At 41.4% G+C, this 72,089-nt stretch overlaps 2 protein-coding genes across 2 annotated transcripts; both read right to left on the bottom strand.

Moving 5' to 3' along the window:
* Positions 1–34,140: 34,140 nt before the first annotated feature.
* Positions 34,141–44,296, bottom strand: LOC128142277 (fatty acid-binding protein 5). The gene is made up of 5 exons (XM_052788232.1): positions 44,255–44,296; positions 39,388–39,781; positions 36,250–36,422; positions 35,159–35,263; positions 34,141–35,030 (listed from the first exon to the last, which is right to left on the bottom strand). Exons 1-5 carry the CDS (start codon positions 44,294–44,296, stop codon positions 34,980–34,982), a joined length of 765 nt encoding a protein of 254 aa, XP_052644192.1. The 3' UTR covers positions 34,141–34,979.
* A 6,026-nt stretch (positions 44,297–50,322) lies between these two features.
* On the bottom strand, positions 50,323–54,407 carry MRPL53 (mitochondrial ribosomal protein L53). Its single transcript, XM_052788111.1, has 3 exons — positions 54,162–54,407; positions 52,517–52,629; positions 50,323–50,790 (listed from the first exon to the last, which is right to left on the bottom strand). Exons 1-3 carry the CDS (start codon positions 54,383–54,385, stop codon positions 50,666–50,668), a joined length of 462 nt encoding a protein of 153 aa, XP_052644071.1. The 5' UTR covers positions 54,386–54,407; the 3' UTR covers positions 50,323–50,665.
* Between the last annotated feature and the right edge of the window lie 17,682 nt (positions 54,408–72,089).

Raw genomic sequence — 72,089 nt, 5'->3', positions numbered from 1 at the left:
GATATTCAGAAAAATATGCATTGTATTTGTTCATTTTGGTCCCAGGGTTTCACTTAACAATGGATGACATGAAGGTTTTCCTGAGTTCAACATTTGCTTTCCAGATTTGTGAGATTCAGATAGCTTGGAGCCATGATGTAATCTTAATGATTTCCCACTATTCTCCATTAGGCCATTCCAGTGCTGTAGGAGTATTGTGCCATATTGATAACCCCCTTGAGAAGACTTCAGTGAAAGCCCAGTGGGTGTGGTAGTATGAAACATGGAGACGCAATGCTCCTCAGCATGAAGACATCACCAAGGATTAAATGCTCCCAACTTGCAGCCAGAGAGCAGTAAGAAGCTTGGCAGGTGTCCTGGCACAGGCACCAGGACCGCATGTGCATGCTGGGGAAATGCAGCAGGAACTGATCACCTCTCAGTTCCTGAAGACCACTGTGAATACATGAAGCGTGTTACCTCTTTCAAGAAAAACAAAAATGAACGCCAGCCATCCCTTTATCAGACAGATGAAAAGTGCTGTACATTTACAAAAAAAAAAAAGTACCAAAAAATGTACATGGAAAACATACTAGGCCTCATACCCATTTACCAGCTTCATTCGAGTATCATCAAAACCTGGCTACTAAAGAGCAGTGTGATTTAATTACTTTCCCTTGGGTTATGTGCCTCCTGTCAAAGGGTTGTCCAAGACAGACCTATGTCTGTTTCAAGTTCTTGGCTTCTCCTTGGTTCCACCTTTATTTGATTTGGCTCAGTTTTACACTACTTTTCATCAGTGAGGCATTTTGGCAGGCTGTTTAAGTAGCACTGCTCAGTACTCCATACAGAGATAGCATACTGTTAGATCTCAGTTTACCTTTACTCTTTACCCAGTGGAATTAATTTGCCCTAACCTTGTTAGTCTTGGTGACAGTTGTCTAGGTATAACGTAGTCATTTGTGCTCTCTCTATAATAAACAGAGAAAACCAGAAATCGCTAGGGGACAACTGATCTCATTAGCACATGGCTGCTTACGGTGGGTGGGATTCTTGTCCATTGCCCATAGAGGGAGCCTCGGTGACTGTGCTGAACTCAAACTGAGTCAATTTCTGTGCCTGCAGTTAGATGAAATACATTTTCACGTTGAGTATCATTTTGATCCACCCTCCTGAATTGTGGCTGGGGCATGAAACTGCTTATTAAAGGCTCATTAAAATATCCAGTCTTCTTTGATGATGAAACAAAACAGAAAAGGTCATCAGATATTTGCTTTAAATAGGCCAAGGGTCACAAGAGATAGGATAAAATATAATCATCAACTTATAGCAGCCTTCTCATGCCCAGCCTACTATTTCCAAGTGGATTGCAAAAGTCTAGCATTTTCATAATCAGGTCACAGATGACTAAAATCAGTTCCAAAGGTTAATGCCTATGATAGCTCTTATTGGTAGTGAGTCTCAGTTCGTAGAGTATTTTCTCTGCTGTTGCAGTAAGAAAACATTATTGTAAAGTAAACCCTACTATTAACGGGAATCTATTATTGTTAGATTTCTTACCAACCATAACAATGCTCAACTTGGGAACGAAGAGTCTTTTTCGTTAACAAAATAAAGCAACTATTTCTGACTCTTCATCACTTTTCCTGCAATAAAACCTTGCCATATTTTAACAGCATTTTGCAAAGTAGCCCTGACGTATAATTGTCATAATTATTAATGTGTTTTAGTAGGGACCTCCTCCTTGGTGTCAGCCTTTCAGAGATGCATCCATCCACCCTTTGACTCATGCTGAGGTAGTTGGTGAAGAAATTTGTCTTTGGTACAATTCTCTGAGGATTTGTCAGCTAATGGGGCAAGGCAAGAGCAGGAGGAACAAAACAGAGCTGGAACTATTTTACAGAAGCACCACTAACTTCCGAGTTTTACCTTGTTTGTTGCCTTATAGGAAAGAAAGTTTTGCCTGGTCAGTATTTGGACATTGATGTCTATAATCCACAGTGACCCCAAAGGAGGCAGTAGCTGCTCTGATTACATGCTTCCTATGAGAGGCAGAATGTAAGCAGATGAACTTCTTTAATGTTTCTACCACTGAGGCTATTTACTTGCATGATGGCTTGATAAGGAGATCATAAGGTTCATAACTGTATCTCCACAGAACTTAATTTTTTGCTTTACAACTGACAGCCCAATGGCTCCAAATTATCACACACGGGTGCCGCTACAGACAGTACATACCCGTAGCAGCTCCACACACTCCATGAAGCAACAGAAATGCTCAGACACATGGTTACCTTCTGCTGTCCCATCTGGACTGAAGGGGCACTGCTCCAGCCTGCTTGAGGCTTTTCAGTCACACAGCCAGGGTCAAGCCTCAGCCTTGCTCTCAGCACACCCAGAGTGCTAAATTAGGTTTTGTGGTCATGGCAGAGAAGGTTTTAGATAAGGTGGGCACGTGCAGGGGTCAATAAGGGAGAAGCTGCAGAAAGACATGGGCAAATGGGAAGGGGTAGCAGTATTTTAGAAATTTCTAGAAGTAGAATAGAATTTGGGGCAAGAAGAAGATTCTCTCCTGCCTTCTCAGGCTTTCCCAAACTCTATGGTCACCTCCTCCGTCCTCCTTCCATGGACATTTATGCCTCTTTCCATCATTGCATGCAACGTCCCGATCTGTTAGCCATCAAACCTGCCTTCTCCATAGGACGGTGAACCTCTGCTCCTCCAATTACCCAAATGCACTCTCCTCTGTTGGTGCCACCAGAGGAATGATGATAGAGAGGAAAAAGGCCAGACCATGACTCAGATTGCACCTTATTGCAAGGTGAAGAGAGGAAAGCTGAAGGAGCAGAAAGGGTAGTGAGTGCAGAGGAATGGTGAGCAGGGATTTCTGCTTCTGCTCCTGTTGCAAGCAAAGACTAGGTTTTTGCTTCCCCCTCCAAGAGCAGCTGTCCTTCACCCACCCTACACAGGGTATCCCTTTGCTGCAGAAGCACGGGGGGCATCTGAAGTATTTCAGCACAAAAGATACAAAATAGGGATACTAGAAAAGATTGCAAAACGCTGAAGGACTTGCAAAGTTACATAGTTTGTTGGACTCTGTAGATGTTAGCAAAGGCTTTCACATTTCAAAGACACATTTCTGTTTCTCGTACAAGATTACAGCAGCCCATACTTTTTAAACTAATCCATATGAACAGACTTGAAGCTTCTAGGGTGTGTATCTGCCAATTCATTTAAAGGCTCAGCACATAGTGTGGCACAGTTTGCTGTGAAGGTCAAAGAAATTGGTCACTGAAGAAGAACCTCTAGAAGCAAAAGATACAAAGCAGCAAGCAAAAACTACACCAATCTAAATTTATTTTAACCTATATACACAGTAAAATGATTTTTACATTTAAAAAGCCACTATGTTCTTTAGCACAGAGTTGGATCACACATTGAAGCATTGTTCCTTTTGCCGTAAAGATTTTCATGTCTTCCTTTTCTGGGCTCTATTCTGTTACTTGAGAGTCCTTTGTTCGTATATATATTAAAAGCATACATAACTATAGAAGAGGGTTGAGGAGGCAGGCCTGGCCTGTTAACGGGCAGAGGAAGCAGGCTGCCACCCCTTGCTTGCTCTTTGCTTCGGTGCCATGCTGCTTTGTTCACCAGATGAGGTTGTAAGAGCAGGCCTTCCTGCAGGATGTCCAAAAGGACGTCTCCACCTAGATGTGCTATAGCGCTTTGAAAGCAAGCAACTAACACCATTATAGTAAATGTTCCCACATTCATTTCCTTTCCTGAGACAAACACAACTTTTTGTCTTTCTTTATAAAAAAGAACATGGCAAATCTCCTTCAGAAATGATTCTACATTTCATTGTAAGTAAGATTTTTTTAATTCCTAGTGACATTCTTTCTTGCCAAAATGGAGACTGTCTACACTCCTCCCTCCCAAAATGTTCCCCCAGGAACACTTTGTACTTTCCCTTAACTGTTCACTACATTCACTGGAGCCCAGCTGCAAAAAATGGCTCAACTTTGTGTCTGGATTTCCAATCAGTCACAAATTCATGGCTGTTTTCCCAGACAGAGAGCAATTAAATGAAACGTGTAAAACCCATTACTGAAACCTCTGGAAACATCAGTTCACCCAAACAAAATTATGTTCTCAGTATTTCTCAGCCTAAGCTTTCAGGATTAAACTGGGATTTTATAAATATTTAGAGAAAAATCACTCCCAAGTTCACCTGTTGCCTCTTTCCCTCTCCTCTTTAGCTCACTAGTATTATGTTCCATTTTTTTAAATTTTGCTTTGTTTATGTCTTACTTCCACTTGATCCACAAACTGAACTGAGGCTTTAGGTATCAAGGCAACCCAGCATGGACAACTGCCTCCATCTTTCACAGACCAGTAAAACTCAAGAGCTGCTGCTTTGCATCAGCTGCCTTACTGGAAATGATGAAGTGCTTTTTTGTCTCTTCATGTTTGTTAACAGGATCAGCACAGAAATGTATAGTTTAACTAACATAACCCTGTAATGTGGTCAAAATAATAGTTTTCTGGAATTACATCTTCATATTATGCTGACCTGTTCTTAAAAAACACTTGAAGAACCATTTCATGTTCTTTTTGTGCATTCTTCTCTAATTAGGTACACACTTGCCTGATACATTTTGAGGTTTTTACTAAGGATCCACTATACTCCAGACAACCAAGCGTACTAGTAGATTTGACACCCTTGTAGGGTGCAGAACTAAGATAACAGTTTGATTCTGGAGAAACTAGCTCCCTTCATTGTTTTTCAATGCAGCTTTTGCAAAGAATGTAATAGTGCTTTCCCTTTCTATTCACAGGTCAAGTCCTGTTAAATAATGTGCAGGAAAAGCCACATTCAAGTGACACTCTTCTGAACACATTGTAGAGAAGAGAAGAAACTTATTCCTCTCTAAAAATATTCCAAATAGAAGAAGGTAGAATCTGTAGGATGCCATGTTCCAGTTCTGTCCATTAAACGATCTCTGGGGAGCTACTGTTAAGGTTTCAAATCCTAAGTAATCTCAAAAGCCCTGTCAATCAATCAGCTGCAAAACAAAATGGTTCACCAAACGTTACCAAGACAAGACTTTCTTCTTTGTCTTTATACTCTGCAACCTGGGATGATGGTGTCTATTTTTGCATCAGGGTTCTCCACCTTGCAAGCCTACAGATGCAAATTGTGTCTGGATAAAGGGACTTCGATACACAGTCACATCTTCTTGAGCACCACCAGTTTTATCACAAGAGGCAATAAGCACCTTTATCAAGTTCTGCCCAAACAGTGCTTTTTCCCAGGGCTTGCAATAGCAATTTTCTCAAATTCCTAAATTTCTCAAGCCAAAAAGCAGCTAATTTCTGATCTAACTTGCACAACACATATTATGTATCACTCCTACTGTAATTTCAACATTGTCCTGGTTTCAGCTGGGATAGAGTTAACTGTCTTCCTAGGACAAACCAGAAACCAGGACAAACATAAGCTCATAAGTTCTGCAGTAATTGAAGTGGTGGTACTAGTGAATAAAAAAAACTCTATAAAAACCTAGCTTCTATGCATAGCAATGCAACCAACTTTCTGGGAATGTCGCTGTAACTAACATTCCCTATACCACTTTCCCACCTATAAAAGAGTGACAGTGATGAAAATCTAATATGGCACTAAAGACCAAAAGAAGAACTACACCAACTAGCAAGGTATTATTACAGAGTGATATAGATAACATGAAGAAAGATACCCAGACTTGCAGCTATGTAGTGTGTCCTGAATTTTTTCTTTCAGCCAGAGAGTTGTAAAAAATGGGGACAATTTTAGTGGGATTGATTGTGATGAGGCTCACAAAGGCAGGATAAGGATTGGGCTAATTTTTTTTGTACTGATAATTTACCATAAACTCAAAAATATGCATCAATTAAGCACCAGCGTATCAGGAAACATCTCTATCTATAGTGTCCCTAAGATCATTTAGTTCCTAAATATGGCCTAAAGTGGGTATAATACTAATTTACTTAGTACAGAGGTATCAAACCTCAAACCAGTCAACTAGATCTGGCTTGACAAACTGGTTAATCTGGAACAGCTCTTCCTGCTCTCTTTCCCAAAGCGATAGGAGGGGACTGCCCCATAGTGCCAAACAAACTGGTCTGGCAGAACCAGCCAGCCTTGGCCACCAGCCTTCCACCAGGAGGACTCACAGTCCCTCCCATCACAGGGTGACATCTAGGAATGGGCTGAATTCATTGCTCAGAAAACTGCAGCCTTCTCCTGGCTCTTTTCCTAGGGGCTTCTCAGAGGTGGTCAGAAAGCCAGCAGAAACTAGAAATATTCACATGTTTTAAGAGTTATGTTTGCATAAATTCAAGTCTTCAGGACATTGCAATGCCAGGACATGAGGTGAACGACCATGTGCTTGTGAGGCCTGCTGTATAAAGATTAGGTGCTAGGGACTTAGTCTGTCATCTATTTTATTATTGTGGTTTGCGTTGCATTTGTCTTTAATTAAAAGACAGCACATCTATTAGAAGTAATAAGACACAATTTCAGGACTTAGTCCAGAAAGGGTACAAATTATACCGCTGACGTAGGCAAACCAATACCAGAAAATTTGCAGGCCTCTCAATGTGGACAGGAGACAAAGCAGTCTAAGCACATAAAAATAGTTTGGACGTAACCACTTAAAGCATGTCCTAACCATTCAAGCAGTTAAAAAAAAAAAAGATCTTTGTATTAACATTTCTAGTTTAAATGGTGTTTGTTCGCCTCAATATATATTTTCCATTCATGTGGGAGAAATATGCAGAAAATGAACAGTTGCAGGCTTTGTGGTTTTATGGAATCATTCGAGGCCATAATGCTCAGTGTGATGACATCTCCCCATGTAGGCAGCACTGGAATATATGGCTAGAGTCAGCTTTTTTACCCATCTGGTCCCTTCTCAGCTTTTCTATTGGTCCATGAAGCATCTTTCATGCCACTATTGAAGACTGCGTTCTATAGGTTGGTGACATTGTGGCTGGACTCCTCCATTCACAATCCAGCACTGTCATCACCCCATTTTGCTATCTCACATGGTCAGAGGCCTGGGCTATTGCAGCACATCTAGCTAAATCAGTAAAAGGCTGAACAAAAGAAACAAGTGTGCAATAACTCAGTACTAGTCTGAACAGCTGCTCGAATTTCTGAAGAAATGAACTTTCTAAAAGGGTTGAATTTTCACACACACTCATTTATGTAAGTCATATTAAAAGGGCTTGTCCCTGTCCTGTGGGGTAGAAGGATAGAATGAAAAAAAGTGCTCTGAGGAGGTATTACATCTTTTCTAAGAGGGTAGCATTCAGAATCTTGACATTGATGCCTTTTGAAATGCTGAGATCCCCAGATGCGCATTCTTCCTTCACAGATTACATTCCCCTTGGAGCAATGAGCATACAGCAGCTGTCTTCTTTCCATCAGCAAATACTGTACCAGACTTGCTGGATGGAGACTTTTGCTCTCTGACGCAGTGCTGTGAAAGGATAAACCATGCCGATGTGGATACTCCCATTCAGGGCAGTAAAGGGCAAGGAGCTGAGGATTACAGCTTTGTTCACACTACTGTAAGAGTAGTTGGTTTTGATCCCTTGTGGTCTCATCAGTAAAAATTACAGCTGCTTCTCCCTTACCTACTTATCCTATAATCCACCAAGCAGATGTGCTGTGCAACTCAGAGAAAACTACTTTGCAAAATACAAAATTTGGATCATGCAACAGTCTGCATTGATGAATGTAGCATTTGTACAGTCTCCAACACTTTAATTTCTAAGGTCTTTAGTCTTTCCAGAACGTTAATTTGTCACATTAGGTTCCTTAATGAACATGTTTGGAACAAGGACATACACACATCCATTTTTTCCCATCTTCCCATATCCATTTTGCATGATCCCTGTAAATGCCAGACAAAACCACATGCCTATCATTCAGGGCACCCTAGGGAAGGTTCCCCCAAAGGGAGACAGCTGCATCTTTTGTGGAAATATGGAAACAGCTGTAGAGGGAGTAGGTGTCAGGAGAGCTTTCTCAGCCAAAACACTTCCCAAGGCTCCTGCTGAGGCAGGGAGGCAGGGAGGCTCTGCACCACTTCCAGCACAGCCGGTACCATGCTATGCTTTGCTGACTCAGGGCTGAGGCTCATCTCCAGCAGCCTCTCACCTGGCTGATGCAATCATTTTCAAAACATTTCAACCACTTGCCTTTCACCTGGGAGGTGCAGGCAACATAGAGTGTGCACTACAGGAGCCTTGGGTGATTTTATTTCAGATTGTGAAATGCTGGCTATTGGGCAATGATAAATCCACTTTAAGCCTCATTATCTCACTGCTTTAAGAAGTGAAAGCACGTCTGCAAGCATATCTGAATTAGACTTCCAAAATGAGGCTTTTCCACAGCCTGTTTTGAATAGAGCTAACTTATATCCCTGGAAATCACCTCCCCAAGTATCTTCTCTGCTGACCTGGTTTTAAGTGTGGTTATAGTCCCATCTCATGGGCCTAGCAATCTACAGTTATACCAAGCAAATTTCAAAGAGGCTTTGAAAGTGGTTCCTTTATCATAATATTGTCAACATAAATATGGCCACAATGCAAGACTGAAGTCTTTAGTTACCATGTTCTCAAAAGACCACATGATTCTTCCAGAAAAAACAATAGAACCAGTAGAAAAAAAAGTGATATACAAACATATCAGTGTGATTGAATGTCTTGAGAATTGACATTCCCTCTTCCTTTTGGGTCCCCTGATCTCTTCTCTTTACCTCTTCTATCTCTCCCTGCTTGTGTTTTCTGCTTATGCAGAAGAATAGTCAGAGAATACAGACAGCCCTTGAGGTTTTTTTAAAGAACACTTTAAAGCATGGAAAACTACAATGTTTCAGTAGGAAGAAGAAAGCAAATTTAACATAACACCTTCCTGGCAAAGAGCTGAAGTGCCAGATGTAGTGCAAAGTGAAGCATCACGCTGCTTTTTACTTCAATGTCCTATCCTGTTCTCTGCCACTGTCATATATTCTCCACTCAGTACCCGCTGGACACCTGGTAGCTGTATCCAACTATTTTGTGGGACAGCCCCTTTGGGTCCTTTTCTTCCCAGTGCTTCAGTCTGTGCTGGACTCTATATGACCTGTTCTAATATCACTCCTGTGACAATATCCTTCTTCCAGGTGTCATTTCAGTGTGTCATTTACATTCCCCTTTAAATGATGGATTATTCACAGTTCAAAATGCTTCCCTTTCAGCTTCACTAAAGTAGCACTAGGTGTAAGTGGTAGGATTTGCCCTAGAGTTTCATTTTGAGGGCACAAAGATAGAGGACACAGAGTGGGTCTGAAGAAACAAAGGCCACTCCTTGACACAATAGACAATTTAATCCAAGATAGAGATTGCAATCTCAGTTCTTCTCCACAGAGATCATTGAAATGAATAGGATACCTTTATGAAGGAGGCTGCCAGAATTATAGCCACATAGTGCCACAGTACAGGGTACTAAGCAAACACATATTGTGTAGAGTCAGTCCAGAACAGGCTACAGAAACCATATTATTGTTGCAAACTTACGATTGTTCCAGTTGCACATAGCTCGAATTCCACAATTACAGTAGCTACAATGCCTGTAAAGGATATTCTCTAGACATGCAGGTCAGCTAGTTGCTCAGATGGCGTACCCTGAGTACATCCTAAAGCTGTTAAGTTTAACCCCACACCAAAAAGGGGGAAAAGGTGGGACAAAGGATCTGCCACAGGAGGATAGGAGGAAGCTTACTAATGAGAGAGAAAAAAAGAAGAGAGGAAACCTTAGTCAGAGTGAGAGTGCTAGCGTGGCACCAGCAGGCATCAGTTCCTTATTCTAGTGAGGGATTTGGCTTTTGCCCCATGTTAATGGGGCCTTTGTAAGTGCCAGAGTTCAATTAGTCAGTCTAAAAATACCTTTTTAAAAAGGAAATTTTTCGCATCACGTTCTGATACTAAATGCTCCTGCCACAGGGACAGCATCACCAATGACCTGGTGACCCATGTACTGAGGGACAGTAACATCCTCTTCCACCTTGCCAGCCCACTACGTACTCGGGCTGGAGACCTCTTTGTCCAGCAATGCCATGCCACACTGCCAATGCCTCGTGGGCCTGCCAAGTGACAGATTTTCAGAAGCTTATAACTAATGAAATCGAGTCCAGTTTTCACTGGCGCAGTATAAGATATTCCCCTTCAGTGGGGCTTATGTCTGGCTCGCTCCATGCTTTTTGATTTTTTGGTGCCAGACTTGCTCAAAAAACTGTGAGTGAACTTCCTATGGGGAAGTTATTTTCTCATTTTTCCTGTAAAACTCAGCCAACAAACAAGAAATACTTCCAATAGTCTTCCTTTTTTTTGTTTGAAAGCCCAAATTCAAGGCACTTGCAAATAGAAAGAATAATGTTTTTGAGAAGTATGAATTGTTCCCCTCATGAAAACAGGAGCCTGGAAATGTGTAAGCAACCACAGGAGTTACTGGTGCTCCAGTTACGTTACAATAAAGCTAGACAGTTTTGCTTGTGTGCATGCATGTAAAATGAAACTGCAAGTGAGTGTGCATTCTTCTTTTAGACAAATTTGTCATATACCTCAGTCACATGTATTATTACCAAAGAAAAAGTGATTATAGAAAAAATAAATATATTTTGCTACATTTCTTTCTCATCCACAGTGAGCACTTTGCATACACATGCACAGAATAGCACACCCTGTTTTCCTCTTTCCAAAAAATCAACTTTCTTGAGAAAAAAAAAAATGTTACTTTATCCACACGAACATGCATGCTACATGCATGAGATATTTATTGACCTTCCTACTGAAAGACACCCAATTCTCCAAGCTATCAGTTCATACATCAGTTCTAACATTCTTTCTAAGTACACGTATAATTTCTCCATACATGTGCGAGCTACTCATCAACAAGGCTGTTTTGCAAATATGCTATCATCTCAGATAGTATGCCAATGCCTCAGAGCTGTCTCCAGCTCATTTGGATATGAACGAAAGGGCTGAGAAACAAAGTGTTTGATTTAAAATTGAACTACTGAAATAAAGGATTAAAAAAAGAAAGCATTTCTATTAGCAGAGGTAAAAATCTACCATTTTGTCACCTAAAATTAAATCCCAGTTGCCGTAAGCAGTTCATTTACTTACATTAAAATGAAATTTATCCAATTCAATTCAGAAAAAAAATCAAGATTTTTTAAAATTAAAAAATATTTAACCTTCATTTTGTTTAATTACATCGTTGCAATTTTTTCATTTGGAAATGACATTTTGACATAAGATTGAGACACCTAAATGTGTAATGGGTGTCGATCTGTGCTCTAGGTATATAAATCCCTTCATGTTCAGCAGATATCTAGCTAGTACAGTTGGTAGAGCCTGTACTGCTGCTTAGCTGACCAGTAAATAAGTGTCTACTTTAGGGTGAGCTGGACCACCAGGCTGCACTGACTGGGTTGACTCGAGGCTCATTTCAGCTGCCTAAACATAGGCATCAAGTGCCACCATAGGTGCCTTGGGTGTCCATCTGGCCTCAAGCTGCCTCCAGCAGGCCGCAGGACTTCAGTAGGTCCCACATGGTAACCACCAGCCAAGTGGAGAAGACCCAGTGCCTCCCAAATGGTGCTAGGCACTTGTGTAGAGGCATTGGATTGAGGGAGGCCCCTAAAGCACGTGTGAACACCTCAGGGAGACAGCCAAATTGTGTGTCCCAGGTGGGAGCAGAATCCTGCCTTTAGTTTCTTTTTGTTCAAAAGATTAAAACCAGCACCCAAACCCCTCATGGATTCAGCAAAAAAAAATTATTTTCCTCAGAACAATTTTTCAATCTTTCAGTTTGGCCAAAAAGGGAGAGGAAACGAGTTCTTCCCTTCCATTTCTATCACTATATCCCATTTAGCTGGATCCTGCCAGGGAAGATAAAAGCAACAGTCAGACTTTAGAAGTATACATAGGATCATGAATGTTTTTTTGCCATAGAGCTAACCCATGGCATTTCTAACTCATGTGAATTTGTTTCAGTTACATGGCCTATTTTTACAACTGTTCATCTTTCCCCATTCATGCCCTTTGCCTTTGCTTCCAGTTTTTATTCCATCCTTCCTGCTTCCTCACTCTTGGTACTCTCTTTTTTTGAAAAAGGACCTCTCTGTTGGTGAAACTCATACATTTATTGATATGCTTTTCTCTGTAACGTACTTCATACAATGATAACCTGTTGAAGAGCACAAGGTACTTGTGCTTGAATATCATGTTTACCATCAGTTTCCTTAGAGAAATTGAAGAAAAAAGGCCTAGAAAGTGTCTGCTTTCCGTGTTAGAAGAGTCTGCCTTGCAGGTGTCAGACACAATCTACACGTGGAACACACACTCATTCCATACTTCAAATATTTTTCATTATTAGAGCATTTTTAAAAGACCTCAGCTGATATTTTTGTGTGTGAAAAAGAGCAAAAGCATTTACCCTTCTGTGAAATTTCCCAGTATTTTTATTCAGCCTTGTAAAAATTAAGTTAGCAAAAAGCAAAATATTCTAATCAATACCCCAGGCAAAATTTCCTTCAAGAGTGTCTAAAAACTCCAACAGTACAAAGCAGTATAAAGTCCCAATCCAGCAATCTTCCTTAAAATTTGCCATAAATTTTGAATGGATTTTAAATGCATTTGAATGATCCATCGTTGCTTGCTGCAAATTCCTGAGCCTTTCCTCAAAACTGTCACAAGTAAATATTTGAATTTTTAAGCTACTGCCTATGCTATCATCCATACCCCTGTCGTAATAAGAAGCTGTTTTCACTTTCTAGCTTGATATCCAGTGTTATAGCAAGACATGCTTTTAAAACACCCCAGAAAAGCACACAGCTCAGTTTACAATGGAATCCACTTAAAACTGTAGTTGATTTTTATAGGCATCAAACAGCTTTTAGCCTGTTTTGGAGTCCTGAGATGTGTCTGATCAGTCATCCTCACTTTCATGATCAGAGAGTTAACACGCTGTTGCAGATGGCTAACTACCCAGAAACATGCTCCTTATCAAGGCAGAGTTTCTTCTTACATAAGAGTTAACCAAAAGATAAAGTAGAAAGATAATGACTGAATAGTCCAGGTGCTGAACTGGAAGACAACAGCAGCTTGGAAAGATATTTCCGTTTTTTGGCTGGACAACAAATAATAATATGAAATAAAGACTTTTGATAATTAGTTGTGTAATTGCAAGTGGTTTTTCTTTTTGTTTTGGTTAGGTTTCTTTAGGAAAAAGTAGTTTTGTCAAATGAACATGTAGATAATTCAGAGCACGGCTCCAAGAAGAAAGCATTGCCTTGCTGGAGGTAGAGGGCAACATCAGCCTCCGCAGCGCTCAGGACACGGGAGGCAGAGTGGATATCCGAGAGCCCTGGAGCCAGAGGGCTCACATCTTTGGAGAAAGGAGTGAGCACACAGGCCTTGACCCAGCGTAGCTGCCTGGAGCTGGCGCTGTGGGTGCCACCGGGCCTCCAGCCACCTCCACCAGGCCCCAGGGCTTCTCCGCCTCCCACCTTGTGTCCACCAGCCCACGGCAACGCCTGCGGTGAGCCAGGGCACTCGGGCAGTGCCAGGCCCACGCTCCGCTCCAGCTGCGCGCCGTCAGCCGCAGCCCGGGGCACCCTGGACACCCACTGGCACAACGCAGCTACCGCTGCCGGCAAAGCCAGGCCCAGACATGCTGTGAGCTCCTTCAAGGATAGGCACTGAGGCCCGTAATCTTTTTGGAAAATAGCTAAAATAAAAGGAGCATTTGCTGGGGCTGCTGGAGCGGGAGGGAGGTTTCTAATGCCCCAGTGGCTATCACTTGAACTTGTGCAATAGCAGCTCTTGACCCAGGTCCTGGAGGCCATCCAGCAGCGGGCGGGGGGCTGCGGGCCATCCTGCTGCTGCACGTTTCCAGGCCGGCCCACCATCAAGAGAAAACAGGAGCCTGAAAATGCCTAAGCAGGATTTTTGCATGGTCTGTCTCCGTGCAGTCCCTCTGCACTGGCACCGGCCCAGGCCCAGCTGCTTTCCCACAGGCTCCTTGAGGGCCAAGGTCCAGCAGCCATGTCCAGCGTCCAGCAGCTGCACCCAGCTCTGCCGACCGCTGCTTTGGGTGCAGCCATCTCCGTCTGCAGGGCGGGCGATTCCTCCCGTGTCCATGCACAGCCATGTCCCCAAGTGCCAGGTTGCTACCAGAACAGTCAGTTCCCAATTCAGCACTTGTGTAGGCTTTGTGCCTTTCCCTTCCCAGCTGAGCGAGGCCTGCATGGCATTGCAGCGAGGAGGGACATGGTGGAAACCGTGTCTCCTGTTTAGCAGGTTTCCACAGAAAACCACGTTTTCTGTCATGCATGGACTTCAGCACCAATAAGTGTCCCACAGGACAAACTGCTTCACAGCAGTCTCTCAAGAGCTTGGCCCACACAGGGTCTCCATAGCATCTCCTAAATGTGGCACATGGGCAAGAAAGAACCTACTCTCCTCTTCCTTCCTTGGATGCCATGGCTACACACACATAACTAGGCACTGATCACTTCAGTTATTGATACTTAAATTGAATTTAATTTGAACAGCAGCAGAACAAGGTTGAAAAATCTGAGTAAAAGAAAAAAATATTTGGCACTTGTATGGCCGGGAGAGAAAGAAGCTAAACTCAAATAGCCTTTTTCAAGGACAACTCTCCATTTGAATGGGTTCAACAAAAGTGCAGCTCCAGAGAGACAAAATGTTCCTTTCTAGATAGTAGTTGCTTTTTTTTTAAAATAAAGACTGAGGTTCTGCTATTACCATAAATTCTGACTTAAAAAAAAAAGACTGGATAAGCCTGGGTAGCTTTACTTTGTTGCAGTCACAGGGAATACTTCACAAACTTGCTTGTAGAAAGCAAGTGGAAATTTAATGCTATTTATATTGCTTGGAGGCAGAGATCTGGTTGAAATCGCAGTCTCATTGAAGTTTTAGCTGCCTATGCTGCAAAATGCAATATTAATGAAAAAATCTGAAGGATTAATTTCTGAGGTTTAAAAGTATTTTTGCAAAGAAGGTAAACCTCATTACCATGACATCAAATCCTTCATTTTTTAAATTTCACAAGCCAACTAAAACGGAATATTTGCTTGAATTCAAAATAATGAATGAATAATAGACAGAGAAAGGGGTGTCACAGGAAAGCAGAGTAAGTATTACAATTTTTTCAGTAAGAAATGAGACCAGAAGCACCTGTTCCTGGGTGTAGCCCTTTTGAAAAGTCAAAAAAGTAACAAAGAATGCTTACTGGATAGTCTGAGCCAAAGGACTAGAAATTGCTTCTATTCATACAGCCTTGGTTTAGTGGTACAAATCAAGCACAGGCCAGTTGTGAGGAAAGCTTCTTGATATGTGATAGCAGCTCTTCTTTCATCCCTAAGCTGACATTTTTAGTTTTGCTCCTGTTTTATATCAAGAATGAGATGACAAAAAATCACCACTACATTTGGTACTGATTCAGAAACTCAGCAGTAACCTGAAGGCTTCAGGTATGGAGAGCGAATTTGAGAAGTTGTCTTTGCAGCTCATAGTCAAACAGCAGTGGCTGGGAAGGCAATACAGACAGTTTTACCTGCTCTCTATAGATAGAGGTTCCACTGCTGATAGTGTATCATTTTTCCATGGCACCTTTAATATAAAATTTCTCTTTGATATGGAAGGCAATGTGTTAAGGAATATGCTGCTTTCAGACTGGAAGAAATCTCTCCTGCCCAACTCTTGTGGAATTTGTGAAGGAAGATGAAAGTTACTAGGAACAAGAGAAGCATTCAGCAAGGCAAAAATTGGACTTTGAAGAAACCTACTGAGTTTTACACGTGACACACCTACATTGTAAATGACATTTTTCCTTCACAGAGGAACACACAATTCAGTAATTCAGCCCCCTCCACCATAACGCATTAGAAGCCAACACTGCTTGTCCATTCATCCAAAAGTGCACATTCTCAGAAACTGGGAACTGTGCAGTCCCTAGTGGGCTGCCTGGATGATAATAGTAAGCTCTTTCCTGCTGAGCCCACTTAATGGCAATTAATACAGCTTTGGGAATGGTGATAATCATAAATTTATTGTGTTCTCCAATGGAAAGAGAAGCCTTTACCAGTATTTACCAGAGAGCAATAGCTGGGATGTGCAGGTTACCTGGGAACAGCGGCACCTCTTGTAACAGACCCTGACTACGAAATGGTATTGAGTTTTATTAAGCTTAGAAGACCGTTGGGCAGACTTTACTTGACAAGCTCTCATGACGTATCACTTCCACTGTAATTATTCCTAACTATAAAACCTCCCCCCCTCTCCAGGTAAACCGTTCTTTGGAGGGAAGAGTGAGAAGCTGTTGCTTCTGGGTTTGGCCCTTGGCTAGCCAATGCAAATGAAGACATTTCTGATACAGCATTCTACCAGCTGCTCAGAATAACAACAAATCAAATCTGGATGTATGCAAATGGAGTCACCACCTTGGACTTTTCAAGACCCAGCTAGAACAAAGCTATGGCTGACCTGACACCGTACTAATGGTAGTCCTGCTTCAAGCAGGAGGTTGGACTAAATGACCTCCAGAAGTGCATCCAATGCTTGTATGAAGCTATGAAGTGTGTATAAAAGCCTTAGACATTTAGAACATGCTGGTTTTGCAACTGAACCAAGAACACTGTATTTAATGAAGTTGATGTTATTCCATCAGTGTGTCCAAGACTTCTGATGAAACATATTGTTGAACACCATACTTCTGTAGCTTGCCTATCCATTCTATGGATTGCAGAGGTCTTTTGATTTCAAAATAGGAAAATAGGACTTCAACAAGTCAATATCGTCCCCCACATGCAAGAAGGATGCAAGAAGCTTCAGTCACTGGCCTGACCTGAAAACAGAAGACCATGGTATCACAGGAGCTGCTGAGAGTAGTTAAAGCCTGGAGGAGGAACTTCAAATATCTTGCAAACAGCACAAAGCCATCAAAAGAGAGCAAAATAATTACTAAATGCAGGTTAAGTAGCCTCCTTTATTCCATTGGATGAAAATGTTTTAAAGTCTGTAAGAATTGTAATACCTCCATTATGTTTTGATTATTTTCACACGTGAGGGATCATTTCCTCTGAAGTGTTAACAATGGCAACAGCCTAATTAAGACTGAAAGGGAAAAATGGTATAGTCAAGGTCCTTTTCATGTTAGGCACTTTCAGAGCAGTTTTGGGGCTCGGAGAGCCTCATCCCCTGAGGGTGTTGCGTCAACAGCACCTGCAAGGTGGTGCTGAGTGATGGAAACTTCCAGGAAAGCTGAAGGGAAAAGCTGTGAAGATAAAACTCCCTTGTTTTTCAGGATCTGAATCTGAGGACAAAAAAGCAGACCATGTCTATTTCTGCACATGCCACATTAATATTTTAGTGAGTGTGGGGGCAAAGAATATCATTTAAGGTGGGGCTGATGAAGGGGTGGGGTTTTTTGCATAATTTTAATCCAAATCAGTGGGAGGAAGTGATTAGCATAGTTTTCAAGACATATTAGTGAGTTGCTCCCCTTCTCATAGCCTCTTCCCTCAATTACTTCTATGACCCCATTATTTGAGTGTGTTGAGTATTCCAATAAATGTCTGTGAGGTAGAAAAGTATTATCATGATATTTTTCAGATGAGAAAGAAAAGCACAGAGGCTATAGTCAGATGTTAAAAGACACATAAGCACATGGCTTTGAAGATCTATGCATAAGTAATTGCATTTGCTCAAAGCAATACAGAAGATTAGTGTCAGTGTCTTATAGTCTTGCTCACTAACCACTCTAATAGCCGCCTTCTCTGTTATTTATTGCTCAACAAATGGATGTAATTAGGTTACCCTCAACAGTCAAAAGCACTTTCTCATTTGTCTGTTAAGATATTAATAATAATCTAGTCCTGTCAAAGTCATGTGCCATAGTCCTCTGATTTATTCTGACATTAATACTATTGTAAATAACAAACAATGTTCTAGCAATATTTTTTTCATGGATGTTTCCCATGTTTGTAGACTAAAAGAGGTCAAACCTCCTTACATCAAGTTTTATGAAACTATCATTTCAATTGTCAACCAGATACAAAGCTAACTGAGACATGACTGATTTCTAAATAAGAGAGGGAGAAGAATAAACCTGTGCTGAAAAATCTAGCATGATCATGCTTTTTTCTATTTTCCAGTAGATAGAGAAAATGCGTTGACAGAAATGTGTGGTTTAATAAGAAAAATAACTTACTCTGTACAAGACTTAATCAGTCGAAAACATCAGCATCACTGGGCATGGAATGTAATATTGCTCCTGCGTACTGAGTTGTTCTATTTATAGCCATTTTTCATTTTTGTGCAACTTAGTTGCAATATGAAATACTCTAGCAATGCATTGAGAAATCAATATCTAACATTAACTTGGTTCTTTTCAGTGCATGATTCTTCAGCTCTAAAAGCCAATGGGAAACCTGTGCACAAACTTTATACTGTATCATTCCCCAAGGCAAAAGCCAAGAGTGCTCCAGATTGGAACTCTCTAGAATTTAGGGCACAGGCTAAATATTTCTCAAATTGCACAGAATTTAAGTGATCCATCATTTAAATTCTCTTTACACCAGTTTACACCACTTATTTCCAGCAGGCTCAAGGGTTTGCCTGTCTAACATTTCCCTGACTGGCTTCTGTTACTAAAACATCTTTTAGTTTTCCAACTACAGTATCATTAAATTTTCATTCATGAATGCAGATATTGATTTACTTTTTTCAAATCAAGTCTTTCAAAAAAAAAAATCTCATTCCACAGCTGTCTTCAGGGGAAACGTTACTTTCTAAAGCTAAGAAAATGCAGACCATTTAGTCAATCTATCAGTTCATCAATCAGACATTCTTTCTGAGCCTCCTTTATCTATGTTTCCATATACCTGTGCATACTATCTTTTTTCTGTGCTATTATTTTCTTCATTTCGCTCTCACTCATTTCAAAATGGATTTTACTTCTTATATTTTCCCCATGCACCAAAGCAAGAGCCACCACAACTGTGCTGTGACAAGTTCTTATAAGAACAGACATGCTTCTGAAAACTCAGTTACTGGAGGTGCTAGCTGAACCTGAATTTGACCTTGATGCCTTATTAACATCTGATACAATCCTTCATGTTAAACCTTGTCTAGATCCTGCACCATCAATAGGACACAAGGAAATGGAATGAAGCTGCATCAGGGGAAGTTCAGATTGGACATTAAGAAAAGGTTCTTCACTGAGAGCGTGGTCGGTCACTCAAACAGGCTCCCCAGGGAAGTGGTCACAGCACCAAGCCTGTCAGAGTTCAAGGAGCATCTGAACAACGCTCTTAGACATTTTATTTAGTTTTAGGTAGTCCTGTGAGGAGCAGGGAGTTGGATTCGATGATCCTTATGTGTCCCTTCCAACTTGAGTTACTCTATGATTCTATTCCGTGATTAATGTTCATCTCAACGTTACCTTCACAGACTCTCTGATGTGTGGGTATGATGTCCCACATGTGATAATTCAGCATGAAAGACAGCACAGAATCACCAATCATTTAGGCTTGGAGGGACTTTGGGAGGTCACAGTTAATCCTCTCCTCAAAGCAGGGGCAGCTCTGTGTTCAGACCAGGCAGCTTAGGGCTCTTCCCTGTCTTGCCATCAAAATCTCCAGGCTCAGAGATCCCACAGCTCTCTGGGCAATGTCTTACACTGCATGGTTGTCCTTAAGGGAAAACATTATTCTTTATATCCAGTCAGACACTCCTCTATTTCAATTTATCATCATTTCATCTCCTCATCCCACCATGCAAATCGGTACCGAGCCTGGCTCCCTTTTCTTGTTAATGTCCTCATAAGTACTGCAAGACTGCACTTAAGTGCTCCCTAAACCTTCTCTTCTCCAGGCTGAACATGCTCCAGTGGTTTGGGAACTGTACTAGCTATGGGATTCAACTCACTTAAATGTCATCTTCTAAAACTTGGATATCTCAGATGATAGGCTTGTTGTCTAAGGTAACCTCACCACTGAAGAAAGAGAGAGGCATGTTCTTAGGGAAATTTCTCTTATAAAATAGGTGTGCAAGGGAGGTAGGATGAACTTGCCTCTGCAAATGCCAAAGATTTCCTACTGACAAGAGAAAGAGCCTAACTACTTAGCTAAAAGCAGAGGACTAACTTCCGAATGGCAAAATTCAGGTGCAATGAATCTTGCTGGTAGGGACATGGACTGTTTCCTCTGGTCTTTGACTGCTATGTTTGTGTGGCAGTGGCCAAGAAACAGCACCTCTTCATTCTTCGTTTCCTCTGTCTTAGAAGAAGAGAGTGATGACTGATCTGAACATTTTGCCAAGTGGCTTGATTTTCACATATGAAAAGTGCCAGACAAATGGAAAGGGCACTGGTCCAGTGTGAAGCCATAGGAGAACGAATTACTGGGCAGAAAACATAATCCTTTTAAGTGGCATACCCCGGTGGCAACAAAATGTAATATTCTTTTTTTTTTTTTTCCCAGTTATTGTTTCTGGTTACTAAATAGAAGAAACATCCCTGAACCCTAAAAAGGCCAGGCCCCATAAAGGGAGATAGATATTCTTCTCCCTGGGAAATGTCTGTTCTGCAGAGAGCTGGCCTACAAAAATCTTTCCTTGTTACAAAGTTACACTGAAAACATATATAAAAACAGAAGAAAGCTGGCACCTCCTTAATCTTACCTTTGTAATTGCACCTATTATGGTTCAGGACACACCTTCATTTAAATACAAGTAAAGTTCAAAATCTTTCTGAATCAATCTGATTTTTTATTTAAGTGTTGTAAGAAAATGTTTCAACACTGTAATTACCTATGGCCTTAATTGATTGTGTTTGTTTACATGGTAGGTTATTAAAAAAACATTATCTGGAATTGAACTCTACCTTCAAGCACAGTTTAGATTATTGCAGCAATATACCAAATATAATGTCATAAATGTGCAGCAGGTGGCTACTTAATAATAGTTAGCAACATTCAGTATTCATTCTAAATAGTGCATTTAGGACCAAATTAGCTGTCTTGCATGAGTGATTAATTTGACTGATAGTACACTGTATGGCATGACTAATAAGTATTATGCAGTTTTATTAAGCAATAACTCACAGCTATACAGTGATGCCAATCTTTGTCTTTGAAATACTATTTTACAAAAGGAGTGAATGGTCTTTGCTTCTTTCGGGGTGATATATTCTATTCCATGAGCAGTGACTAAATTTGCCATCTGGTATAGCCCAAAGCCATTATGTTTCCATCTTGCCAGCTTAAAATGACAGTATAATCGGCCACTCCAGATTATAACACTGTCTGTCTGTTTGAATGCCATGCAGTAATACCATATTTGATCAAGCCGCTAACTGCATGTAATATTTTAGATTTCTGTGTATAAAACTGTGCGAATTTTGAGGAAAACATTTTAAAAAGATGGAAAATGAGGGAAGCCATATTTCTGAGTATGCTCAGAACAGACCCATGGAAGCATTAAAGCCTTTCAGCAAGTCTGTCTCCCACACATCTCTCTTCATGCTCTCAAACCAATTAAAATGCTAAAAGAGTTGAAGTCAGTGATGTGGCAGACACCAGGATACAGAGCCATTGGCACGCAGTTCACATAAATTTTTTGAAATGGATGAGAAGGAGCTTGCAGGGATTGGGGAGGGGGGGAATATAGGGAAGCCAGGTCCTCCTGCCCTACTGCAGTGCCTTCAGACTCCTGCTGGAAGATATTGAGTGATCTTGTACTTTATAATACCAGCAGAAGGATTGTCACTAGACTAATACATACCCCTTTTGCCATGTACTTCCCATCACCTGTGGTCTTGTCCTTCCACTCTGTGCCTTGCTCCAGCTGAAGACCTAGCTGATGTAAGCAGGTGTCAGTGGGAAGCTGCAAAGGCCCGTGGATGCCATGGGACTCAGCTGAATTGAGGCCCTAAATCTGGAGATTTGGGGTTCCCTCCTTTTAGATAGAAGATATTCTCTTGTGCTCTTTTTTTCAGTGCACAGTATGATGGTGCACTGAACCATGCCTCAAAGAGCAGCAAAAGGGCAGATAGTGTACATGTAGGTGGATGTACTGTATGGTGGTAGAGTGCTGGAAGGTTTTGTGGGTTTTTTTAAGAGAAGTACACTTGGAAATGGAAATGCCTGCCTGCAATTTAAAAAAAAAAAAAAGTGTGGGTTTACAGGGTTAAGGAAAAAAATCTAAAAAATACATTTTGTAACATTTGAAAAACTGAAATATGATCTTCAGAAAAGATCGGTGTCTCTGGCTCCCACAGAGTCAACTAGGGATGTACTGCGGGTTCCACTGGGAAGCTGAGATTATATCTTCCCAGCTCAGTGTAAAACTCATACTGCTAGGCAAGAATGATTGATTAGTTTATAAACAGACAGACGGGAGCAAGAGTGGGAAGAAGAGGAAGATATGTCTCATTAGTGGCATGGATTACTCAGTTTTAGTTTGAAAATAATCTAAATTTAACCTGAAGATCGTTCTGTTTCTTAACCATACACTTTTTTCAGGGTGGAGCTCTTTCTGCATTCAACTTCTGCACACCCTGCTTCACCAGCATATTTCCTTGTGTTAGATACAGTCTGTTGATCTTTTGGATCACATCCAATTTATTAGTTTTCTATGGTTAGCTGAATTAAGGCACTTCAATGACAAACATAACTCCCTTGTATGCTAAATTGTTTGCCATGAAACACCTGCTCTGTAAGCACCAGCTTGATGCATCTGATTTTTTTATTACATCCAGCAGCTCCCACATTTACAGCAAGTCTATGCCCCCATTCCTGGCCCCCTCGATAAGAATAAGGAAAATATCAAGATCTCTGAGATAATATTTTAGAGGATTTTATAGTTTAGATGTGAGTACTTGTGACACCTAGTGGTGCTGGCAGAAAAATGCAAATATTTTAGAGGAAGAGGAAGTAGGGGGTGAGGTGGGGAAAGGAAGGAGGGATTCAATATCACCTACTGGAAGATAGTTACTACAATAACCTGAGAAAACACACAGCTGAGCAAATTCTTTCCCTGCTGATGTGGCACACCTGTCTGAGGCAGCCACCCTTTGTAACCCATCAGGTAAGCAATGGAAAAGTTCAGCTATATGAAACACTTCTGGTGGGGGGTGGGACGAGGTGATTATAGGTGTTTGGGTAAGGTGGTCAGACAATTGCCCAAAACCTTTTTGTGAAACAGGAGGTGAGCACAGGAGCTGTGGGTGACAACATCAACCCAGCATCAAAAGACCAACTTAAAGGCACACTTGGGATGGAGCAAGACTTGATTCAGGCAATTCCACATCGTGAAGGAAAAAAGGAAAATGTTATAACCAGTTCCTTGCTGGCTCTTTACAAAGTCGTCCTTTAAATGTAACACTTCAGCAATGTCCCATCACCCAAGACTTTCCCTATATTCAACAGAGAAATGTGGATGTTTCCCAGGCCATGGACTCAGATCTTAGGTGTACTGAACTGCTCTGTGAAGAGGCCTGTTTTAATACCCTAAAAAGATACCTTGAATTGCATGAACTTTGTAGAAAGACAAGATCGAGAGCAGACACGTGTCTGATACATAGCAAGACAATTGGGAGTCATGGTCAGATGCAGTGACTAGGCAGCATAAGCTGTGCCGGCTGACTGGGAGCCTGCACCTAGAAAGGCATAACCTGTTTGCTGTTGCAGGGCATAGGTCTTCATCAGCTACCCAAGCTAGTGACCCAAGTGTGCAAAGTCTCAAGAACTTCCTATGTTGGAGGCTCTTAGGAGAAAAATGCTTTTGATGGTAGAGATAACAACATCCAATGGCTTTTAGCAGTTTCTAAAAGAAATCAAAACAATGGAGTGCAACATAATGCAAAACTCCCTCAGAGACAGGTATTCACAATTAATTAATAATAGTGCCTATTTCTATGCAGTTGTCTGTTAACACAAAATACCCATCTGAACATCTTTAACAGGGATAACATAAAACAAAAATAATTTACTTCATAACTAAACAATTTTTCACAGCTAGATAACAAATCTATTAAAACACAGCTTGTAAGCATGCAGTTACAGACATACACATATGCATGGCTTGTATATAATTGGTGTGACTCATGAATTGGAGTATGTGGTGTGATTCACACAACTCCTGTGAGATTTGTTGGGTCATGGGTATGCTATGTACCTCCTACTGTATCATGGCTTCTAGTGTTACAGTGCACCACTATATGTCTCTGGAAGCTGCTCTCAAACTTTGCAAATGGTCATTTTGCTTAGACTGCTTAGCTGTAGTTGCTTGTCTAAGGGACCATTGTTAGGTGTCACTTTGTAGATGGTTATAAGAGAAATAAATGTATTTTGTGAGACCGCTGCTACTACAATGGCAGGAAGAAAACCGATCTCCCCTAGTAACCCAGGTGTAAGCTGTATGCCATTAGACATAGGAGTAAATACCTCTCATATGGAAAAGTAATACATCTGATGGTGGGAGTGAAACTATTCAGGATTTGCTAAAGAATAATCTCTGTTTCTTCATCCCAACCCTAAACAGCGTAACTGCAGTTAAAAATGGAAACTGGATTGATTCATTCCACTCAGTGCCATGTTCCCATTTTCCCACGTGAACCCTCAGGCTTGCAGGGAAGCCAAGAAATGGTGACCTGTTGGGTCAGCAGAGAAGCAGAGTCACTTCGCAGGGCACAGCACCACCAGTGACCAGGGCAGCTTTAGCATGCTCCTGTGATATATCCCAAGTCCGACTAGACTCTGCATTATATAAACACAGAATAAACAGAACCTGGAGAAACAATCAGTTTGATAGCAAGACCTTATCAGTCCCTGCTCATTGTCAACGATGCAGATAGCAGAATACCAGATGGAGCTGTCTTGCTTGCATAGCGAGAGCCTGTAGGAAAGGTGGAAGCAAAGCCATGGAGTGGAAAACTCTTAAGAGATGGAGTTGCCAAGAAAGCAGTTGTCCACTTGTGAAGAATGATAACAAGAAAAAGACCTTAATCCGGATGTCAACACCCACATCAACTTACAAGATAGCGGGCAGGGACAAACTTTGCAACAAAGGAAGGGACCTATCATTTTTCTTCAATATTGGAAAAATATTGCTAAGGAAGGATGTGGAATCTCCTTTAATGTTTTAAAAATAGCTCAAATGTTATTTCTCAGAGACAACACAGACATCATTGATTCAGCTTTGGGATAGAAGAAGGAATTAAATGACCTACAAAAGATCCTTCCTGCTCTAATTTATATTATTTTTCTATGATACACTTCATGGAGATATAAGTGGAATAGTATTGAAGAACGGTGCTTACAGTAACACCATCATTTCTCCCTTGCATTCTCAAATATGTGTTGTAAAAAGGAAAGAAAGAAAGAATGAGAAAGAGAAAGGAAAAGGTAGAGGGGAAAGAAAAAAAAAGAAAAAAGGAAAAAGGAAAAGAAAAAGAAGGACAAAAAGAAGGAAAAGAAGAAAAAGAAAAAGAAAGAGAAAAAGAAAAAGAAAAAGAAAAAGAAAAGGAAAAAAGAAAAAGAAAGAAAGAAAAAAGAGAAAGAGAAAGAAAGAGAAAGAGAAAGAAAAAGAGAAAGAGAAAGAGAAAGAGAAAGAGAAAGAGAAAGAGAAAGAGAAAGAAAGAGAGAGAAAAAAAGAAAAAGAAAAAGAAAAAGAAAAAGAAAAAGAAAAAGAAAAAGAAAAAGAAAAAGAAAAAAGAAAAAGGACAAGGGGAAAGGGAAGGGGAGGGGAAAGGGAAAGGAAAAGGAGACAAAGAGAAAGAAATAAAGTAAGAAAGAATGAGCTATTGCAAAGCATACAAGAAACTATGAAACTGGTTAGTTCAGGATCATCCCAGAAAAGAGTAAAATTACATATTTGGCTTGAGCAGAATCAAACTTCATCTGCACTATTATACCTGAGCTCAGCATCTGAGTCCATGCAGCTTTAAACTTGTGTTCCAATATCTAGAATAAATCCATTATACAGAACTAGATCAGTAAATACCCATAAAGAACCCTGTAGAAATTCCCCTTTTACTGAAGTAGGAATATTAACTACTAAAGGACTCATAAAAAAGGAAAGTTGAATTAATTTCACTAAATTCGTCTGGTCACAGAAGGGAAATAAGCAAAAGCCTTCTAAACCTCTTAATAAAAACATGAACAAAATCAGTAAAGTGTTCAAAATTTCCTTTTGAAGAGGTCTTTTACTATGTGAAATGCTAGACCTAGCCTCACCAAAGGATAAAGAGGGGACAGAAAAATATGCTGTAGTTGCTTACCAGTCTTTCACAATTGTTTTCTTTTGCAGAAATAAAAGCTTTGAACGGTACATGTTTTTTTAGTTCCAGGGGACATTGAGCATTTTTGGGTCTGTGTCGGAAGGAGTACTGTTTCGTTGGCCAAATCAGACACCAGTCATTAGATGAGCCAATAACTTCTAAGGTCCATCAGAACTCCCAAGGAGCACAGTTTTATTTGGTAGAAAGGCAAAGTCATAAAAATAGAGGTTATGCCGCTCTGCCCTACAAGAAGCGTGCCTGTGAATTGCACCTGTTAAATGCAAATCCCATGAGAAAACCTCCACTGGTTCTTCTTGGCTTGGGCATTAAGAGCAATTGTGTTAATAAAACCTTGCTTTTATTCATGTAAGCTATTATTCTCAAATGATATCTGAAATTACATTGAATTTCATCCAAATGCATCTTTCAAAAGCAACAGGTGAAGTCATGAGAGTTATCTCATGTAAAATAATTCATAATTTCACTGGTAATGTGAGAGCTATACAAAAAAATAATCTGTCTTTTCCAGATTTGTGTTGGTCCCATTGGACTCACAGTAATAAAATAGCATCACATTTTCCTTTTTCTCCCTGATGTAACTACATGCAACTTAATATGCAAAGAAAGTTGCTCTGCTTAGTAAGTAGCTGGCACTTTATTACATGAAATTAATTTAAAGACTTGCAAGGACAATACCCCATTGTATAGGGTAGTAAAAAATTAATTACAGCCTTCTTTTCAGCAACATTAAATAACTGTACAGGCATGATTGACAATATTGTACAATATGGTTTATTGATGTTTTCTTCAAAAGATGAACCAATAAACATTAAGCTAAAAAAAAAAAAAGACATTGGATCCTAAATGCTTTTCCCTTGTTCATTCGTCATTACAACATTATTCAAGTTAACAGTGAGATGTTATTCTAAGATGCAACTGAATATCCTTCCTACTAAAATCTGTTGATGCTATTCAAGGCCAATAAACCACGTAAGGGAAATGTTTTCTCCATGATAATGTAATTAAATAAGAATAACACCAAAAGAATGCAATATATTTTGTTCTTTACTCAATTCCACAGATTACTCTTGGGTTTTATTCCAAGAATAGGGCAGTGAGAGCATAATAAAACCATACCGGCAATGGTGATCTCTCTTTTCTGTTGTAAGTCTTAGCCTCATCAACCTGTCAGAATAAATAAGTAAAAATATGAATCTATCAAACTTTACTTGCTGCTCAAATTATGCTCCCAATGAACTCTCTTATGATCATAAGTATTATAAACATCAAGGAGGAAAATTTTATAATCTAATTTTAAAGAGTCAGTCACGTGTCTTAAAATTAATCATTCATTCTTGATCTCTAATATTAGCTTTCAGTTACTAAAGGCTAATCCAATCTTACTGAAGTAATGTAAGGCTTTCCATTGATATAGAAGGCTGTTGCTTCCTAAGATACCATTGGTGCCTCTATAGTAAACGCACTTAGCTCTTGATCTTGGCAGGAATCCAGCTCAGAAATCCAGCTCAGTATGCTTCAGCCTCAAAGCAGAATTAGCTCTGTAGTAAAATCTATAGAAGAAATTATGGAAAAGTGCCAAGCACCTCCTGAAATTTAAAGCTGTGAGTACAACAGGACCAGAGAAATCTCACTAAATGGAACTAAAACTTGGATTTTATCTTTAAGAAAATAGTTCACTGCAGTGGAACAGACAGCTGACAAAAAGAATTATCGGCTGGGAAAAAGAGAAATTCCAGTAGACGTCTGGACAACCTCACACACAGACAGTGCTTTTACTCACAAGGAGGGATGTCCAGCCAGTCCCAGTTAAGTCACTGTCTACATGAATGGGAGCTATGGCTGACGACGTGAGTTTTCAGAGCTTTATCTAAGATTTTTTTAAATATTCCAAAGGGTTTGGTACACTTTATTTTTCAAGGATAGGTAATGTTTCAAATTGGTGTTTTCTTTAACAGAGAAAAATCTCTGGGGAGACCCTTCTTCCCAGACTTATTATTTCGGACATATTATATCAAAGGATATTTAACATGAGTTGTTCCTTCCCTCTCCTCTACAGACCCAGTGAGGAAAAATAAGTTGAGAAGCTTCTACAGACTGTGTCTTAAACATTGACAACAAGGGAAGGATATAATTGAGTAAATTCCCAAAGCAATGTATGTATGACAGATGTGAGTGACTTACTGGGAAAAAATCTAAATTATGAGGGAAAATCTCAGAACCCTGTAAATTAAGACTGCAACAAGACAGAACCCAGTGAAAATTGAGCTACAAATTTTCAAGTTCCAGCTTGAAACTTGATTTCCAGTTCCATCCAGATATGATCAAACTTCTTCCAGGTCTGTAGACCTGTAGCTGACAGATTAATAAAGGAACCAGATCTTTTCAGATTAAGCTGTTTACTTCATTTGATTATCATAAATTACATTCAGAAAATAATAACACTGTCGCTATTGAAAAAACTCAATCCAGCAGAGAATTGCTTTTTGGGAAAGCACATATCTATCTACTTTCCTAGGTCAGGGCTATACTGACTAAATACTGGAGAAAGTTCTGCTTAAAATGGTTTCAGTACAAGTATAAGAACAAAATACATGTGGGATCAGTTAAATCTGGGGCTAATATTGCTTAAACATATACTACTTTAAAATTGGACTTTCAAGATGGCTGCCATGGATAACATTGCATGTAGTTAGAGGGAAAAGCTGTGCACTTAGTTTTCTTCATTCTCTTGGTGCTGAAAAGCAAAGAGTGAAAAAAAAAAGGGGGGGGGGAGAGAGAGACTGGACTAAGATGCAGCTATATTTATTCTTATCTTTCTTAATCCCTATTCCAGTAATCACGCCAGCTGGACATTCAGAATTTGAATCCAAGAGACCTGATAATCTTAAACATAATAGGAAAAAAGAAGAATCTTCATGAAGAAAGAGAACACCCACAGGGATAATGTGTAGGCTTAGATAAGCATGAATTGTGTTGTGCAAATACATGACAAGGGGAAAGGGGACTGAAGATGCTAAGGCACTGAGGCACCTGTAATTTCTGTTTCAATCAACTGGCTCCTTCTCTTCTGTTGCAGTTTCAGAGAAGCAGCCATTGGTTAAGCTGGTTAAACAGAGGAACTATATTCCATGAATTGTGCAAAAAGAATATGATTATTCAAACAATGCCCCCAGTAAAGATATGCAGCTTGCATTTTCATTCTGCATCTCACCAAGAGAAAAAAATGAATGTAAAAGAATAGAAACATCCCATTTTCTGAATTTTATTTGTATGCAATTAAATCTGTACAAAGCAAGGTGGTTGAGGAGAATGAGTGGAGATGAGACAATAGAAAACACGGAGAGCAAATCCCACTATCAGTTATTGCTTTACACATTTTGGAAAGGGAAAATATTAATGATATTTTGCTTTAATTGCACTTTGCAATAGAGTAGGCATAATTCCTACTCCTCTAGTTCACTGGGCTACTTATAGGATTAAATTGCAAAGCCATAACAAGGCCTGCCCATAATTTCTAGAGCAAAGAGTCAGTCTGAGTTGCCTTCAGCTCAACTTTCCATGTACCCAAAGAGCCCTTGTACTCCAGGGGTTTCCAGAAACTCCCTGTCATGGACTCTCTGATCTCAGTCCATGGTTGCGATTGAGGTCAAGAGATGCAGGCTACCCTATTCTTTATGATTTCAAATTTGCTGTTCACCATACAGGACTATACCACATGGTCCCCAAAGACATCAAGCTGCAGAGCCAGAACGCCCCTGGGGTGTGCAGCAGCAATGGACCCCCAGCCCAGCCTGAAAATTGCACTCAGTCCCTTGATTTTCTGTTGGACACTTGCACTGCACAATGAGCTAAGCTGCATCCTTAGCTGATGCCTTTTCTGAAGGTAGACTCATTGGTTTCAAGCATGAATTAGCAAGGGAACCAGATGCTATGCATGTGGTCGCAAGTGTCCAGTCCTAGGTAAGTAGTCTGCACAATCCTCAGAGTGTCATATTTGTCTTCTGGTGTTTAATTTCAGAGTGTACACCTGTGATTAATGACAAATGCGTTATTTATTTTAATGTCTCAACTATTTGGGATTCAGTAAATTTTTGCAGGACATTATCTGAATCTGATTCTGGATTGCACTTATTGCTGAGACTTTACATTTCTTCTGAAACTGTGATGGACTTCACCTGTAAATATCTCCAGAATATAATCCCTGGTAGAGGGAATTGATTTTGGAAACAGTTTTGCTGGAAAGGAAGCCAAATTCACTCTTGGGAGCCAGGTCTCTAATAGTGTTTCCTTTTCCTCTGAAATAATAGTATGAAGTAAAACCATTCTGGGAGGTGTCAAAAAAATCTTAATTTGATGTACAAGGGCTGAAAAGCCAATGCTAGAAGGAGAACCATGGGACAAAAATGCGTTTACACAGATGCTGGATTGTCTCCAAAACCTATGAAAATAGTGCTAAATCCTCCCAGAGCTGAACAATGGGACTGAAATGAGGCATCAAAGAATAATTAATATACGTTAACTTCCTCCCACCCACTATCAAACTGTGTGGGATTTTTTTCCCCTACAAGCACAAATAATCAACATAGTGCAAAGGGTTTCTAAGTCATTCATTGTGTTAGCACATACTCAGGCAGGGAAGGAGTCACCAACAGAGGTTTGATTGGAGCTGGCCTGCATTAGTGCTTTTATTTTTGTAAAACAACTTTAAGTAGAATACAAGCCCTTTATATGGCAGTTCCTTCACAGAAATTAGTTTAATGCATGAATTTTTGTGTAAAATCTGCGGGTATCTGAGCTGGAGACTGAACCTCTGACAGCTAACTGAGGCACAGACTGATGCCCCAGGCTGTGCTGAAATGCTGCTCCTGGGCTCATGGGCAGGGGTCAGGGGAAGCCCCATGGTCAAAGACCCTTGGGGCCCTGAAAAATACTTACGGGGCACTTACTTTCAGCATCTGACTTTAATAAGAGTTACTTTGAATGGACTGCTTTATGAACAACAGAATATATTTGACATAATATTATGTAGAAGTAGATAAGGTTGTTTATTGTTTATACTCACTAGAATCAACAATACCAGATTTTTAGGTTCTAATCTGAAAAAAAAATAGAGTGCCTATTCAATGATTCATTTTCTTTTTGGCTGTTTGAGTCTCACAGTTAATATTGCCCAAGTAGCCATTGGCAGAGCAAAACTATCTTCCTACACTTGACCTCCACGCTTGAAGAAATAATGACTGCCTTTTTTTAGGACAGCTGACAGCTAACAGTGGGACCGTAAGTGAAGAAAACTGAGAGATTTCCCATCATTGACTTTGTTTTTTAAAAAACTTTGATCTGAAGTGCATGTGTGAGATAGGGAGGGGAGAGGAAGAGGAAAGGCCAGTATTAATTGCAGAGACTGCAGGCAGAGTAGGATAACAATTTTGAAATAAATCATATAACCAAACCATAACAGGAAAATCTTTGATAGTCTGAGCATTGTATAAAGCCGGTGCGCTCTCCCCAAAGCATGGTGCTGTTTCATTAGTGTTCCTGGAAAGCTCAGACAAGAGATTTCCCTAATGTGATAGAATATCAGATCTAAATTGCTAAACAACTTCATTTTCTACTCCTTTACCCCAGTTCACCACCAACACACCCCCCGCCCCCCAAAAAAAACCCAAACAAACAAAACCCCCAAACCCCCTCCTGTGGAAACAGCAGAACTACACCAATTTGAGAAGACAGTGAGATGGAAAGATATAAATTGGACACTGCTCGTGACATTAAATGAACATGTGTTGGAGTGGATATGGAAACTGCTTCTCTTTGAGCAAGTTTTACTTGCAGCTTCAGTTTGCTGAACATGTTTCTTTTATCCCTCCAAAATATTTTCAAAAACATGCGCTAAAATGTCACAACAAAACTTGTCTCCTTATTTCATAATTCTGTAGCATTATAAAGCAGTCCTGGCTGGATAATGCATAATTTCTTCTTTTTCAGTTGTTTTCAGAAGTCTTATTTTCCACCACCTTGTTGTGTGATATAGTGAACTACAGAGAGTTATTCAAATCTCAGGACAACAGGTTATTTTACACTGATGAGAACATTGTGTATACACCCTTCATGAAGAGTAAAACTTTTGTCTTGTATAATAATGAATAGAAGGAATCTGGAAATTAGTTATATTTTCAAGTCTTGAGCATTATAAATCTTGGCTTGCAGTACTATAAAACAATTATCATTTTATGTATATGGTGTAATCTAACACAAATAGTTGCATATATGGTAGTTCCTTGTCACAGTACACTTACATTGAAGTTGCCAGCAACATAGGCGGAAGCTAACATCAAAATAAAGCAAATAAATATGTGAGCCTAAGTAGTTCTGGAGAATTAGCTCTAAAGAATTCCAGTTTCCTGTTGATCTGCATCTTACCATTGGTCAACTTTTGTGTTTAAGATAACTTATGTGTGCCAAGAGGGCTTATGATGTTTTTCTTCCATTTAATGTCAAACAAAATGTCACTTCCATGTGCAGTCTTTCTATCATCGAGGCACTTAATGGTCTATCTCCTTCATCAGGCTGCCTATTTTCATGACATTTGTGGAAGAATAATTATCTTTGGGACCTCTAGCCTCTACTTCACATGTGGCTGAAATCAGAGAGCACACACACACAAACACAGACTTTATAAGGCTTGTTTCCAAAGGAAATTGCTCTAAAAAGATACTCTTCTGCCTTTTGTTTTACAAGAAGTGATCTCATTGTAATCAAAACGGATGTCCTATGAAAGACATTGGGAGCTTTTTCCATTCAAATGAAAGATAAACAATTAACACTACCCAGTATCAGAAGAGCAAACAAGCAGCTGTAATTGATAGACCAGTGACCCCAAAGAAAGCATAATGTCCCACTTCAAGCAGTAATGTTATTTCTTTTGGAAGGGAGGCAGGATTTTCATACCGTGCCATGGATTGCTGCACCCATTCTCCTGCTACTATTTAGTGTATTTCTGATCACAAACTTATCAGGTTCCTCATCAGATCAGTTTCGTTTCTGTTTCTGTTGTTTCTACAAGGAGATTCCTTCCTCTAATAACAAAAAAAATCTGTTTCTAATGTCCCGTATAAGAATACAGCATAGATCTTCAGGGTTTACATTAAAGTCAGGAAAAATACTAAATGAAGGTGATATGAAGATTGGCCAATTCAAAAAGGAGACATTAGGGGACCAGGAAAAATAATTACTTTTATACAGATCATGAAAAATAAAATTGAAAGAAATATGCTCCAGCTATAAATTCTTTCAGATGACATAGGTAAAGGGGATGATTCATAAATAGTCAGGAAATTATGAAAAGGATAAATGGTCCAAAATTATGGGAGAAGTAATTTTCCATGACTGGTAGGAGGAACATAAGAAGAGCAGACTTCTCTGCTATTAGCGTAAGCTCAGTAATAAGATACATGCACTGAGCAGCTGAAATATCAGTAGAGTTGAAGTAGCAATGGATTCTGCAATGACTGATGCTGCAAACTGGAAGTGTGCAATTACATGATCCCCCAGGCTTCTGAATCTGATAGAAATCTTCCCATCACTGTCACCAAATAGTTTCACTTTTAGGACATGTTCATCTGGTGTGACGGAAATTCACCTAAACCTTTTTAATTTTATCTGGTCTGACATCTCTTTGGAAGAATAGTACCATCATAGGCTCTGTTTCCCAACCAGTGTAAAAGTAATACTCAAGACACCGATATTTCTGATTATTTATTATGGCACTTTAAAGCATATAAACTCCATTTCTAGGTGTTTCAAGCCAGTTTAAAAATAAAATAAAATAAAATGAGGCTTTAAGTTTTAGGCAGTATTTCAGTAATTTTGGTTAAGAATTTTTAAAATGTTATTAGACAGGAAATAAGAATTTTGCTAGGAAAACTAAGAGTCTTCTCAAAATAAGGCTTCCTTTCAGCAAAGCATGTACATGTTTGCTTAAGTTTATCATGTCCATTGGCTCACCAGTATATATTTTTTTAGATAAGAAATTTGTGGGTTTGAAACATGAAAAAACAAACTAACCCCTGAAAATACATTCCTCTACTTAAGCACCAACAAAGCTTATCTCTTATTTATACCCACCCCATTTTATTTACCTTCAAACATGCAAGTTAGAAACAACTCTAGAGCCTGAACTCTGAATGTTTTTTCTATTTCAGATCTTGCTACCTTAGCAGTTAAGGGTGCTAGTCAAAATTCAGCTTGCTATTAACTGTTGCCATATATTGCATAATCTTGAACTGAAGGCAGTTTGTAGTAGAGCCTAAAACCAAAATGAGTTTTTATAAAACCTCACTTTAAAATTCCACTATAGTAACAACATTTCCACTTCGTATATTTGACAATTTTATTCAACAGCCTCATAAATTCAGAATAGTTACATAATAGTTACATCACGGCTTTTAAAAAGGATTGCACTCAGCTACTCAGTCCATTGAAATACTAGAAAACAGGGAAAAGGAAAATACGGAGTGTAAAGGAGCTCTGTCCACTGAACTGAGTTGTTTGTAGCAAGTTCCTACTGAACATGATGACGTCCTCATGCTTTCTGGTAGACTCTAACACATTTGACACCATTCATGTCACATTCCTAGAAGATAAAGAGATGGATTTATTAATTTGCCCGAGTACAGACTATAAGGAAAAAGATCTTTTAGAGTTACTTTTCAGGCTACTGGCCAGCAGCTCTCAAGGATCATAAAGCGGGACTGGACTCACCACCACCAATTGTCCATCTACTAGTTTCCGTGTTATTACAGTCTTCTTGCCATCCCATTCCTGCTCCTGAATCAATGACCCATCATCTTTTAAGCTGACAAGGGTCTGAAAGAAGAACCCAAACATTAATATTTTACCCATGACTTTTGATGAAGACTGAGGCTTTCCAACACCTTATTCCAAAGGAAAAATTCCCACCCCAGCTCGCTCAATAGTGATTTTGCCATTGACATCTACAAAGCCAGGATAGTATCTTAAATGTTTTATTGATCCTCTTCCTGCGGTAGCTCACTGCCAGTTTACTCGCTGCTCTGACACATTCCTGCATCAGGCAGACCTTTGACAGCATGCACAATTTCAATTAACAAAAGCAGACCGATGTTTTCTGTTAATCTCTTTGTACAAGGGCTTTGAGCTTTTGTGTAACGTTTCTCTGATCTTGCAATAATAGATGAATTGCCAGTGTGTGGCTGGAGGGGGGGGAGTGGTACACAGAGAACACTCATGGAAATGAGAGAGGCATATTTGAGGGCTTCCTTGTGTTTAACCTCCTTTTGGATGAATATTCTCCTTACTCGGTGCAGGGAGAAGCTCTTTGCCTTCTAAAACTGGAGATTAGGGACTGTGATTCACATGTATGCCTTGTGTGTCTGTTATCCCACCGCACACCGAAGCAGGCTCTCTTGTTATGCAAATACGAGACTGAGCAGAAAGGTTAACCCTAGGACTGAACTGACTCTGATTAAATATCAATGGGATTTCTTCCACAGGCTTCAAATGAAGTGGCATGTGGCTTTAACAGGGATTTAGAGGTCTGTTAGTTTTACTAACACAATGCTTCTGCTACAAATTGAAAACAACAAAATACACAAGACATTATTGGTTTCAGCATTTTCCCTCTTTGGAAGTTGCTTAATCCATGGGGAAAAAAAAAAAAGAAAAGGAATTTATTTCAATGAGACTTACAGAGACAGCTGTTCATCAAATAAAGCATTGTTAGTGTGGATGTGAAAACTGATTTTTAAATAGCATCTCCATCTGTAAAACACCCAAAGAATTCTGTTTTTCGATAGAAAGTCTAGCATACTGACCTGAGTTTTCCTGCCATCTAATGTATTCTCCTCAAATTTCTCACCAAGCTTGAAGCTGAACTGTGAAGTTTTGAAGGTGCTTTCTGTTTTTACGGTGATTGTGTCCCCATCCTTAATAATGTAAACATCGGGTTTGGCCATGCTTCCCATTTTTCTCATGGCCATACCCACACCTGCAAGGGGAGAGGCACAGAGTGTCACAAAGTCAGTCAAACCCTAAGGCTTAGGGCCACACAAGAATTCAAATACCTAATTCCCATTTAATTAGCACTTAAGTACACTTGTGAATCGAAGCTCAAGAGCCACAAAGAAAGAGGATGTTTTAAATTATCCACTGATGAGGAAGGAAAAAAGCTTATTTGCAGGGTTATTCTTTTGCTTCCTCAGAGAGCTAAAGTTAAATCTATTTTGCCCTCTAGAGGACTTGCAGATGTCCCAAAACTCAGCACTGAATTTTTACAAACAGAAATAAACAATAAACAGGAAAACAAACACAAAAGCTTAAACTAATATAAAATTATTCCCTTCAAGTTCTGAACACTTTAAAAATTCTACAGATTATTTTTAAATGACAGATTAATCCACCTGCATATTTATTTCAACTTACTCAAGAAATACTCTTCCATCACTCTGTACACAATTGCAAACATGCAACTTTTAATACAATTCTGTCTTCTACATCCTGTATCCAAAGTATGGACTTGTGAATTAGAAAACCACTACCATGCAAAATAGTGCTTACACACGCACCAAAAAAAAAAAAAAAAAAAAAAAAAAAAGGACCATGAGAGAAATGAGCTCTGTGAATGACTGAAAAATCATCATCTGGAGACAGCAGCCCTCAAAACTCTTCAGCAAAAGAAGATTCACCCTGCCTCAGCCCCTGCATGCACTGTTTGAGGGGTTTGCTTGAGTCGTCTTGATCTGAAGGATGAAGATACAAATAAGAGGGTAGTTGGGCAACAAACGTGAATCCATCAAATTGGAAAGTGCAGATCCAAACCAAGAATTGATAAGGAACCACATGGAGCAGAAAGTGCCACCAAGTCTGGGTGGCACACAAGAGTGTCTGGGCTCTGCAGCTGGTGCAGTTAGAAAATGTTGTCACATAACAGCACAGCACTCCCCTGGAGTGTACAGGATACTTGGGTGAGGGCTGAGTCCACAAAGCAAAGATTACAGTTTCCTCGGGAGGTAGAAATAACAAAGTACTTCCCAGCCACTGCTGCTCCAGAGTCAACTGAGATTCCAGGACTGAGCCTGCAGAGCAAAAAACCAGTCCTCCTCAGTCCAGCTTTTCCAACCAGAGTTGGAAATTATTGTGACAGTGACCGCCCACCCACCCCTTTTCTGTCATCCAGTCCAGAGTAATCAGGGAGTTATGTGATCAGCTACGCCTTGAGATCCAACTAAACAGAGATGAGCTGCATATGTTTTCCATATGGCAAGGAGTGAAATTCAAACTTCTTTATTGTTAAACATTCTTTTATACAGACTGAGCACAATCTGCAGAATCTCATTTATGGTGCATCAGTAGGGTCAACGGCAGAGAGTTTCCTAAGTAGTCAGAGAGTGTGAGATCCAATAAAGGGCTGTCTCCTAAAGTGTGACTTGGAGTAAATTTAATTGCCTAAATTGTAATTGTAAAAAGGAAAAGTGACTGGTTTAAGATTGCAATCTAAAAACAAACAAACAACACTCAGTTGCTGTCTACACATGGGAGGTGCTCTGCAGTTCTAGCATTTAATTTCTACTTTGAAGTTGCAACTTGGCATATGCCTAGCGCTGGCTGTTAGATGTGAGCACCGCGGCATCCTAATCCATGGCTGAACTGAGCTGAGCTTAAAATTCTTGAATTTCCGCCAAAGTCTCCCAAAGGGCTCAGTCCAGAAGGCTTTCTCGCATCATAGCTATCACATATTGACAGGCCTCTCACAAAATACAGTTACAGCCACCGCTGTCTGCAGAGTGTAAATGCAGTCATGCCTTTTGGATTTTACATGAAGAGCACAAGACTTAAATTCCTTCCTCTCCTCCCTCTAAAGACATTCAAGGCCACATCTTCCGCCTCTTGAGAAAATAGCCTAGCTCTCAGCAGTGAATAAATTGCAGAAAATAGTAGCTCCTGGGCTACGCAGACACCGCAAGGTGCCTATCACCTGCTGGCCAGGATGCTCACAGGGAGGTGGTGAATCTGAACTTGCAGAGGAGGCTCCTGCTGTTAGGTCTGTTCTCGATTCAGTAGCTTCGTGTTGCAAAACGCAGGGCAGCTTGGAAGCCGGGATAACAAGCCGGGACTATCGCCCTGAGATAAGGGTGCTACCCACAGACGCATACAAACAGCCTCTGGCAGCGCGCTCGGCTGTCGGTTACCCACAGGCAGTTGATCCAGTTTGGCTTTCTGGTGAGGAGACACCCAAGGTGACTTCACGGGGAGGCAGCCCAGGCTCAGCAGGTCTGTGTGTGGCCGCCCCGGGCGCCTTGAGCCCGGCCGGGCCCTGGCAGCGGCGCTGCCGTGCGGCCTCCGCCATCCGCCGCCCCGCTCCCCGGCCAGGGCAAGCGCGGAGCCCACTCCCCTCCGCCGGTCCCACCGCCCCGGGCTGCCCCGGCTCCTCGCCCCGGGGGGAGAGGGAGGAGCAAACCGGCCCGATGGCAGCGGGCTGCCGGCACCGGCCGGTAAGCCGGGGCGCTGCCGGCGGGAGGGGCCGGCTGGGCAGGGGGGAAGGCGCAGCGCGGCGCGGCGGGAATGCGCCTGCTGGCACCGGCACCTGCCTCCCAGCAATTACGGTGCAAAAAGGGTTGCCGACATCTTTAGGACGCGGAGCCGGAGGGGGCGGCTCTCCCGGGAGGAAGGGTCTGCCTCCGGCCGGCGCCCCCTCCGCGGCGCCGGGAGGGCGCGGAGCCCCCAGGGCCGCATCCCGGAGCATCCCGGCATCACAGCCGCCCAGCCGCCGCCCCCCCGCAGCTCACGGCCGGGCCGCCCCCCGCCCTCCGGCCCGGCGCCGGGGCCGCGCCCGCCGCGGACCTTGGACAGAGCCTCGCCGGCCGGCGGCGGCGCGTCCCCGGGGCGGCCGGGGCCGGCACCCGTGCCTCCTTCCCTCCCTCCCTCCCGCAGGCGGAGAGCCGCCGGCCCCTTACCCAGCTCCTTCATATACTCCTCGAAGCCCTCGCTGGAGATGAGGCACCATTTGCCTAAAAACGCATCGATGGCCATGGCGGCGGCTGCGGCGTTGGGTCTGTCGGCGTCCCTGGGAAAGCGCGGAGGCAGGAGGACGGGCTGCAGCGCGGCCGCGGCCGCCTTTATAGAGGGGCCGGCGACATGTGCCGCCGGGGAGAGCCAATGGGGCGCCCGCCGCGCCCCGGCCCCTTCCCCGCCGAGCCCCCGCCCGGCGAGTCCCGCCCGCGGCGGCGGCGGCGGCAAGAGCGGGCACGCCGCGCCGCTGCCCGCCCTCCTCCCGCCCTCCGCCCGCACACCCGCACACACGGACACGCACACGGACACGCACACACGGACACCGTCTCCACCCCGGGCCTGCGGCCCCCCGGGACGGCACGCTGCACCCAGAAACGGTGGGACACCGCCCGAGCCATCCCGCCCAGGGACGTCGCGGCCTCAACGCTTCTTCGGATGCACGCAGCACCCGGCGCCTACCGCGGCGAAGAGAGCACCCGTGGGGGCCAAAGCCAGTCTCCAGGATTTTGGCTCCAGGGAAGTTTTTAAAGTCTGGGGCACTGAATCCTAAATTACGCCGTTTATTACGTACCACGCTTTTCACGGATAATTCGGGAACAAACGAGCACGGGGCATCATATGGCACAGAGACAGAGCAATAAAGGAGTCAGCATCCCCAAGCAGTTTATCGAGTTTTTATTACAGGCCTTCCCAGCCCCCCCTCAAGGCCCGCTGGTATATCACATGTTACTGAACTACAGCAATCCATAGCGTGCTGTGACCCAGGCACAGACCTCTTACACACACACACAGTGACCAGGTAGCAAACAAGCTCAATCCAAATACAGAACTAATGGAGGCACTTGCAGTACACAGGAAAAATCGAAGCCTGAATGCAACCTCATGCTTTAGCGCTGGAGAAATGCAGATTTGTTACCTTGGTTTCCGTCCATATTGAACTGCAATACCCTAATTCCTACTTCCTGAAGGAAAACACAGCAGCTGCCATTACTGTACACTGGCGCAGAAGTACCATCATAAAATACATGCTGTTACCAGGCCCCATGAGGTTTGAGCCAATCTTTTGCCAAATTCTGCCAGGTGAGCAGAGGGATTTACTGTCACATTCTGTGAGAAAGCTGCTATTTCTAAGCCACAACAGAAATCCTGATTCCAATGTATCCCCAAGATTTGTTTCCAATGTCAGGGTTATGCCAACCTCTGCCTCTTTTGGCCTTGTATCAGACTGGATGAAACCCATAGCTACTTTCTCCTGGCCAGAAAAACAAAAATCTGAAGATACACCTAGTGCCTGGAGTTTTTTGATGGAGGAGCCGTGGCTATGTTTCTCTGCTAGTACTTTTGTTGAGGAGTTTGAGACTGAGGTGTAAAAACCAGGAAGACAGCAAGGTTTCTGTGCTGGTTCCAGCATTTCACAACGCGAGAAGGTGCCGTGAATCCAAATGTTTTGGTGCAAGGAGGCCGCTTCCCTTTATGCTTTGCAGTGATGCAACTTAGTAGAGCTAAACTGAATCAGTTTGAAGGTTCACTGATTTCTACAAAAGGTCAGATTCATCATACACTAAGTAATCAGCTCATTTTTCAACTGAGATTTTTTTTAAAATCCTTCTAACTATCCTTCCCTACTGAGCCTCCTTTAATTACCTTCCACTTCTCTGACTATGCTTGCTTTTAATATGCAAACAACACTATAGCGTCTGCTCATAAGGCAGCAAGCCACATTGCTTTTTTTTGTCATTAAGTAGGTACATTGAAACACAAGACTTTCAACTTCCTTCCACTTTTATCTTTTGTTTGTTTGTTTGTTTTTCTTGTGCAAGAGGCTTCGGAGTAAATTTTAAAATAGGCTGATGTTTACTACCTAATTCATGGTAGCGGAACCAAAATGCCATCCGTCCCACAGTTCTTTTCTGGTTGCTTACAGAAAGGATAAATGAAAAGCAATTAGATGAGGGATCAAACAGGATCATCCTTCAGGAATTAGGAAGTCTTCAGTCTTGTAAAATGGGGACAATTTCTAGAAATAGAAATCTTGGCTTTATTCCACGTATGCTAGCAAAGAATTTCGGATCCACATTTCTGCAGTGCTGCCTGCAGATGGCTTACGATATGCAAATAGCATTCAGGTATAAGTACTGATAATGCAGCAGAAGATGTAAAATCCACTATTTCCATCTAGTGGTGAGACGGTATTCCTGGATCTGAAGTACATGGAGATACAGCTACCTACCAGTGCAGAACGTTGCTACGTTTTTGAATCCTCCCACAAGTTATTTGGTTTGATTTATTCTCCTTACAAATTTTTCAAGTCTAGGCATGTAAGTTCATATAAGACGTAAGAAGAAAAGAGAATCTTATCTCTCTTTTCTGACACGCGGACTATTAGGATACAGTGAAAAATCTCTCTCAGTTTTTACGAAGATTTAATGTTTTGCAAATTAATCTGGTGATACAGATTACTGGCTGTGACACTGTCAATGCCACATCTCAAAATGTCTTCGAAACAGGATAGTGCTGAAATCTGTGGTATCTCACATAGCAAATAAAGTAACTAGAGGAGCCAGATATGTATCCTTCTGGGAAGGTATGAGCGGACTGGGCTGCAAAATATACGTTATGTTTTACTGTAACAGTACAGTATATATATTGGTCAAATATGGGCTCCTACTTTGGGAGCCAAGGTAAAATGGTCAGATATTCAGGGATGCTTGGGCCACAGGGATCCATCTCTCTAAATCCCAGTTCCTGCCTGGTTTGAGGCTGACATCACAGTCAGACGTGTTTTGTGTATGTAGTTTCTTCTTTTCTCGAGATGATACACCCAAAGAGAAGCAGCAAATACATGTATTCATATGGAAAGTGTTCAACTCCTACACCACATATAATTGTTTCAGGGCAGACAGCTGAAGTTCTCTGAAGTTGTGCTCATTTCCACGTTAGACTATACATTGTCCAAGAGAAGGAGCATCAAATTTACAATGAGAAGTGTAAATTTTTCCGTGGAAATTAGCTGCACGGAAAGCACGTAGCCACAGTTAGAAGCAACCACCACCTTGGCAGCTTGGGCCTGCCAGAGTGAATGTTTTCCCAAGGTAGTCAAGCCCTTGCAGCTCGTAGGAGGGGAGGATATTACAGTCCTTCATTACCAAGTGCAAAGAAAAGGATGAAGGCAAAAGAGTGCACAGACACCTTCGTTCTACTCCTTTGGGCAAGTGTGCGTCGTGCAGTGATGCTTCACCTGACATGAGAGTTGGGAAGCTGTGGCCAGCAGTGTTTGAGGTTTCTCTTCACGTAGCCATAGCATTACCCATTGCCTGCCAGCTAAGCCATATTTCATCTTTTGGAGTCATAATACCTGCTGCTTGGGCAGGGCAGAGCACCACCTCCTCGTCTGCAACATATCGCTGATGAAGTTGCATAGGAGGTGTAACTTTTTCCCTAGACCTTTACTCATTAAACTGCCCATATGTTTAACTTGGAAGGAACCCAATCTGATAGCACTATACTTTGCTTTACTGTATAAAAGGGAGGATCTTGCTTTCCTTCTAGTATACAGATACATTGTGTATATATAGTACCATCTCTAACTGGTAGGCTTCTTCTAGACAAGATTACCTCTTAAGAAAGCCTTAAAAAATTGCCGGGAAAATTGGAGACCACAGCCCAAATTTTACTCTTCAGCCTATCCCTAGCTGTGAAAAAAATCAAAGCAGTCCATGAATAATAGTTACTCACCCCCAAGGCATGGATGAGAAAAACTGCATAGGTAGCACAGCTTTGTTTCTGTTTCCTTGTTGTACAAGTGTGGTTTTCCTTTCCCAGCCATGTCATCGCTGGGCAGACATGATGAAACACGTGCTATGGTTGCATAGCTGGCCTAGGTAAGCTTTACTCCAGCTCAGGAGCCATTTGCTTGGGCAATACTAGACCAGGGATTATGAAGCAACACACAAACCTGCAAGTTTTCATTTGTATGTCAATACGCACAAGATCTTCTGGCATATCGGCATTTTATTACCTCTGAGATAAAAGAGCTGGGCATGGCCTGTGTTTTATCAATGAGCTTTGTGCGATACATCTCAGTTTTTCAAGTCCAAACAAAGCCAAAGCCATCTTACTCTCCAGCATAGCTTAGTCTAAGGAGCATGGGTCGAAGGAGTCCTTGCTCTGGATCTGGCCACTGCTGCATCTGCACTGGGTGGCCGGCTGTCGGGGACAGGCAGGCTCACGTGTGCCTGCGTGCAGTGCCGAGCCAACCAGAGCCCCGATCCTTGCTGATGCCACAGAGCATTACTATAATGCAATTAACATGCCGGCAACCTCAGCGTATGTCCTGTACCCTGTCAGCAGCATGTTCAAAGCAAGTTTAAAAGGAAATGCTTACATCGAGGGCAAGGTTTACTGCGGCAATGGTGTGACAGCTCACCGATTGTGCTGTGCCTCAATGACAGGAGAGAAAGCTCCAGAGCCTGCAGTGACCAGCAAGAGCACTATAGGCTTCATTTTCCTCTTTCCAGACAAAAATGACCTGATGTCAGTTCCAGCCCAGCTCACAGTGACTGCAGATAGAAGAGCTTGTGTCTAAATTGGGAAGCTTTGAAAAAACCTCTTTATTTAGCACCAGTATCTACCCTGAATAGCAAACATCCATGAATTAGTATAAAAATATTTTTATCTTCAGAATTTGATAATCAGCATAGTCATTACAATATTAAAAGAGATCAGGATGACTACAAATTGTCCGTAGCTGTAGTTTTAGCACTGAAAAGGCCTTTGATCCACACAGAACAGAAGCATATTAGCAGGGGATACCTGCTCACAGAGGAGACTTTCAGAAAGATAATACTCCGGCATGGCTCTCTAGAAACTCAGATGTACAAAAAGTATCCCAAAGCTCTACAAATAAAGCCAAATAAACCCCCCAACTTTGTCCTTTCTGTGTGGTCTGGAACAGTAAGGACATAAGGACAAGGAATGGCAAAAATACTTAGAATAAATAATGATAAAAGAAATATTTCTACCAATGATGATTAATTAGCCTATGAAATTTAGTATCACAAATTACAGATGTGCCCACTGGATTTTGGAAGGGGTGTATAAAGTTTTACCATTATTTTTTTGATTGCATATTATAAATAGAGTTTCATTACTAAGGATATTGATCGACCACTGTGAAGGTAACCTCAGGAAAACAGTTTAATTTATAGTTATAATGACTGCACTACTTTTCATTCTCAGGATGTCACCAAGGCGAGTATCACAGCTATAGAAATCTGGAGGGCAGAGCCTGACACTCGTCCTCTGCAGAGGAAGGGTCTTCTCAGTGTGATGTGGATACCAACGCCTTTCCCAGTAGCACTGGAGAGGGACTGCAATTGCTGCTCTTTGTGCTGAGCAAAATCCTGTCATGTTAGGAATACGTGTAGCCTGTCTACCAGATCAGGGCTCCCAAAGGATTTCATCCTGGGGCGACGAGAGCTTAGGTGTGAAAGAGGTCACTGGGGCACTGTTGATGAAGGCTAGCTTTTGCCAAAAAGCACAAGCCTCCTCACAACTGCGTGCAGCAGGAAGAGATCAGTTCTCCGGGGTGTCGCTCAAGCATTAGCTTCCAGTTCTGACACGACTTTCAGAAAAGACCTCCTCTTTCATGGACTGTAGAAGAATCTAGGGAAAAACATTTGGAAATTAAAGCTAGTTTTTACTATTATCCCATTCCCATTGCCAACACACTAAGTTGGCCAAGTGTGCTGACTACATGACTCGCATTCAAAAGATCTTCTAAGGAAATTCTTTCCTCTGGTATCTCAGGCAACCATGCAGGACCGGCAAGTATTCTCCAGTTTGCTCTTCTAGACTCGAAAAGCCTCATGGTATTCAGGCTTACATCTTTGATTCCTTCTCAATATATGATCTTACATATCTAACACCTAGGCCAGAGAAAATCTATAAGGAGGCAAGAAACTACATTACAGTTCCCTGATTTTTTCCTATGCTTCTGCCGCAAGACAGTTTCTGGTACTGATTTTGGCACTTTTACATGCAGTTTAACTTGATACTGGTCTGGCTATGTGAAGGAAAGGAAGAATTAACTATCCGATTCTTAAATTTGCCCATTTCCAGTAAATACTTTGAAATTCATTTGAGAAGTGGATTTTGAAGACAAGTTCTATAAAGCCCCACCTAGAAAAAGAGACTTTAAAAACTCCTTGAAAATAATTATCGTTTCTTTTATTTGTGCAAGTGATCTGAACCACCTAGATTCACCAGTAATGAAAAGACAATTCAGTGAATCTGTGCAAGAACTATGTTTGAGATGACAAATTTGCTGGCTTTGCATGCTGACCATGCTGTGTTTATAGTAAGGCTGGTCTTTGACTCCTCGCTGAAAAAGGGTGGAGGGGTCAAAAGAAACAGAGTAGTGCCTGAGTAAGGAAGGAACATGCTGCTTTGCCTCCTGCCCATCCTCTGAACTTCCTGCAGGGACTGCCAGTCTGAGTTGTGAAAACCTGTCCACTACAGACTCGTCTTTCCCAGGCTTTGCTCCTACTGACCGAGCATTCCTGTAACAAACAGGTCTGCTGGTCCACTTTCCCAGCTATTTTGTCTTACAAGAAATGTTCTTTTCATTTGTAAGTCAAACTCGCCTCATCCAGTGAAGCACAATGCAGAGATCTCCTCTGATATGTCATTAACCTCTGCTGGCAACACTGCCAGTATGCAGGAGACAGCTTCAAGTCAAGCAGAGTCTTTATGCTTGCCTTAACTCTGCTTTCAAGTACCACTTTGAAACTTAACAAGACACAATCAAAACAGGTCGGCAACTCCTTTGCTTTCACACCTCTAACATCTATCCCTGGGCACAGCCTTAATTTTGTAACATCTTGAGAAGGCCAGCTCAAGGTAAAGACAATTTGTTGTTAAGTTAAAGACCATCAGAAGCAAAGTAGCATCTCTAACCATTCGTGCTGCTCTGTCCCAACATTTCTCAGCATACAGAGCGAGGTTGAGCAGGAAGAAGAGAACAAGTAGTGGTCTACCAGGAGCAAAGCACCTTGGTTGCTTGAAGCTACTGCAAGGTCGCGGCAGACAATAAAAAAGGCTCAGATGAGTGACTCAGGCCTTCCAGGGGGAAAAGGTAAGACTGGATGAGATCAAATAGCCTTTTTCTTTCCTGGTGCTGTTACACCCGGAGGAGAAGGGAGGGAAGTGCAGCTGGGAGAGGCACTGCTGATAGGTGACGTGTCAGTCTGAAGGTGACTCCAAACCACCCAGTGGAGAAGCAGGGCCCAGCATCCCCAGAAGCTGGTCACACATGTCGTTGATGCGGTGGGCAGTAAGCCAGCAACTCTTAAACTGCAAGGGATGTGTACACCTGCACAGAGAGAGTCCGCATGCAGAAGATACCCGATACACTTGGGAGCAAAAGTCTTGAGAATTGTTAAATACAGTCCAAGGATATTTAATTTTTTTTTTTTTTTCTTCCTTGCACCATGTAAACTCCTTGGTCATTCAAAATTTATATATAGTAGAGGTGAAGAACTAGGAAAAGCCAACCAAAACTAATGCATTCTTCCACATCTAACAGGGCAAATACTTGTGGGCAATTTTCTGAAATTAGTAGATGACACCTTTTACACATTCACAAACAGCAAAAACGTATTAGATTGCCACATTTTCAAAATAATTGAGATTTCAAGCATCTTACACTCAAGTGGGGTTTGCAGAGCAATACTGTATTGCACCCAGTTTCTCCTACAATATGTAGCAAGAAATTGCCCAAATTGAGGTCCACAAAAATAACAAAGAACAGAATTTGCACTGGTATGCATGAACTACCTCTGATAGCATGTTTCTACCTTGTAAGAAAGGCATCAGGACACTGCAATTTTGTACTTATTTGGGCCAGCTAGTAGTTAAAACTTACTGTGGAAATGTTCACTAACACTGTTGCTCCCGGTTGAAATGTTTAATAAAGACACCATTATCTTTTTCTAAAAGCAGTGCTGCAGATATTTAAAAAGGGATTACCCTGACCAGCTAGTGTTACCTGAATGGCACATTCATCTGTTTCAGGACTATTTTCCCTATGCATTGACAAGAACTTCTAAATAAATAGGTATTTGTACGATACACAGGTCTAAGACGATTCTAATCATCATTTTAAATCTCCAGGTATTAGAGATTTAGACATTTTAATGTCACACCCTACACAGACATGGTGTTTGTATTTAGTTAATCCTACTGTTTTTAGGGCTTGTTCCAGTTTCTTTTATATTTAGGCAAGCACCCACATTTTTGGTGGGGTATAGTAATCAAGATTAGTGGGCTAGAGAATAATAACATGCAAAGTCAATGCTCATCCAGCCCTCCTTTGTTCTGCATGACTGACCTTAATACCCTCTATATCCACAGCCCTAGACTGTGCATGTCAGGAAGATGTCAGAGCAGCAGGTCGCTCGGCTTTGTTTCAGTCAATCTGACAGCAGCAGAAATTGATACTGTATGAACAGCTTGCAGCAAAGTTATCTAAATGCTTAGGGAAGAAATTCATTAAAGATTATCTTTAACATACTTGAAAAATAAATTCGTACCTTTATCTACATGGTACAGGGAGAGCAATTTTCTACATATTAGCATAATAATAACCAAAGGAGTATCTCCTTGCCCATATTGCTTGTTTATATCACTTCAGTATCTTGTTGTCTTGAGAATGCAAATTTTTGTTTTTCTGTCCTGTATGTTTTCCTTTATACCTTACATATTCAAATCCTAGTCATTACTTCTTTTTCATGCAGAAAATATATCAGTTTTACCACTGCAAACTGCAGCTACTAGCACACACAGCAAAAGCAGCATCAGCTAACACCTCATCCACCGAACTGTCAGTCATCTCTCAACAGCTACGTCACAGGCCTTTGGCCTAACCTAAACAAAAAGGTTGGGCATCTCTGGGTTAAAATGAAAGCAGCTAGTAAGAGCATGTCTTTACAAAGCAGGATGCCCATCCATGCAAGTAAAGAAAAAAAAAAAAAAAATCACCTTTCTTCAACAGTGAAGAGGATTTATTTGGGCTATAAAAAACCTGAACTAGGATCTTCATTTTTCATTTTTCTCCCTTTTCTCTTCAGAAATATAAACCCCAATCTTGGGCCAATATAAACACTACAGAAACTTAATATCACTTAACTGCTGTTTTACTCTTTAAGTACTTACAGACGGGTAATTATTTAAGATGGATGTAAGTGCTTCACATTTAAACCCAAGTTTTACACACCAACATTGTTGCACAAACTGTCAGAGAAAAAACTAAAAAAAAAAAAAAATCACAAAAATCACTGATATATTACGGTAAGTGGACTTTTGAGCATATGAATACATGATTAACCAGGGAATGAATAATTCTGCAGCGTTTTTCCACTTGAACAATTCTCACTTTCCCTGTAAGGATTCTTCAGGTAAAGTCATGCTATACCGTGTTCTTCTAAACTGGGGGGGGGGGGGGGGGGGGATGAAAAGAAACCAAAACTGTCCTTTGAACAGCCTTATTTCTATTTGGTCCACTTTCTAGGATGCTCTTCTAGCATGACAGGATTTAAAATCCTCTCAAACAGTTTCAGGTGTTCTCATAACTCCTCCACTAGAAGGATGCTCAGTAGCAGGTTCAGGAGCTCAGCACTCTGAAACCACTCAGAAGAGTTGGTGGCCTAATAAAAAAAAGGATAAGAGACTGCAGAGAAGGTATTCATCCCAGACTAAGTCATTCACATCTATTGATCCCACATCTAAATTTCACTGACCCATCTGCCCCAGTCATCTTATCTCACTCTCTTCTATGTGTTGCAAACACACAGAGGACGCCACCATAAAATATCATCAAACATCTTTAGCACAGCTCTGCTTCTCCAACATAAGATATCACCTTGACTTCAGCATCCTGGTGAAGAAGTTGCAAAGAACTACCTTGACAGTGCTATTTAAAACAACGTTGCTTTCAGAAAGGACAGTATCCATTTACAAATCTCGGCAAAAGTAAGGTAAAACTTGTTTCAGATTTGTGCCCTAAATCTGCTGCCAAATTAACTTTGGAAATATACGTACTACAATTTTATAGAAGTCAGGCATCTGATTAACAACAGGTAGAACTAATGCCTCTCAATAGTACTGCACCTGCAATTCTCAAAACTGGAACTTTAATTACATTTTCATTATGAATTGAACTAGAACAAAACTGATGTACATGAAATACGTGTGCAGTTGACACCTTCACCTGCACAGCCTGAGGAGGGATCAACCCTCCCAAACCCACAGAGCTTTGCAATACAGATGAGACACCTAAGCACTTACTTCAATAAATAACAGGGTTGGACATAGGGCTATAAACACCAAATAAAGCTCTCCCTTTGATCTTTATAAAATATTTAATGAAATCTCCCAAAAGTGAGTGACAAAAATATTACAAAACTGAACTTCAAAGATAGCCCTTTTCTCCAATTATGAAAAAAACTAACGTACCTTTACCTTTGAGCTAAACTTAGCTACTTTTATGCAGGATGAGTAGCTCTACCGTGTGTTCACAGTCCCATTACCTTGTTACTTTAATCGCTGAGCTAAATTTACATTTAGCAAATTTCACACTTTCTTGAAAAAGAGAGGAAGAAAATGGCAGGGACTTAGCAACAGACTTATTATAAACATAGTACTACAAAATCCACTCTGTATTTGCAGCTTGCTGTCCCTCAGATAAGTCAATGATGAATACTTTCAAAGTTTTCTTCAAATTTTTGTATTTAATACTTTTCAAAAATAATAACCACTCTAATAATATTTTGCATTCCACTGTATAGAAATTTTGTAGGAAATAATGTTCAAAGAGATCTGTCTTCACTGTAATATTAATTTAATAGCTAATGTGTATTATTCACATTTATATGCAAGTACATGTGATAATAGTCCAACATGCAGATGACTGAGCCAGCTGCTTAGAAGACACATTCATGCATCTTAAGCCGCTCTGACCCACTAGTGTTAGAAGATTTGTTGATCCACTATGTTTTCCTTCAGGTGAAGACAGGGTAGATTTAAATGGTTCGTTCTTCTGCATGTTAAACTGGTCAGTGTTTTGGCCATCTCTCTCTCTTTCAGACTTTGTTGCATAGGAGAAAAGCCTGTGCAGCCTGCTGTTTTTAACATATGTAAATGCAAACACAGTTGTTTTACTGTTCTTCAGGGACTCTTCTTGCTTTTCTGTTCTTCCTTAAGATCTTTTACATTACATCTGGACCCCAATGCTGTTAACATTTCTATTGTCGTCAAGTTGGCTCCCTTCATTATCAATCGGTCTCCATCAACTGTAAAGGGGAAAAAATTTTAAGACGTCAGAAAGGCTAAGTCACAGTTACTTTAGTGTGCGGTTCTCTTTTGTATATATAAATCCAAATACCCTGTTCATCTTGTCTGATTAGAAAGTACTCCACTTACCAAGGAATCTGATTATGCACCACCAACAAACAAATACATTAAACTGCACACAGTACACATGTAATTTTCATTTCTGTATTGCATTATTGAAAAATCTGAAACATTTGTCTAGGTATACCTATAGTAAGAACACATATTGGATGAGAATGACTCATACTATGCCGTCAAAGTCATCTAACAGAAGGCACAGAAGGCACTGGAAGGCATAATTTCCACACATGGCTCAGCATTTTAGCAGCATGTTGTCTATGGTCCATTTAACTTGCTTCTTTAGCCAAAACAATGAATTGGTTTACACAATCTGGTGGTTAGAATGTAAAAAAAATAGAGAGCACTAGGATTTCTAAAATTCTGAATGATTATTTTAAAACAGAGAGGAGGCAGTAGAAGTTAAGTATTGTACCTAAGTTTATTATTTATTTTTGCAAGATTTGCAAATACAAAAGCCATACTCAAACCCATATAATGCAACACCATGCATAGCATCCAAGTTCCAGCCCCATGTTTGCCAACTACAAGGGCTGCAAACTCTTCACTTGGAAAATAATCAGCTCTTAGGAAACGAAGAGTTCAGCACTGTAGCTCTTGGCATTAGTGAAATAAATTGTTTTGGTTTTATGCTGTGAAAAATGTTAAGCTTTACTGCTTAAGTATTAATACATCACAGTTAGAGACAAGGAAGGGAAAGACAGAGGCATGGAGGAGGGAGAAACAGTCAATGTCAACACTGAAAATAACTAGACTTTCCTAAGCAAAATGAAGTACGTTCAACAGTCTTGACATTTCTACCGATTCACTAAATATATGGAAGTTTAAAGAAAAGGGGGTAGCAGGAATCAATAATAATGAAAACTTTAATGGGCTACATGACATACTGGTCCATTACAGCACAGCAGGAAAGAAGATGCAGCCAGAGAAAAGGACAAAAGCAGATTACAGCCATCTGTTCACAGCCTAGAATCTGGGCCGCTTCCAGAACTGATGAAATTTCCACCATCAATTCCCTGCCTGCTCACTATACCCTCAAAGGAAATCAAGAAATTTGTTGTACATCAGTTGACCTCATTCTGCAAGTCCATCTGCACATGTATGGTCTTATCCATATGAGCAGTTCCTTCAAACTGCATAGTAAGTTACTTGATTGCATACGCAACTAAAGGTATTCAACTTTTCTGTTCTCAAGACTGAGATGCCTTCACCACAGATAAGATTAAAAAAAATACAGAAAGTGAACAGATTCTTACATCAAAACAGAGCTACACTTACTTCCCTGGAATTGTACCTGACTGCAACATCACACAAGTATGTCACTACAAAAGTAGACTCAACCCTAAAGTTAAGTCAGCTCTTTGATCTAAGATCCACCAGATCTAACTGTAGTACAAAGACATATATACACATTTATCTAGACATCAGGCTTTTAGTGACTCCCTCTTCCTTTTTTCCTCCCGGCTGCACAGCCTCTAGCTATGGACCAGAACCAAAAAAAAGAACCACAGTAAAAAAAAAAAAAATCATAGAGAAGACAATAACATCGTAACAACACAAACACAAAAGGTCTTTTTTTTTGGTCAAGATTAAAAACGAGCTCCTTACCAAACATAACATCTACAAGCGGTTCAGACCCATCATGTCTTACATCGGCGGTCACTTCACAGTTTCTATTGGTGGTCTGGATTTTTTTATGGTTTATACATCCAAGAAATTTTCTGAAAATATATTTGAAAATATATTAAGTATCTTGCAGACAGAAATTATAGTAAGTATATTTCTAAAACTAATATGAATATATTGATACTGATGGGCAATAAAAGTATAAACAAAATAGGAATTGTATTTAATAATTTCAGACAGGTACTTCTTATGACATAATCACTCTCAAAAATCCAAATGGATAGTCCTTACATGCTAACATGTAAAAAGCATACCGAAGAATTCTGCAAAAATTCAGTGCATGCACTTTCTGTGTTTCTCTCAGCGGGGTTAGTAAAAATAATTTAAAAACCAAAACCATCAGCAAAGCCATTTCTATTTTTCTTTATACACTGGTTGCTTGCCAATGTTTTATTATTTGGGTTTGAGACAGCATTTATTTACTTATTTAACATCATCGGTCTCCTGTAGATTTCTGAAATGCATGACAGCCATTTGACATTCTGGCGGCTTAAAGACATTCTAAGTTAAGTTGTGTTACTAAGTTGATTTCAAAAGTAGATGTATCTGTAAAGCTATTGCAAAATGACATTTTACAATTGTTTGGTGCAGAACTTACATCACTCAAGAACCATAATTACTTAGATTTCTCCAACAGTTAATTACCAAGATAGAGCAGCAGCTGTTGCCCCCTCTCTCTCCCATTACCAGCATTTGGACTAGTGATTATAGACCCTCACCTACAGGCTCAGAAACTGAGAGGGGCATCTCCCTGGGTAGTTTGGTAAAGCTAAATGCACATGCCTCTGTGCAAGGGTCTACACTTAGGCACAGAGATCCTCCTAAAATCAGCAGAGAATGAAGGCTGTGTGCATCCTGGTAACATCTGCCATAAACGGAGCCCTTACGACAAACGCGGTGTCTTCTCATTCTGAAACGTGAAGCTTCTGCCTAGGTTATGCAACGAAGCCCTGATAAATGCAAGCCTTCAAAGACCAAGACGATGAAAGTTACAGTACGACGGATGCAGAAGTCTGGGAAAAAGAGTTTCTTCTCCAGAGAGGGAACAACAGATGCTGCCACTTCCCTCGTGATTTGCTCCCAGGTAATTTTCTTTTGCTGGCTACAGTGACAGTAAGTCACAGGGCACTGCAGTGACAGCCGTTTCAACGGCTTCGTTTTGGTTCTGCCACTGCTGCGACCTGGGCAGCAGCCGGCTGGGGCGGCCACTCTCCCTGCTCTTCGGGAACCTTCCACGCTTCCACGGGCGGAGGGGCGCAGGCCTATGCCCCTCGCCGTGCTTGCGCTCGGCGGCAGGGCCTGGGGCACCAGCCGCACTGTGGGCGCACATAACCCCAGCCTCTACTCGCCCCACCACCAAATAAGTAAAATTAAGGGCAAAAAGTCCAGCCCTCACACCTGCCGTGAAACGCACAGAACCCACGCTCCGGGCGCGAGAAGGGCGCTGGGTGGTTTACAGAGAGGGGAGCCCGGACAAGGCCTCCCCGCTGGGCGCGGGTCCGAAGGCCAGAGCATGCCGCGGCCGGGGCCGGGGCCGGGGCCGGCGCTGCCCCCGCAGCCCCCTCACCTCGTGCTCTCCACGTTGGACTCGAAGGGGCAAAAGCGGACCACGATACTCTTCACCGGCCGCAGCACGACCCGTATCTTGGACGCCATCTTCTTTCTGTGCCCCCCCACTACAACTCCCAGCAGCCCCCTCGCAGAGGCGGGAAACGGAGGCGGGCGTGCCGTCCGCCCCGCAGTCACCTGGGAAATGTAGTCCGCGGCAGCCTCCCCCCGGGGTCTTCTCATGACCTGGGGGCGGCAGGCGGCGGGCACGGCTGCGTGGGGCCTGCGGCCCTGCGTGCCCCGCGACCCTGCGTGCCCCGCAGCCCTGCGCTTGGCGGGGTGCCGGCTGCCTGCCCTACGAGCCTCATGTGGCAACGCGAGGCGCTCGGGGCCGGGTTCGTCTGTGGCTGAGGGAGGGAAAGGGACCAACGGACCAACCTGTCCTGGCTCCTCCCCTGGCTCTGTAACACTGTAGGAAGAGTTGGGGGGGGGGGGAAAGGCACGCTTCTGACATAAAACTGACGTAAAAGACTTCTTCTGGGATCTGAAGCCGAAGGAGCAGGCCCGTGTGCCGTTAAGGCTTGCAGGCAGGAGGCAGCGGGCGCGGGGTAACGCTTCTGGGAAGCGATAGTATATAGTATCCGTAAACTTAAGAAGGAAGGCTGGGTTTGTTTTCTTTATATTAAATCTGTACCTATGACGTGACAGCTTTTGATGACTTCCAGAAGTAGTTTATTTAATACTATTGAATAGACAAGGATATTAATGAGGCTCAATAAGGAGTAGCTAATACAGCTAAGGATAAATTAGAGGCAATATTTCGCAATATATCAAGCAGAAGAGAGACTTGTCAGAGGCAACGCTACTGGAAGTGAATACTTTTTTTTTTTTTCCTGACGGGTCAGACACAGCAGTTGCACACCCGCTCTTTAAACAAAGGTTTTTGGATGCTGGCGTGGTTGGTGTCAGCTGTGTGTTTTCCAGTAGATGGCAGAAACCTCCCTGATAAATTGCTGCAGCGGTCTCGGGACTTGTTCTGCTCAGCAGCACCGACGTCTTGGTGAGGGCTAGGGGTGAGATGGAATAAACCCGGTAGCAATAGCATTTAAACAGATGCGAATTTCTATGGAATATTCGATACAGACCCATCCTTCGGATCTGTAGGAACTGCATTAAATACCTAGCATCCCTTGTGATGGGTAACCTATTTTTAGAAGCTTATCTTTGTTTATTGGAAGTCCTCTTTTTTTAAAAATCACATAGTCATTGGGAAAAATCATCCTCTTCGCTGAGATTTAGCCAACAGATAGTAAGTAGCAAAACTAAACACAGTGGAGTCAATATAGTTTTAACATTTAATGTTTTTATTCTGTTTTTATATATATATATATATTATAGTCTTCCCTTATGGGAAAAAATACATTTCTGTGAGGTATCTTTTGAAAGACTCCACTGTAACCAATAAATGGCTGATTTAAATAGGAATTTTTCCTATTTAATAGCATCAGACACAGGACCAGGTAAATAGAGTATTTTACATTTAGAAGGCAAAAGTAACTTACAAAATTACAACATATCTTTCTTCATTATAACACAAAGAGCTTCATGTATTCCATGTAAAATCTGTAGCAAAATTTCCATTAGCTTCTATGGCAGCACTGAAGGAATAACATCAGCAAAGGACTGGGGAAGAAAGAATGGTCACTGATTTTTCTGAGGGCTCCATTGTCCACACTGTTGGTACAATGGCACTTACTGACTTAAAAATATGCATGGCAAAAACAGTTTTATATTTTCTCTTACTGCATTTTGATAGTAATTTCATGAAGAGTGTTTAACTTATGTTGCACAATTAAATGAAAGGAAAACTGTGTTTATTCCTTTCCATGCTCAGACTGGTTAACTTTTTAACATTTATTGTCAGCAGTAAAAGTTGCGTCTTTCCTCTTAAGCCATCTGTTTCAAATAATCGAAAACCATCTCTGCTTATTCAAACTACTTTTTAATTTTTTGAAGTCTGAGAGATTCACGGTGATGTGAAAGAACAAGTATCTGGTAACTGAAAGGCTGTGTTCTTTTCCTCCCTTCAAAGAATAGACTGTATCTGTGAAATGAAACCAAGTGTTCCTACCCATCCCTATGAGTAGGAATATCCCATCCCTACCCTACTTGTTGATGACCAAGTGTTTCTCAACACTTACTCTAAATGCAATAGTTTTAGCTGATGATAATTCTGGTGAAAGTGCTAACTTTTACAGTTACTAAATTAGATAGATAAACAGCAAAGTGACACAGCTATTTAAAAAACCCCAAACATTTCTTCATCTGCCTTTAAACCCAGGTCTTGGTTAACCCCAGTATGTTGGACTACCCTCAGTTTATACCAGAGTAACTCCAGCTGATCTCTGAAGCACAATATTTAAATGCCATTTAAGGAAAGGTGATAATTTATCCATGAAAGACCTTGAATCAGTCTCTCCAGCTCCAGCAGGTAATCTGGGAGCTCTCAAATGTCTGTTTTTGAGACTGTTCTCCGGGGACATACTTGGGAAACTGAATGACTCATGATTCTTATACCTAGTGATAATCATACACATTCTAGAAGTATAGTAACATGAAGAGGCATAAAAGTTATAATAGAAACAATTTTAGTATTCCTTTCATCAAGCTGTTCTTTTTTATTATAAATGCAGCCTCATCCCAAGTCTACAGACTTTCAAGTCATTAGTTTCACTTGAAGTGTAGTCACGAGCCCATGGATGATTTATATCTAAGCACCATACGTGGCAAGGAAAAAATGCTGCCATGTTTTACACTTATTATTATGAAGACAGGCAGAAAAAGACTATAATATTAATTAAAGTATTTTCCTCTTTTCTCATTGTTTCCCCCAGCTCTCTTAGATCCAGGGAGGATTCTTCTGCTTTTCACTGTTTCTTACTTACCACTTTTGTTTTCTGTAATGTTTTCTGACTATAGAAAGGCCCACATTTCAGAGCTTTTGAAATCTAATTTCTCCATAGTTTGGGCATATCTGGTTTTAGTACCTTGCCTCTGGCTTTTGATTGCTCTCTAGCTGATTTCTTCCTTTAAAATCTGGTGGTCTTTCCGATTCTTCTTCCAAAACACTGGGTGAGAGAGGGCTCTCAATGCTGCATTTCAGGTATGGTATTACACCTCTATGCACTTACGGGGTTCTGGAGTCTTGGATCATTATCTCTGCTTGTCCTCAGCTGATTGCTTCCTCTGCATCTTTATCCTTTTTTCCTGGGTCTTTCTCTGAGTCTTGTCACAAACATCAGTAGGCCCAGAATTTAGCAATCAAAATGTCACGTATGCACATCTAGTTATAATGCTGTGTAGTCCAGGAATAAAACGTAATGCTGCCTTCAGGGCAGTAGCCAGTACTGAGGAGAAGCGAGCCAACACAAATCCAGCAGCCTGCCTGTTTTGCACTGAGGTGATGCTTCCAGATGGCCACCCAGAAGAGGCTCTTTGAGAAAGATGGTGTGCTGGGCCTGACAGGAGAAACAAATTATTTCTGGAAACAGAAGAATACTCTGACAAGTGCAGTATCATGGAGCATATCTTTGTAAGAGCAATGGACAGAGATGGTCAAGATCACAAAGAACTTGTAGGAAGTCATTATAAATACTAGTGCCACACTGAAGGACATGTTGGGATGAATCCCCTACCATACTGGAGGAGCACTGCTTATAGTCATAAAAACATAAACCAGTCTGTGTTTTCTGTCTGGTTTTGTTTCTTCCTTTGAACTGAATATTCTTACACCATATGTCAGTTACTAATTTTAAAAATATTTCCCCAAAGAGAAGAGCTCATAAATGTCCTTTATTCTCTGAAAACTGTAGAAGTCAAGCATAGTTTTATACTAATAGTAATTTTGCATATCATTTGTAAACCAACTAACAGTTGTATGCTGTTAATGTGGTTTTCAGAAATAAAACTAAACTCAACCAGCGAAGGTACCACTTAAAATGAGCTTGGTTTGTAATTAATTCTGAAATAGTAACTCTGCATATCAGTTAAGAAAAGCTTTTATGGGAGTGAATAAACAGATTCCCTAGCTGCTCTTTACTCCTCTGCAAACATGTATTTCTGTTGCCTGAGGTTAACAACTGCCAGCAGAAATGTTTGCTAAAATAATATGTAGCATTTAACTGGCTGAGAACACACTGTGCCAGTTCCTGACTTTTCTAACTTAATTTCTTGAGGATAACACTGAGGTTTTTCAAGCCACACCTTCATATGAGATAGGGCAAAAGCTTTACTTTATCTCTTTTTCTTCCCTGTCTAATAAATACTACATTGAATGCATGCAGCTATCGTTTGGATTTTTATGTTGATTTGAAATATGCAGCAAGAAAGTTCATTATCATAATAGCACAAGGCACAAAGATGAGCTGAAATGAATGGCAACAACCCAAGGTTAGTACCTAAGTCCTTGAGGTCTGGAATTTGTGCTTGAAACTCCAGGTAGATTAAATGAGTGTATTTTTACTTTAAAGGTCCTTGCACTCAGTGACTCACAGGTACGTTCCCATTTGACAGACCTGACTCTAACAGAGACATTGTCATAACTTAAGAGGCAACAGATTTCCAGAAGTGCAGAATTTGGAGAAAGCAGTTGTATTGGAATTTGATCTGTATTTTCAAAGACTTCCTGAAGGTTTGTCTGTGCTTCAGATAACTTGTTAGAGATTTTGAGGAGCTCAGCAGCATATTGACATTTGTACCACTTTGCAAAGGGCATACTTCAGTGTTGTAAATATTGTAAGCAAAGCAGTTTGTTTTCACTGTCTTCTGCTAAGAATAGCCATGCCTATAGATTGATGTCATAAGTTATTAGTATTGTCAGCAAACTATAATAATATTGCTCAATTGAACGTGGTGACCAGCCAGGATAGTCTCTCTATACACTTTAATTCTTTCCATGGTAAGAACTTTCACCTGATACTCTACAAGCTTACTTATGCACCAGTTTTAACTTCTATTTTTATAGACTTCAAGAAAGTATCTAGGCATTATGTACATGTAAGCCATACTTACTTAACATGGATAAAAGTTGAAACATAAAGTGTCTAGTCAGCAGACATAGAGGAACTAGATATAAAAATATGGGATTTTTATCTAACCCTTTTCTGTAACTAGTTTCATTTCATTTTATCTATTTATTAACAAAAGTGAAAGGTATCTCCTCGAGAGAGTCATTGTAAAGAATTCTTACCACCTATGTGACTAGAAGACCATATTTCTTTAAACTTGAAAACATATCGACATCAGTGACATGCTACTAAATTTAGTATTGTAATTCCAATATAAAGGTTGTTTGCATTTCTGAGAGGCCGTGATAAAAATATCCTCTGTTGTGAATTTAAATATGCCACAACGTCCTTCACATAAAGCTCATTCTATGTTTGCAGTCCTGTGCTCAGTTATGAAAAAACCCACACCGCACATGAATCTGTTGGTCTTACATTAGACTAACAGAGGTATGTTTGGTTAAAAGCCTGCATAGCGCAGGAAGAGTATGATTCAATTGGTGTCACACAAGAATTCCGGATACAATGCAGTCAATGGCATGCACAGACTTACTGCAGCAATTAGTAGAATAAAGATCTGAGCCATTTTGAAGTATTTGTCAGATATCTCCTTATGTGATTATAATAGTGTAATAATTACATTATTCTGTACTAATTGAAGTAAGCATGTCAGAAGGTAGAGGAGAAAAAATAAGATAATGCAGGAGTTGTTATACATACAGAAGCTACATTATATAAACAATAGGCAGCAGATGACAATTTGGATAGGTATTCCCAGGGAATTTATGTTACACAGATGAAATTAGGAATATGGAAAGCCATATAAATAGCAAAACTGGTGAATTTTATTTAAGCATATATTGCCAGTTAATACAGGAATGAAGCAAGTATCATTTCTTAAAGCAGTGGTTTTCAACCTGTGGACCCTTAGTCATCTGTGAACTATTTGTAGTGGGTTCATGAAGGATTATTTTAAAAATATAATTCTTACTGTTGGTAGGCTTCCAGTCAGGATCAAGGAGTCTCAATCTCCGTTTGAAAATTGTAAGGATCTACAGATCAGTAAAGATTAATCACCATGGTGTAAGTAGTCACTGTTCAGCCCCGAAGATAAGAGACAGCAGAGCGTTGGTTACTAGGCTAATGGTCAATGACCAAATGGTCAGATTTTTCCAGACAGGGTTTCTTAATGTTTTAAAAGTATCAAATATTCTGCTCTATATCACTCAAACTGGAAGAAATCATGGCAATTTTTGCTTGGTCTTGAATTACTGACAGCATATCCATTTTTCATCCCTCTTTAACTACATTAGCTAAGTTAAACATCTCAGGGCCCTTAGGATAACCAATTCAATTCTTACCTTTATTCACTTTCTTGTGTGAGGTATATATATATTAGAGAATGTATGAGTCAGAGATTTCAAACACTTAAGTTTTGTGCATATAATGCTTTTGTTCGCATATTGAAATTGCTGGATCAAATTTCATTTAGTTCAGTCAAATTTCCCTCTCTAGTATTGATTGATAAAAATGATCCAGATGAATCAACGCTATAAAACTAGAAATATTTGCAATACATTTCTTTTTATGCTGTTTTCCCATTTTTAATAAATTAGCAATGTATAAAGGTAAGAGATTAAGAATTATAATTTATTTTCCAAAGATCATTTCTAGCAGTAAGCAAGTTCGTCTCAGCTTATCAAAGCCTCATTGAGAAACTTAGTGAAAATCAAATGTTTGTGACCAGATATTACTATACTAAAATAGCTCAACGGAGATTCAAGCAATTATTCAAGGGATAACCACTCCAAAATGAAGGCACAGAAACTGTGAACTCAGCCACATTTAGTCAATCTCCATCATACATGCAATGAGGGAGCACATTCATTTACTGTCCATTGTAGTCCCTCCCAACAAGTCTGTATCACCAAAGAAACAGTAAAACAGCATATTCCAAAGAGGCTTTTTCTTGCAAAATGCATAAGTACCGTGTTGACTCCAGGTACAGTAACAACGTGAGGTTTGGGGGACACAAGCTGTCCTTGTATATGTGTCTCTTGTACGGTGGTAGCTGGGTTTATTGGCAATGCTAGAATTAAGGTGATGTCTGACCATTCGTAGCCCACTACCATGCTACAGGCACAAAACAGGTTTGTCTCTGCAGACACTTCACTGTCCAAACTAGTATAGCGATGCTGTGACTGCACAGAAAGGAGCACACCATTTGAGAAAGGCAGCAGTGCACAGCAAAGGGGGAACTGCCTGTGGCATCTCACAAAATATGTTTACGACAGCGGACAGCTCCCGTGGAATAGTTGTGATGAGCCAAAGGTCTCTGCCGCTTACCCTGCGCTGCCCGCAGTAGCTAACAACCCTGCTCTGCCTTTTGTAACTGTCTGTAGTGAAGCAGAGGTAATCAGCTCAGAGGAACAGATTTCTTCTCCCTGTCTTATACAAATATATTTAATCTATTTCAGTTATTGATTTGTGCTATTTGGTAGTGACGCATTTAAGTTTTAAATCCTGCGTGCTTCTCACTGTCTTAATAAGCTGCTCCTGCCTCCCCCTCTCTGGGGGCTTTCAGGACATAGTCAATACCTATAAACTCTAAAGATGTGATGGGAAGTTTAATCTCATTAATGTGCTTCACGAGGGGAGATTTCTTTATTCCCTTTTGTGATCTGTGTTCACAATTTCTGACCTTTAATACCGGTGTTTTCTCACCGATACATTGCATGCCCTGGGGAGTGTACTCAAGTATGTCACAGGAATTACTAGGAGATTTTTGCTTTATGTTATACCCCTTCCTTATCCACTATAAGAGTATTCTTACCTGTTTATAGATCACTGCAATAGTTCAATGACTAAAATCGTTATTCTAGAAGATCAGGTTCTGGGGAAATTACTTATATTGCTTTCAGATATTGCTTCTCTACCATATTTTTCACTGTACTTACGTCAATAATGCAATTTTTTACTCTTTAATGGTACAATTCCTCAGTAAAGATGAATTATCTTTAGGAATATCGTAGCTGTTGGGTTTTTTTTTCCACTGTTCTTATCATACCTGTGGTTCTGACTGTGTCATGTTGCTAAGGTTTCTGGAAACTGGGTTATGACTCATCCTCTTTCTCCCTCTTAGAGCACCTCCAAGAGGCTTAAAGGGGATCATAAAATAAAAATACAAGTGAAGGAACAGGTAACCAGCTTCCCAACCCTAGAATACTTCAAAGAGTCCACATGCTTCAGAGTGTTGAGGGATCATGGGCATGAGATGACCATAGGTTCCCAGGGCATCCCATTGCTCCTTTGCAAGCCAGCAATGCTGGCTTCAGCAGTCTCTCCTGGATCTCCTGCTGCTAGATATTCATATTAACTAGTTGGCCCCATGTTAGCACAGCCTCCCTCTGCTCATGGATGCAGCCCCAGCAAAACAAATCACAGTTGAACAGCTTGAGAGTTGTAGGTGGCTAAAGAGCCCCAAAACTACCACCCACCATCTAACAGCAAACAGCAGTTTCCAAATTTGTTGTAAGTCCTTGCAGCTAGTAACTACAAACATTCATCATTTTCTCTATCTAAAGAAATTAGGCTGCTGCCTTCTTGTCCTAGAGATGTGGGGAGGGCAAGTCAAAGGAGGGAACTACGCTGAAAGGAGTCTCACAAAGACAGATGGGGCCAGAAAGAAGCTGTACTCAAAGAAATACAAGTCTGAACCATTCTCCATTCTCTGTGTTGCTACAATTTCATTTTACAAAGAGAAATGGCTGATCAGGATTCTGATCCTCATCAGAAACTTGCTGAGGCCACCAACAACTTTACTAAAACTGATAATTTTTGAGTGATACTGCACACTCTTGCATAAAATGGCTCTTTCTATCAACATCAGGTTTAAGTATATGTGTAACTGGCTCCACATTACTTCAGAATGATCAAGTTCTCAGAGCAAAAATCAGGAAGCTATATGAAGAGAAGTGCCATGGGAATGATGTTTTATGTATTTATGAAACTTTTCTATTAGGAAAAGTAGTCAAACATGAAGCAGTCTTAGTCTGCTTTCATAAACACACTTTTTCCGTAGGATTCACACAGCACAAGAGTATGCATGAAAATATATAACATCTAGATGAACTACAAAAGTGTTATCAATCCTGTTGGTTGGTATCAGTATGTTAAAGGGATTGCTCTGACCCTTTGGGCACCTGACGTGATCCGAGCAGCACTGCTCAGCCAGTGCTTGAAACCTTGGCTGAAAAGGCTGATGCTTTATTTTACCTTCACGTAGGGTAATCGTTCCAGAGAAATACTCTATGCAGTGAGCTGAAAAAGACATTTTATTCCAGGTGACATTCAGTAAAGAGATGTCTCAGTTAAATAGGTACACTTTAAAGCCTTTACATATTGTATCAATTACAGTATCAAAGTGAAGTAAGTTGCTTGAAAACTGCTGATTAATGGTAAAAGTTAATACTGGCGCAGAAGAGAGAAAAGGGGGATAAACTGCCAACCTAATTATTGAGTTGTGATCTAGAAACCAATAATGATAGAGCAGGAACCAAAAAAGCCCCCCCCCCCCAATAATTAGCCAATGTCATGTTATATGATTTTCAGCAGTTTGATAGTGAAAGATAAGTAACCACATTGTGGTGGGTTGACCCTGGCTGGACGCCAGGTGCCCACCAAAGCCGCTCTGTCACTCCCCTCCTTAGCTGGACAGGGGAGAGAAAATATAATGAAAGGGTTGTGGGTTGAGATAAGGACAGGGAGAGATCACGCGCCAGTTACCATCACTAGCAAAACAGACTCAACTTGGGGAAATCAGTTTAATTTATTACCAATCCAATCAGACTAGAGTAATGAGAAATAAAACCAAATCTTAAAACACCTTCCCCCCACCCTTCCCTTCTTCCTGGGCACAATTTCACTCCTGAATTTCTCTACCTCTTCCCCCCCAGCAGCGCAGGGGGACGGGGAATGGGGGTTGCGGTCAGTTCATCACACATTGTCTCTGCCGCTCCTTCCTCCTCAGGGGCAGGACTCCCCACACTCTTCCCCTGCTCCAGCGTGGGGTCCCTCCCATGGGAGATGGTCCTCAATTAACTCCTCCAGCATGGGTCCCTTCCACGGGGTCACAAGTCCTGCCAGAAAACCTGCTCCAGCGTGGGCTCCTCTCTCCACAGATCTGCAGGTCCTGCCAGGAGCCTGCTCCAATGGGGGCTTCCCATGGGGTCACAGCCTCCTTTGGGCATCCACCTGCTCTGACGTGGGGTCCTCCACGGGCTGCAGGTGGATATCTGCTCCACCGTGGACCTCCATGGGCTGCAGGGGGACAGCCTGCCTCACCATGGTCTTCCCCACGGGCTGTAGGGGAATCTTGTCTGGCGCCTGAAGCACCTCCTCCTCCTTCTCCTTCTTCACTGACCTTGGGGTCTGCAGGGTTGTTTCTCTCTCTTTTCTCATGTTCTCACTCCTCTCTCCAGCTGCAGTTTCTGTGTCCCAGCAACTATTTTTTCCCTTCTTAAATCTGTTATCCCAGAGGTGCTACCACCATTGCTGATGGGCTCAGTCTTGGCCAGCGGCGGGTCCATCTTGGAGCCGGCTGGCATTGGCTCTGTCAGACACAGGGGAAGCTTCTAGGAGCTTCTCACAGAAGCCACCCCTGTAGCCCCCCACTATCAAAACCTTGGCATGCAAACCCAATACACACATCAAACTTGGAAATGCTGCCTTGGAAATGCATTAGGCAGCCACGGGCACCTACCTGTATATTGCACCAGCATTTGTGCAGAAGGATCTGATGCTTTCTATTGTTAATATTTTATTGCAACAGGGGCCCAGGCTTACACTGGTGTACATCAAGTGAATCCACTGGTGTTCTGTGACAAAATGCAGCCCTTCCTGAGGTGGCCCATGGGTCGGTGACTCCCTGGGTGAACCTCTTTGAGTCCATGGGAGCTTACTTCATAGGGTCAGAGTTTTGTTCAGCAAGTGCACTTGGGTCCATTCCCCTTCCGCAATTTTGCTGTGCAGACAAGGGAGGAGAGATTCATCAAAACCCCACTCTGCATATTAAACATGTTTAGGCATGTTAACCTGTCTCTCTGTGTTTGTTTCTGGGATGGCACTGGTCAACTACAAAACCTGCGCTCTTTTAGAGTCAATGGGTAGCTGCCATTAAATTTATCCAGGTAACATTAGTTCAAAATTCTTGAAATTTTTGAATACAACTAAATAAAAACTCTAATGCCAGAATGGCCTTCTAACTAATACCAATTCAGTATGAATTCCTTAAAAAATGCTGAGTGCCAAAGAAATTATGACTATGTCTAATTGTGCCAGCACTATGTGGAGCTCACTTATATTTTGCAGCTAGACAAGTCATATCAGATTTGCTTTAACGGATTTTCCCAGAAAGCATTTTCTCAAACTGGTGCACAGCTGAACAACCAGAGCTTGTGTAATTCTTCTCTTGGATGTTTCACAATGTCATTTTTCGGCCCTCTAAATGTGAGATTCCAACTAAAGTAACAGACCATGTAATGTTGGCAATAGAAGCAGGTAATGTGAAATTCATACCTCACACCTGCTTTTCTATGCCACTTAGGCTGTGCCAAAATGCTACTCTCTTGTTGGAAGCTAAGCAAATATCAGATGCCTTTCATTTCCCCGAAATGTGTGCCACATGCCACAATGTGCTCCAAGTCTTATTTGCATTTGAAGAAGAAAGAATCAGTCTTTTGTGTGCTTTTATTGCAATCATTGCTGTTGTAAAAATATTCCTTTCCTGGCAGGTATAGATTGCCTAATTGGTCCCATCCATCCAAGCATCTCTGTTTTTTCCTACATTATCATCCTGTTTGTAAGATTTGTGCTACCCTGATTTCTTCTCCTAGTGTCCTAAACACATGTGACAAAGATAAGCAAATGTAAGGTAAAAGGAACACCTCATTTTTCTCTTTGCTGTATTTCTTGCTTCTTCTACTGCGTGCTGGCTGTTTTGCTTTGGGGGAACATTGATCTCTGGAACTCCAGAAAGTCTTCTATGACTTAAATGTGGCAAGCTAGTTACAGCCAGTGCTGTGTGTTTAAAGGATGCAGGACTTCCCTACTGCTTCCTAACTTCCCTGTTCCTTACAGCCACAGGCAGCCTGGAAACATTCTTGACTAGACTGCTGACTTTGGATTTCTTTGGTGGAAGATGAAGAATGATGGCAGGAGAAAACTCTCGCTGGGCACAGTGACATCCTCCTCTCTGCCCTTCGTTTTTAAGAATGGGTTCATCTCTCTTTCTGCTAAACTCATGCAGACATTCAAAAGGATCCAAGTGAAAAAAGAAGTGGTAGAGTGCTCCACTCCTGGACAGCATCCAGCTGTCTGTGCACGGGTGCTTACTGTTATTTTAGACAGTGGGTGCATCCTGCCTGGCCTCCAGCTGCCCACCTTATGGGAAGGTGCAGCTCTTCCCATAAGTCCCATGTTGTATCCGCCAGCCCATGCAGATGACTTGGATATTCTGAAGTACCTCCAAAGGATGACTTAAGAAGTGCACTTACATTGCTGGATTCTGTAAGCATAGAAAATACTATAATTTAATTCATTGGAGGTGGGAATAAATTTGGACCGATCTCACAAAAATCATAGGTGTCTTCAGTAAGGTTTTTACAACATAAGATTCTGGTATTAGGTAACCAAACAGAATTCAGTCTCATTTAAAGTCTATCTGCCAAGATCCACAGAAGAGGAAATGAAAGAATATTTTTAATTTTTTGTGTATTTTTCAGTCTTTCTTTGGAGTGTGCAGTTGGTTCATGAGTAGAGATCAGCATACCCAATAATAAAAATAAAGGGGGATAGAACATGTATTAGTGTTGTTATTGTTACAGAAACTCAGAAAAGAACTGATAATTTGCTTGTAAAATATTCCCTTGTATGCGAGAAGGAAAGGTCAGCAATGAATAATTTCAAGTGAGGAATGCAGCTAGATTTGGAGGATTTTCTGGGAATATGATTTTCTTCCTCCTGCCCCAACCTAACAAGCAGGATCACAGTAAAAGAATGGCATCAGCCTGTGAGTTAGATTTTAGTGAAGATAGTTGTTGACAAGTCAACCTAACTGTGTGTCTAGAACTTAGCTGCTAGATGATGTCAGAATAGCTGAACATGCTGTCAACAGTGTCATCAAATTACCTCACCTTACAGCTTGCCTGCCATGCCTTCCCAGTTAGATGTAAAATTTATTTGTTCCTTCTTGCCTGCCTGGATGAATTTCATACACCGGTATGAGAAAGTAAGATCTCTCCAGCTCCCAAGCACAACAAACAAGAACCTATCTTTAACCTGTTTTGGTTTTTTTTTTTCCTCCCCATGAGCCAGCCCAGTTGACCAGTCTGGCCATTGCTATGCACAAAAAACTTGCCAAGGTAAGAGCTTTGTGCAGCTCTGGACCAGAGTGGGCTTCACCTGCAAGACAACTCCGAGCTAAAGAGTCCTCTTGTGACTCGCCCAGAGAGTTACTACAGGGCCGTACTGTACCATGTGTGAGAGACTGGAAGAATTAATGCCTCAAACATCATGGTGGGGCAAGTTCTGCATAATGGTGAACTCTGCCTAACAACGAACCCTGCATAGCAAGGAACCGCAGGTGAGAAGGCGAAGCCAGTCATCAGCAGGACGGGGAGGGCCTGCCGGAGGACGCACAGTTCCCTGTCCTGGTACGCTGAGCGGGGCAGCTCACCGGGTATGGCCAGACGTCAAAGAACAGCCGTACCTGCAGGGAGGGAGAAGTTACTCCCCAAATGACCTCCCAAGCCCACCAACCCATTTCCTGAAGATTCTGAAAACACAAACTGCACATGACACCTAATTAGCCTAATGAGTTCAAGTGCCTGCCCAAAGGAGGGGCAAGGAGATGATAAAAGGGCACGAACTGAAGCCCCACATGCGCGCACCCTCCAGAACTGGACCTCTAGACTGACTGGACCAATGCTGGACCCAGGGCCGGTGAAATTTTTCTCTTTTCCTCTTTCTTTCTCTCTCTCTCTTTCTCTCTCTCTCTTTTTTCTGTAATTCCTATACCTCATCCCTTTAGACATAAACCGTTGACCAAGTCTGGGACTAGGAGTGGATCTAGCTGCCTCCAGGCTCCTCTCTGAGAAGGAGTCTAGAAAGCAAGGGGGTCTGCTCTGAACCTCATGACTTAATGGGAGGGCTTTCCTTATTTTCTTCCCTGAATTGATCCCCACATAAACAAGGCTGTAGTATATGTTTGGTGAGATATGGTTAGCATGTGTTATATGGTTTACTGATGTAGTTTCATGCCAATTCTTTTTGTGAGCGAATAAAAGTTGAGTTTTGTGTGTTAAAGGATCGCTGGTGTCATTTCACCTTAATCCTGACCTGGGAATTGGCGAACCTGAGTCATCCTGAGAAATTGGGATGTGATATCAGGTATGGTTTTGATCTGCTGAGTAAAAGCTATAAATATTTCAATTCGTGGCAGTTTGGAATTTTTCAGAGAACTTCAGCTTCATGATATTCCGTTATTACGTGGTATGAAAAAAAATAATTGGGAGATATGAAGAAATAACATGGGTGTTAGGAAAGAAGAAATCGTGGTACGGATTCAACATCTCCTTAGCAGGGATCATAATGGGAGTTAACTACCCCATCATAAGAAGCACACTTCACATGGATTCCTTTGGCCTTTCAGGTCTAGCAACACAACAGATCCAATGTAGTTTAATTGCTGTGGTAGTAATGAACAGGCTTGAAGAGAATAGAGAGAAGAATCACATCTTTCCCTTTGGACTCCTCCCAACAAGATTCAGTGTTGTTGGTTGCCACCACAAGAAGTGCCACCATCTTGGGTGAAAGGTGCAGAAATGTTCTGATGTGCCTGGGAAGCGCCGCCCTGCCCTGGGATGACAGCTCTTAACCGGAATGGAGCAACTCCTGTACTAAAATATGTGTCCACATTTGCAGCTTCACAGTTCGCAGCCTTCTTCATTCAGCTCTTACCCAGCAGGTTTTTGTTGTTATGACAAAGGGCTTTTGTGCTCTTTGGATTTAGCTAAACAATCAGATAATTTGATGAAGCACTGTAGGTGGAAACAGTGTGTTTTTTCCACTGCACAGTGCACTGTAGTAGTAGTAGTAGTAGTAGTAGTAATAATAATAATAATAATAATAATAATAAATTTGCCTGGTATTTTTTCCTTTTTCCTTTAATGTGCTCATATGAATGTTCCTTAGATAATTAGACTCCCAGGCTACTTAAATGTGGATCACTCCAGTGGCTACTTCAGCCATTTGGAAGCAGCTCACAGCAGCTTCACACAGAGAGGGAAATAATATCAGTTTTGCTTCCCCCAGGAAACAAACAAAGATGTTCTCCACTGGAAACTAGTGTAATTTATCATTTCCTGTACACTAACAGGCTGCTAGGTTCAACGTAAAGGTAAAGGTGAAACACTGAAACAAATCTGGAAGACCTTAGATTATATGAAACAGGAATTTGTGCTGGAAGGGACACACAGAACAGGAATACTTTTTATTGGTTCCTTGTCAGTATTTAAAATCAGAGTGACAGAGGTGGTGTACTGGTACTGCCTGGAGGGACTGGAGGGAGAAGTTTCTGTAGACAAAGATAAAAATACATGGTTTTAATCTTTCCAGCTCCCATAAGAAAAACTTTAACAGATTGATCAATATTTGGATGGAAGACATCTAAACAAACCCAAGTGACTTTGACTGAATATAATTGGCTATTTTCTGTTCATGGAGTGTTCATATTTCCTTGAATTTATGTGACAAGGACTTTAGTGCTGAACCATTGAAATTTGAGTAATAAGATTTTGTTGTAATTGATCAGATTTGTCCTAAGGTAGTCCCTGGCTGGGTGACTAGGTATGAATGCAAATTTTGAATTACATACATGCTTGTCCCAACAGCTTTGAAATACATTCTCCGAACATCTCTGCCAGCCAGATAGATATATATGGGCCTTTTTTCAAAGTTTCACAGGAAGAAATCATAAAAGTGGGCTTAAAAGTATAAATGGCTTAAAAACGAGATTAGAAAAAACCATGAAGAATAGGTTTATCAGGTGCCATTAAGTACAGCAGCTCCACTTCAGCTCAGCTCCCTAAACCCCTGATTCTTGGAACGAAGGAGTGCACAAGAGGGATCCCTCAATATTTGTGGCTTCCTTATATTTCATAGAATCATAGAATACCAGGTTGGAAGAGACCTCAAGGATCATCTGGTCCAAGCTTTCTTGGCAAAAACATGCTCTAGACAAGATGGCCCAGCACCCTGTCCAGCTGAATCTTAAAAGTGTCCAATGTTGGGGAATCCACCACTTCCCTGGGGAGATTATTCCAATGGCCAATTGTTCTCATTGTGAAAAAATTTCCTCTTGTGTGCAGTTGGAATCTCCTCAGGAGTAACTTGTACCCATCACCCCTTGTCTTTTCCATGTTACCCCTTGCAAAAAGGGAGTCTCCATCTTCTTCGTAGCCACCCTTTAAATACTGGAACATGGTGATAAGGTTTTCCTTAAGCATTCTTTTCTCAAGGCTGAACAGACCCAGTTCTCTCAGCCTTTCCTCATATGGCAGGCTTCCCAGTCCTTTGATCATCTCTGTGGCCCTTTTCTGGACCCTCTGCAGCCTGTCCACATCTTTTTTGCATAGTGGGGACCAAAACCGAACACAGTGTTCCAGGTGTGGCCTGACAAGCGCTGAGTAGAGTGGGATAATGACTTCTTTATCTCTCCTGGTGATGCCCTTGTTGATGCAACCCAGCATCCTGCTGGCTTTCTTTGCCGCAGCAGCACACCGTTCACTCATATTGAGCTTGTGGTCCACCAGGATCCCCAGGTCCCTTTCCACAGAGCTGCTCCCCAGCCGGGTAGGTCCCAGCCTGTGCTGCACTCCTGGATTATGTTTGCCTGGGTGCAAGACCTTACACTTGTCCTTGTTGAACTTCATAAGGTTCTTGTTAGCCCACTCTTCCAGCCTATCCAGGTCTTCCTGCAGGGTGGCTCTGCCTTCCGAAGTGTCCACTTCCCCACTCAGTTTGGTATCATCAGCAAACTTCATCAGGTTACACTTGATCCCATCATCCAGATCACTTACTTATGAAGATATTAAACACTATTGGGCCCAATATCGATCCCTAGGGGATCCCACTTGAGACAGGTTGTCAGTTTGAAAAGGAGCTATTTACCACCACCCTCTGGGTGCTGTCTGTCAGCCAGTTCCCCACCCACCACACAGACCACTTGTCTAGACTGTAATGCATCAGTTTCTCCAGGAGGAGGCTGTGGGAAACCATACTGAAAGCCTTGGAGAAATCCAGGTAGACAATGTCCACGGCTCACCTGACATCAACTGAGCAGGTTACTTTGTCGTAGAAGGCAATCAGGTTTGTCAAGCACAATTTGCCCTTGGTGAATCCATGCTTGTTTTTCCCAATCACGTGCTTCATTTGACTTGTGATAGCCCCCAGGAGGACTCATTCCATAACTTTCGCAGGGACTGAAGTAAGACTGATGGGCCTATAATTTCCTGGATCCTTCTTTAAGCCCTTCTTGTAGATGAGAGTGACATTAGCCTTCTTCCAGTCTTCGGGGATGTCCCCCAATCTCCATGACTTCTCAAAGATTATGGAGAGCAGCCTTGCAACGACATCAGCCAGCTCTCTTAACACCCTCAGGTGGATATTGTCAGGCCCATCCATTTGTAGGGGTCAGGCTCCTGTAATAGTTCACATAGCAACTCTTCCTTCACTGACAGTGAGTCTGCATTTGCATCAACCTGGATTTTTGTTCCCAAGGCCTGGGGGCCAAAAGTGCTGGTAAAGACAGAGGTGAGGAAAGCGTT

The sequence above is a fragment of the Harpia harpyja genome, chromosome 5 (assembly GCF_026419915.1).
Source record: "Harpia harpyja isolate bHarHar1 chromosome 5, bHarHar1 primary haplotype, whole genome shotgun sequence".
Lineage (NCBI taxonomy): Eukaryota > Metazoa > Chordata > Aves > Accipitriformes > Accipitridae > Harpia > Harpia harpyja.
The sequence above is the reverse complement of the archived record's forward strand: the minus strand, read 5'-3'. Positions and strand labels throughout refer to the sequence as shown.

Coding starts and splice junctions, on each gene's coding strand:
- LOC128142277 (XM_052788232.1), bottom strand. CDS start 44,296: ATGCCGGAGTATTATCTTTCTGAAAGTCTCCTCTGTGAGCAG. Junction 36,423..39,387: donor GGAGTATATGAAGGAGCTGG/GTAAGGGGCCGG, acceptor CTCCCCTTGCAG/GTGTGGGTATGGCCATGAGA. Junction 35,031..35,158: donor TAGATGGACAATTGGTGGTG/GTGAGTCCAGTC, acceptor TTTATCTTCTAG/GAATGTGACATGAATGGTGT.
- MRPL53 (XM_052788111.1), bottom strand. CDS start 54,385: ATGAGAAGACCCCGGGGGGAGGCTGCCGCGGACTACATTTCCCAGGTG. Junction 52,630..54,161: donor TCCAACGTGGAGAGCACGAG/GTGAGGGGGCTG, acceptor ATATATTTTCAG/AAAATTTCTTGGATGTATAA. Junction 50,791..52,516: donor GCTTGTAGATGTTATGTTTG/GTAAGGAGCTCG, acceptor TCCCCTTTACAG/TTGATGGAGACCGATTGATA.